General features: G+C 44.3%; 1 protein-coding gene across 1 annotated transcript; it reads right to left on the bottom strand.

Annotated features, from left to right (window-relative positions):
- Nucleotides 1-30813: 30813 nt before the first annotated feature.
- PPP2CB (protein phosphatase 2 catalytic subunit beta) lies at nucleotides 30814-70919 on the bottom strand. The gene is made up of 7 exons (XM_088448396.1): nucleotides 70507-70919; nucleotides 38376-38585; nucleotides 38017-38190; nucleotides 36006-36095; nucleotides 35312-35473; nucleotides 32419-32537; nucleotides 30814-31536 (listed from the first exon to the last, which is right to left on the bottom strand). Exons 1-7 carry the CDS (start codon nucleotides 70606-70608, stop codon nucleotides 31464-31466), a joined length of 930 nt encoding a protein of 309 aa, XP_088304522.1. The 5' UTR covers nucleotides 70609-70919; the 3' UTR covers nucleotides 30814-31463.
- Nucleotides 70920-72089: the final 1170 nt, after the last annotated feature.

Genomic DNA, 72089 nt, shown 5'->3' with positions numbered 1-72089 from the left:
CACACCAACGACTATAGTGATCCGCGATCAACTATCGCGGGTCCCTATAGTAACCTGGTCGATATCGACCATGTTGGCCTGCATGCACGGACGATGGTCTTATCGACCATACATGCCTGCGCATCGCAGGTCGTTGGGCACTGAAAAATGCACAATATAAATGACAATGATATGAAAATTATATGATTATCGTCCATTTTAATCATACCGTGTGTAAGCACCTTTATACTGAAATCTCATTGGGGCAAGACCAGATTTACCTTTTGTTTCATGACGTTGTATGGAATTTATTTATGTCATAATCCCTTCTGTGTGCAGTGCTGTGTAGTATGTCAGCACAATATAAATAAAAGACAATAATATAAACCCCTAGTTAAGTCTTGCTATCTGATTAAAAGACATATAAAGGTAGGAGCTCTAATGTGGCATAATTAACTATGTGGCCTGAAAACAGGACCTATGCTCAGGGCCGGATGAAGGGCTGTGGGAGACCTCTAGACCGCTGCTAGCAAAAGTTAACTGGCCCCACTAAAGAGAATTATATCCTTATATAGGCCAACTCATTACACATTGGAAAAATATGTATTTTATCACCAAATCTCCAAGTGGATTGTTTCAGCAGTCTCGTTTGGAGTTGGATCCCCAGAGGATTGAACAAGTGGGAGGTGTCTGAAGGCGTAAAGGTGACATACCAAAAGTTGTTATATAGTCCTTACCTGAAGATGTTATTCAGGATACTTTTCTAAAGATGTTGTTCAGAACCTTATTGGAAGATGTAATCCAAAGTCCTTATCAGTAGTCATTATCCAAAGTCACTTAAACAAAGTAGAACTACTCAGTATCAATGTAGGACAAAATGTCACCAGAAAATGGCTGCCAGTAGCTGGGGTTCCTTTATATAGGGCTCTGACCTGCATTGTGACATCACAATGCATACAGGCAGCAGCTAGAGATGGCTGTAGCTGAGATCAGCTCTGGATCCTACCTACCACATGTATATAACATCAGTAAATGTTAGTGAAGGCTGCTGCTACTCATGTGACACATATATCCTAGCTCTGTATCCCACAACCAGAAGAGGATGGAGACTCAGTTATTTTAAATACAGAGGAAAGCTATGACTATTGTAAGGATTCTTCAAGGCCTGGTTCCTTTATTGTGTTTTTTATTGTGTTTAATCGTGTCACTCATGTCACACCATACAGATAAGACACTGACCAAGGATAAAGCTACTGCCTTACAAATAACAAAATGCTTTCAGGTCCATCTGCTACCATTGTCATAAATAAAGAACAATAACACTTCACAACAGTGAAAATGTTTCTGAGGTGACAATAGGTGCTACTAATTGATTGCAGCATGAGGAGAATGAATATGACATGTAAAACTCAGTTATCTCTCAGTTCCAAAATACAGCCCATTTATGATGGATGATGTAGAGGTACAGTATATTGTGAAATACTTGGGAATTTAGGCATCTATAGAATGCTGAGTTATTGCAGGCCATGAAAATAAATTTCCAGCTCAGTCCTCTGGTTGATCAAAGCAAAATGCTAAGAAGTTTGTAAAGTGGGTGAACAAAGATGGAGAAGCTTTTTAGTACCTTCTAAATGATGCTAAAGTTAAGGAAGGAATCTTTGTTGGTCAGTAAATTTGTCAGCTTCTTAAGGATAAAAACTTTGACTGACTCCTCCAGGGTAACGAGAAAGCGGCTTGTGAAGCCTTTAAAGATGTTGTGCATGGCTTCTTGGGTAACAGAAGAGCTGGAAACTATGTTGAGATTGTGAACAACATTCTAAAAAAGGTTTCATCAATTAGGCTGCAACATGGCACTCAATATCCGTCTCTCATTTGGACTTCTTCCCTGATAACACTGGTCTACAAAAATAAACTTTTTTTCTTTCACAAAAACTAAATAAACTGAATCTAAATGTATATTTCATGCTGAATTCAAATATGCATTCAGATTTTTCCATCAGGGTTTTTTTGTGACATACGTTTAAAGTTTTATAAAATTAGTACTTGCGTAAGTCTAAATGATAAGTATACTCCTCTTTATGGTCCAGCAATTGTCAGCCAGCATACTGGAACTCCATTTATCTTGGTACCTCTTTTCCATCGTAGAAATCTGCTGATGGAAACGCTCTCCGTGCTTATCACTGACAGCCCCAAGACTTTCTGGGAAGAAGTCTAGGTGGGAGTCCAAGAGGTGAAGTATTAAAGACATGTTACAACCCATAGCTTTGTATGAAGTCACTAGATCACTCACTACTGTATATCACAATGGTTTTCTGCTTTATGATTTCCAAGAAATGTAAAGAATATTTTTAAACAACAACTAGGCTGCTTTTTCCAGTGGATTTAACAGTTCCTTTTTTGTGGCCCTATAAAAATTCCTTCTTTCAGTTTTGCATCTCTTACTTTTAGAAATTTAGATTGCAATTGCCTAAATGCAGCATAGTTTATCAATTGCTTTTACAATTGTTTCATCAGTCCTAGTTTAATATGCTAAACAATAATAATCTAATGCGCTCCCCCTGGTGCTGTACTGGTGTTGTCTACTGTATTTTAAGGAGTATATGACTGATGATTCTCGAGTAACATGTACAACACAGTTCACACCCCCAGAGGAAGGCCTAAAGGGCCGAAACGCGTTGGGACCCACACTCAATCTCCTGCATGATACTGAAATTTCCCTGAATTCCGAATCATGTGACCGCTACCTGCCCCTAGAGTGCACTCTACCCGGAAGAACATAGGAGCCGGACGATCAGCGCTGCAACGCAGAGGAGACTGTTCCACTCAGGATGAGAGAAAGAGAGGAAGGCAGAGCAGTAACGCGGCTCACCCCCCACCGGCAACACCGCAAAACCTGCTGTACTAACCACGGAGCTACACTCCAGGTTGACGCTAAGTGGACCACCAGGACCAGGTGTGCTGCTTGTTGTGTCCCTGGAGAGAAACCTGGCGAACTCCAGACAGCCTGAAACAGGGACTCCAACATTCAGGTACCCCCGCACTTGTGTTACCCCACACAGTACGATCATCCTCTTTATAACCATCGCTTCACTTGTTGAAGAAGTGACTGAAAAGGATCAACTCAGGTTGGGACGCCACCTATTGACTTCCTCTACTATATCATCATAACCACGTTACCAGTTTCACTTATCACGTGCATGGGATTCACCTTCCATATTACTGTACCCATATTTTAGTCACCCCCATTGTGACTTTGACTAGCAACAGTATAACCTATTGTATTTTGTTGTGGTTGTTTTACTACATTAAATGCTGTGTACTTTCACTATTTCTAGTCCATAGTGTGTATGACACATCACTACGTCACATGGTATTACGCCCACTGTGTTGTACATGTTACTCGACAATCATCAGTCATATACTCCTTAAAATACAGTAGACAACACCAGTACAGCACCAGGGGGAGCACATTAGATTATTATTGTTTATTGTATTGGCACCCTCATATCTAAGTGCCGCATACCCCGTCAGATATAATCCAGTGCGCAGGAATACCGAATCTCTAGTTTAATATGCAGTGGAGGTAAATACACTTTTTCAGGATCCATTAAAAGGAGTATTTAACACATTTTTCTGCCCAGGAATAAGAGATTCTCATTTAGGCCATTGTATTCTAATGTAGTGAGACTTCCTATCCCTGTTGTCCCATTCACTCAAGGAACAGCAGAATTTAATGTACCCAATTTGCAAACCAAGCAATAAAGCAATGACCTTCACATCCCCACAGATATTCCAGTTATATATTTCATACTGGATTTTTTCTAACAGCAAATTCATATTCTGTCTGTGTGTGTATGACAGGCCATAAAGAACACTAAAATATGAAAAAAGAAAAGTAACTGTCACAAACGCACTATGCCTGATGGAAAAATTCTAATCACATATTTGAATTCAGAAATTAAAACTGCACTAGGGTCACTATTAATTTTTCTTGTAAAAAAAAATCATGTTGACCAGTGTAACTACGGTACAGTGAGTGACGGGCACGATGAGTGATTCCACCAAGACATTTCAGCAATGGAACGAAGATAGGGTAGGTGGATCGCTTCTATGCTTGCTGACTACTGTTGGACAATGATAACAGATGCCCCAGAAGAGGAGTACACGTGACAAGCAAAGAGAGAGCGCTCTCACGAACAGGCCACTATTTGAGACAGTACTTTCGGTTGCTGTATGTTGTTTCGTTTTGTGTTCTTATTTGCGATTGATTGGATTGAAACAACTGTTATTTATGTTGTATCAAGAAAATATCAGATTATTTAAAAATGCTTTTCACTATAACTATTACTGAAGTACATATAGCGCAAGTAGTGTAGCTCAAAAACTAGACCTCAAATTAGTAAAGTATAACGATTTTTAGAAATTAAACAAATTAAAAGTATGTTGTAGATTCATATAAATTGACTTCTTATGCTTAAAATCATGTCTTTTCAAGTCATTCCATGAGTTAGTGAATTCTTTAAATCTTGCCTCAAGGTGAAAAGTTCATAAAATATTTATGTCAAATGTTTGTTTGTTGCACACTGAACTTTATCTTAGATTTGTGGTTAAAAAAACAACAACAACACTTTAGAGATTTACAGAGTTTGGCATATGGTTCTTTAAAGATGATTGCAGTTTATAATGTGTGAGATCCCAGCATGCCCTCTCACAGTTGTGCATGCACTAATAGCAAAACTGTGTCAGGACATGCCTGGATGAGTAGTTCCACAGCAACTGGAGTTGTGCAAGTTGAATACCCCTTCTGTAGGGTATATAGGGCTACCATGCCCACCTCTCTGTCTTCTGTTTTTTTTAATCAATGTTCATTACTACAATGAATCCAAAGGCATGCAATATAACATATCTGCAAGCAAATTTCTGTAAAATGAAGGAAACAAATGAGGGGGTGGGGAAGACAAGAGACTCTAAGGTCAATAAAAGCATCCTCAGCAGAAAAGCTGGGTACATACTAGACAACATTTTAAACAAATTTGCCGATAACGACCAATTCTTTAAATCGTTCAGTGTGTATGTACTATATCGCTAGCGATGCATGCTCCCAAGGCTCACTAGCGACGTCCTCTGTACATGCAACTCAATTTCGAAAATGTCGGGAGCAAATCGTGCAGTGTGTTCTCTACAACAACAAATGATAGGTCTTCACAACACTAAAAATAATTATTTCTAAAAACAACACTAAACTATTAAGTACTAGAATAATACAAAAAATACGTTAATTTGAAAATAAGAAGATTCTAAAACAACCATTATAGAAAAAAATTCTATTTTTACAATTATTGATCGATTTTAAAAGACCTCTGTTGATTGGAGGCCGTACCATATATGTAAAATGGCCACCCCCTTTCCGGAGGTAGCCATATTCATTTAGGCAATCCCTTGGACATTACAGGCATGATGACTCCTGCTGTTGAAGATACACTTCTCCTTGGTCAGCCCCCTTTGTAACATACGGTTTCATGATGTGATCATATAGTGCGGAGGACCTGGTCACCAACAAACACAAAATTTAGGCCGTACCAGGATTCTTCAGCTGATGGTAAGTTGATGCTTTTGGAGACAAGCCTCTCATAGAAAGATGTCTCCTTTAAAGACCCACCATCCAAAGCACTGCCATTCTTGCCAACGTCTACAAATAGAAATTCATAGTTCACATTGACGATGGCCATCATAACAATGCTGTAGAATTCCTTGTAACCTGTTGGCAGGTGGGGTTATCCTCACATGTTTACCATCAATGGCTCCCCCACAGTTAGGCAAGTTCCAGCGTGACTCAAACTCCTAAGCAATGCTTTTCCATTCCGCCACGGTAATAGGGAACTAGAAAAAGAAAAGAAAAAACAGTAAATACATGAACTTTATCTATAACTATTATTTTATAGACCTCAACGCCAGACTTGGATCTCTACACCAACGAGCCAACTGAAGGATCCATCACAAAAACAAAGCAGAGCATTTTAGCAATGTAACAACGTTCAGCAGGTATAAACTAGGGGTGTGCACCGGCCACGTTTTGTGTTTTGGTTTTGGATCTGGATCTTTCTTCGTGTTTTGGATCTGGATTGGTTTTGCCAAAACCACCCTTCCGTGTTTTGGGTTCTGGGTTTTGTGTTTTGGATCTGTATTTTTTTTTAAAAAAAGCATAAAAACAGCTAAAATCACAGAATTTGTGAGTTTTTCTGCTCCTATGCTATTATTAACCTCAATAACCTTAATTTCCACTCATTTCCAGTCTATTCTGAACACCTCACACCTCACAATAGTGTTTTTATGTCCAAAAGGTTGCACTGAGGTAGCTGGATGACTATGCTAAGAGACACGAGTGGGCGGCACAAACAAGTGGCCCATCTAGGAGTGACACTGCAGTGGCAGACAGGATGGCAGTTTGAAAAACTAGGCCCCAAACAGTACATAATGCAAAGAAAAAAAAGAGGTGCAAGATGGAATTGTCCTTGGGCCCTCCCACCCACCCTTATGTTGATTAAACAGGACATGCACACTTTAACAAACCAATCATTTCAGCGCCAGGGTCTGCCACACGACTGTGACTAAAATGATTGGTTCGTTTGGGCCCCCGCAAAACAAGCTGGCAATTAATCTGTCCCTGCACAAACTGGCTCTACGGAGGCAAGATGTCGTCCTCATCCACCGATTCCTCACCCTCTTCAGTGTTGTGTACATCCTCATCCTCACAGAGTATTAATTCGTCCCCGCTGGAATCCACCACCACAGGTCCCTCTGTACGTTCTGGAGGCTGGTCTCCCTGGAAGAGTTGATAATTCATTTTTATGAACATCACCTTCTCCACATTTTGTGGAAGCAACCTCCTATGCCTTTCGCTGACAAGGTTCCCGGCTGCACTAAACACTCTTTCGGAGTACACACTGGAGGGGGGGCAACTCAGGTAAAATAGAGCCACTTTGTACAGGGGCCTCCAAATTGCCTCTTTTTCCTGCTAGTACAGGTACGGACTGTCTGACATGCCTACTTGGATGCTGTCACCGATGTAATCCTCCACAATTCTGTCAATGGTGACAGTATCATATGCAGTGACAGTAGACATGTCAGAAATTGTTGGCAGGTCCTTCAGTCAGGACCAGATGTCCAAACTTGGTCCTGCCGGCCCTGCATCACCGTCAGCGGGTTGCTTAGGATACCTAAGTTTTTTCCTGGCAGCCCCAGTTGCGGGAGAAAATGAAGAAGGAGCTGTTGACGTGTCACGTTCCGCTTCAGCTGACAGTGTTTTCACCAGCAGGTCTTTGCACCTCTGCAGGCTTGTGTCGGCCGGAAAGAGAGACACCACATAGGCTTTAAACCTAGGATCGAGCACGGTGGCCAAAATGTAGTGGTCTGATTTCAACAGATTGACCACCCTTGAATCCTGGCAAAGCGAATGAAGGGCTTCATCCACAAGTCCCACATGCCGAGCGGAATCGCTCCGTCTTGGCTCCTCCTTCACTTTCTCCAGCTGCTTCTGCAAAAGCCTGATGAGGGGAATGACCTGACTCAAGCTGGCAGTGTCTGAACTGACTTCACATGTGGCAAGTTCGAAGGGCTGGAGAACCTTGCACAACACGGAAATCATTCTCCACTGCGCTTGAGTCAGGTGCATACCCCCTCCTTTGCCTATGTCATAGGTGGATGTATAGGCTTGAATGGCCTTTTGCTGCTCCTCCATCCTCTGAAGTATATAGAGGGTTGAGTTCCACCGCGTCACAACCTCTTGCTTCAGGTGATGGCGGGGCAGGTTCAAGAGTGTTTGCTGGCGCTCCAGTCTTCAGCACGCAGTCGCTGAATGGCGAAAGTGGCCAGAAATTTTTCGGGCCACCCGAAGTGTCTCTTGCACGCCCGTCGCTTTTCAGAAAATTCTGCACCACCAAGTTTATTGTGTGAGCAAATCATGGGACGTGCTGTAATTTGCCCAGATGTAATGCCCGCACAATATTGGTGGCGTTGTCAGATATCACAAATCCCCAGGAGAGTCTAAGTGGGGTAAGCCACTGGGCGATGATTTCCCTCAGTTTCTCTAAGAGGTTGTCGGCTCTTACTGAAACCAGTGATACACAGCGTAGCCTGCCTCGGAACTAGCTGGCGTTTCTGAGATGCTGCTACTGGTGATGCTGCTGTTGTTGCTGCGTAAGGTGATACATCTACCCAGTAGGCTGTCACAGTCATATAGTCCTTAGTCTGCCCTGTTCCACTTGTCCACATGTCCGTGGTTAAGTGGACATTGGGTACAACTGCATTTTTCAGGACATTGAGGACACTTTTTCTGACGTTTCTATACAGTCTCGGTATCGCCTGCCTAGTGAAGTGGAATCTAGACGGGATTTGGAACCGGGGACACACTACCTCCATCAATTGTCTAAATATCACTGCACTAATGGCGGATACCGGACGCACGTCTAACACCAACATAGCAGTCAAGGCCTCAGTTATACGTTTTGCTTCAGGATGACTGCTGTCGTACTTCATCCTCCTCGCTAAGGACTGTTGGAGGGTCAATTGTTTAGTAAAAGTAGTGGTGTTCCTACTTCCTCTCTGGGATGATGAACGACTCCCAGCAGCAACAGCAGCAGCGGCAGCAGTATGAGTAGCAATGCAGGATCCTCCGGAGGAATCCCGGATAGGAGAGTCAGTCATGCCAGTGATATGGCAGCAGGACTACTTCCGATCCTGACTAAGGAGGAAATTGACGAGGAGGGAGTTGACGGTGTGGTTTGCAGGCACTTGGATACAACAGGACAACGGGATTTAGGTGTCCCTGGACGGCTTACGGTCTTAGTCAAAGTTTCTGAACTTGACAGTAACTTTTTATGAACACGCTGCAGGTGCCGTATAAGGTAGGATGTTCCTAGGTGGCTAACGTCCGTACCCCTACTTATTTCACCTTTACATATGGTACTTATGGCAAGATAGTTGTTGTCAGGATTTGGATAGAAATATTGCCAGACCAAAGAGGTGGAATGTTTGGTCTTCTGCCCATTCATGACCGTGATGGGCTTTTTCATCCCATGGACTACAACTGTCTCCCCCGGAGCCTGATTTAAACAAACCACATCACCATCAGAATCCTCCTCGCCAACTTCCTACTCAGCGCCAGCTACACCAGTATCCTCATCCTGTTGTACTTCAACAGTGACATCTTCAATTTGCATATCAGCAAGTGGACTGTGGGTGCTCCTTTTAGCACTTGCAGGGGGCGTGCAAATGGTGGAAAGAGCCACCTCTTCCCGTCCAGTGCTGGGAAGGTCAGGCATCGCAACCGCCACCACACTTGGACTCTCCTTGGGGATTTGTGATATCTTCTTAGAACGCACAGTTCTTCGCTGTGCTTTTGCCAGCTTAACTCGTTTGATTTTTTTTAGCGGTAGGAGGGCTTCCATCGTCATGTGAAGCTGATCCACTAGTTATGAACATAGGGAAAGACCTTAGCCATTCCTTGCCACTCTGTGTCGTAAATGGCATATTGGCAAGTTTACGTTTCTCTTCTGATGATTTAAATGTTTTTTTTTAAGGTCATTTTCCTGAACTTTGTCATTTGGGATTGTATGTGCCCTCTACTATGACATTGGGCATCGGCCTTGACAGACGACGTTGATGGCATGTTATTGTCTATGTCATGACTAGTGGCAACAGCTTCAGCACTAGGAGGAAGTGGTTCTTGATCTTTCCCTATTTTATTTTTATCTGAGAAATTTTGGTCCTCCGTTTAAGTTATATTAATATATACGTGCGGCTAAGGCGCACACAAAAACAGAAAATTATTTTTTATTTTTGTTGGAGACTAGTGCACTTTGTGGGTTACACCACCCTTTAAGAAATGAGCCAGCCGGCTCTTTACTTATGGGACACAGGCGCACGCTTGGCGCTGCTCCTTTGATGATGCACGTGCAACTACAGTGCACACAATTCACGAAGACAGAAAAAAATGAATTTTTTATTCTTTGTGGAGCGCACTTTGAGGGTTACACCACCCTTTAACAGACAGGTGCACGCTTGGCGATGCTGCTTTGAGGATGCACGTACAGTGCACACAATTCACAAACACAGAAGAAAATATTTTTTTTTTGTTGGAGTGCACTTTGGGGGTTACACCACCCTTTAACAGACAGACGCATGCTTGTCGCTGCTGCTTTGAGGATGCAGGTGCGGCTATAACCCACACAATTAACAAAGACAGAAAAAAAATTTTTTTATTCTTTGTGGAGCGCACTTTGAGGGTTACATCACCCTTTAACAGACAGACGTACGTTTGGCGCTGCTGCTTTGAGGATGCACGTACAGTGCAGACAATTCACAAACACAAAAGAAAATGTTTTATTTTTGTTGGAGTGCACTTTGAAGGTTACACCACCGTTTAACAGACAGACGCACGCTTGGCGCTGCTGCTTTGAGGATGCACGTACAGTGCACACAATTCACAAACACAGAAGAAAATGTTTTATTTTTGTTGGAGTGCACTTTGAAGGTTACACCACCCTTTAACAGACAGACGCACGCTTGGCGCTGCTGCTTTGAGGATGCAGGTGCAGCTACAGCCCACACAATTCACAAAGACAGAAAAAAAGGAGAATTTTTTATTTTTTGTGGAGCGCACTTTGAGGGTTACACCACCCTTTAACGGACAAGCCGGCCCTTTACTTATGACACATGCGCTGTTCCTTTGTTGATGCACGTGCAGCCACAGTGCACACAATTCACAAACAGAAATTTTGTTTGGAGTGCACTTTGGGGTTTACAGCACCCTTTAACAGTCAAGCCAGCCCTTTACTTATGACACTTGCGCACGCTTGGCGCTACTTTGTTGATGCACGTGTGGCTACTGCACACACAATTCACAAACACAAAAAAATATATATTTTTTGGAGTGCACTTTGGGGGTTACAGCACCCTTTAACGGACAAGCCAGCCGGCCCTTTACTTATGGGACACAGGCGCACGCTTGGCGCTGCTCCTTTGTTGATGCACGTGCAGCCACAGTGCACCCAATTCACAAACACAGAAAATATTTTTTTATTTTGTTTGGAGTACACTTTGGGGGGTTACAGCACCCTTTAACGGTCAAGCCAGCTGGCCCTTTACTTATGACACAGACGCACCCTTGGCACTACTTTGTTGATGCACGTGCGGCTGCTGCGCACACAATTCACAAACACAGAAATTGCACTTGGGGGGAGCACCCCTGATGGACAGAGCACCCCCTGGACAACACTACAGCACCCCTTTAGGACTGGGACACTGCACAGGACTTTGGACACAGCCCCTATGGACAACTGACTGCCCAACACAGTCCAGCCAGCCCCTATGGACTTTGGAGGAGTGGACACAGCCCCTATGGACAACAGCAGCACAGCACAACACAGCCAGCCCCTATGGACTTTGGAGGAGTGGACACAGCCCCTATGGACAACAGCAGCACAGCACAACACAGCCAGCCCCTATGGACTTTGGAGGAGTGGACACAGCCCCTATGGACAAAAGCAGCACAGCGCAGCACAACACTAAACTGCACTACACTACACTACACAGCCCAGCCAGCCCTAACTCCCACCATCCCTCTTCACTGTCCACAGCCGAGTGAGAAAATGGCACCGACACGGGTACCTTATATAGAATCCAAAACCCGTAAGACCCGGAAGGCGGGATGATGACGTTTTGCCTCGATTTCAGATCCGAGTCAGGCAGGAAAAGTCGAGCCTGACTCGGATCAGCCTCGGATCGGGGGGGTTCGGATTTCAGAAATCCGAACCCGCTCACCCCTACCTTAAACCTAACCCTACCCCCTAGTGCCTAACCCTAACCCCGCACCCTAACCCTCCCCCTAATGCCTGATACTTACCTTCGGGTGCTGGGGATAGCCCTGGGCTAGGGTCCCCAGCTCCCCAGGGATCCGTGGCCTGGGCTGACTAATGGTCAGGGGTGATGCTGCGGCTTGGGGGGGCCCAGTGACAGGGCTCCCTTGGCTGTGGCATCACCCCCCCACTAGAAAGAGTCCGGTGCTGGTTCTGATTAATACATGCTCACCCCTAGTATAAACCTAACCGCACTAGCCACAGAGCATAAATGCCCACCAGCTATTTATCCACTCCTGAAACTGCTGCCCAGTATTTAAATTAGCCAGAAATCCAACAATTTGCTTGTGTTGAATGTTTGGAAAATCGCTCAGTGTGTACGCACAATATCGTTGGTCCGGGAGTTCCAAGGAGTTCAAGGGAAATCATGAACGACATTGAATCATTTGCATGTAGTCTAAAATGTACCCAGCTAAACAGCATATGCCACATCCTAGGATTTTTAAATTGCCACAACCCTGGGGGCGATTCACAAGCAAGCTTCTCTATTGTAGGTCTGCAAGCTATCAGTTTTTTTGTATGCTAACCAAGTGGTTATTCATTTCTGAAAGCTGTTAGGGTCAAGGCCTCCATCTCCATAAACATATCTAATCTTTTTTCAACAGATTGGCAGAGATGAGAGTGAGATGCTGTCCAGTAAACTGGTATAATGGCATTTGCTGCATTATTGAAAAGTTCGAAAAGCTATTTCTTTATATTTAGAGATAGGTAAGGTAATAAGGTTGAACAGCCAGATACACGGTCAGCTGGTGCCTCCATTCCAAACATCTCTTTTGTAATTTAATGATGGCTGTCCAGAATGCTTGCATATTGGGGCATTCCAACCAATGTGGGATGGGGCGTAAAATATGTTAACACATTATGTTATGTCAAATCATTACTGAAGGAAGTTTGATACAATGGTGGACTCAAGTAAGCTAAATTAGCCGAGGTAAGTTGATCTATTTTGCTGAGTCAGTACTTATCCCGCATGTCTCCATAGACAGACATCAGTAAAATATGATCTGTCTTGAAAACTTGAATGGTTGAGAATCACTTTAAAAAAAATATCTTGCAAATTCCCAGGTGATGAGATTATCGTATACTAAATTAAAGTCCCAGATTGCTAAAGTGGCCAAAGGCAAAAAAAATTTTCTTACACGGACCATCATGAAGGAAGTATAGTATTGTAATTACTGATGGATTATTTGGTTCTATATATCCTTCAGTGTACCAGCTTGTGAATACATCCCAAATCGTATATACAGTATCCTAGCTTTCAATAGTGTAGAAATTACCTTCGCTGGAAAACCCTGGCATTTGAAGAGTCTCCACTCAACAGACAGGCCATCAGTCTACAAGACTTTGAGTTTGGAAGGCAAAATTGATCTTGATGGGTCAGGTCTGGTTGAAGTGGAAGGTACAATGTCTTTTCCACTGCTAAATGTAAATGTATTGCCTGCAAGAACCATGCTCTGCATGACCAAAAGGACTGTCTCATCATCCCTCTTTCTTTTTTTTCTTTATTTTCTTTAGGACTTTTCACCAATACATGATACAGAAACAAATATTGAACTGCAATTTTACCAGACATGCATACACATCTTCTGACCTTTTGTGTAGAATGTAAGCTCTTACGAGCAGGAGCAGGGCCCTCTACTCTCTTGTGCTACTCCCTACTTTACTTTCATCTGCTTCTTACTCCCCACTAGGGCACCTAACAATTGGTTCCTTATGCTCTGCTGCTTATGTGGGTGTTATTGTCGCTAATGTAGCAATGTATATTGTCCTGCATTGTATTGTACTGTAAGTCACTGGTCACCTATTTGTTTATGTACTTTGTAAGGCTCTGCGGAGCATTTGTGGTACCATATAAATAAATGATAATAATAATAAATAATATCTGGAAAAATGTTTTAGAAGTTTGGCATTCCCTTCTGTTACCATCAGGTCAATCTTGAGAAGACCTCACTTTTGTGGAATCTTGACTCAAATATGATTGTTCAGCACCCACTCCCCTGATACAAGATACTGCAACTCAAATTTCATTGCTTGTTCCTGGTATATGGACGGACAAAAGTCCTGCCAGATTGCTTTCCGCCAGTAGCTGTAAAGAATGTTTCTCTCCCATCGTATGGTGACTCCTTGTACAACATTGATGCTGGATATGACACAACTATCTGATTTTACTAAAACATGATTACATTTTCAGGAATAATTAGAGTTATAGTAGACTACCCTAGATAACTCCTTTTATTCGAGTAACATAGGGTCCGCTGGGATACCATGGGGATATTATGGTTGGAAGACCAGGCAACAAACAGTTAAAGCTTCTGCTCCCAGAATGCCCTGGGTCCTTCCCCATATATACACCACCCTTAGCCATAGGACTTCAGTTTAGTTAACAAGCCTCACGGCAGGAGAACAACAATCGTACACCAGAAACACTGTTGTATAAGATGAGAGAATCTGTGACAGATAGAATATAACCCAATGAAGCCAGGTGCATCAGGGTGGGTGCCCTGTGGACACTATGGACCTTGAAAAAAATGAGTTATCTAGGTAAGTCTACCATAACTCTAATATTATTTGGGATCCATAGGGATCCACAGGGATACCATGGGGATGTTCTAAAACAGTTCCCCTAGGGTGGGAGGCGCTCCTGAGCAGAAAAGAGAACTCATCACCCAAAGGAAGCATCCTGAGAGGAAAGAGTATCAAAGGCAAGAAAGGTGTGGACAGAAAACCACATGGCTGCCTTGCATAATTGCTCAGCAGAGGCATCACGGCTAAATGCCCACGATGGCCCTACAGTCCAAGTAGAATGTGCTGTCACCGTGCTTGAGACAGGGAGATCAACCTGTGTGTACACCTGAGAAATAGTCATGCGTAGCCATCTCACCAGAGTCTGCTTATTAGCTGGCCATCCTCGTTTGTGAAAACCATATAATACAAAAAGAGCATCTGATTTTGTAACAATACACTCCACATAGATAGAGAGAGAGAGAATGAACTACATCCAGGGAGGCTTCACCTACAATAAGATCTGGAGCCTGAAAAGCTGGAACAACAATTTCTTCATTCACATGAAAATGGGACACTACCTTAGGAAGGTAATCCTACCGTGTACAAAGAACAGCTTTATCCTGGTGAAAAAGAAAAAATAGGGAGCGACAAGAGAGCATTGCCAAATCAGAGACTCTGCGAGCAAAAGAAATAGCAAGAAGAAAAAGGGTCTTTGCTGTTAACCACTTCAAATCCACAGAATCCAAAGGTTCAAATGGGGAAGTTTGTAGTCCTTTAAGAACCAAAGATAAATCCCACGGTGCTACCGGTGGAACAAAAGGAGGCTGAACTCGCAAAACTCCTTGGAGAAAAATTCTAACATCTGGTAATGAAGCAATCTACTTCTGAAACCAGACTGACAGTGCAGAAACCTGCACACTCAAAGTGGCCAGGCGTATACCTTTGTCTAATCCTGCCTGAAGAAAAGCCAGTACCCTGGAAATTCTGGAAACACCATTGACCAAAAGAATACCAAATTCTGTAATAGATGCGGGCAGAAGCAGGCTTCTGTGTCCTAATCATCGTCTGAATTGCAGAACTGGAAAAACCTTTCGCTCTTAGGATGGAAGATTGAAAAGCCACGACGTCAAAGCCAGATGAGGCAAGTCCAGATGTCGGCAGGGACCCTGCGTTAGCAGATCCTGCCATAGAGGACTGTCTATGGACAGATTCTGTATGCCAGTGAACTAATGATGTCTGGGCCAAGCCAGAGCCACCAGTATTACTGTTCCGCCTTCCAGCTTCAATTTTCTGAGAACTCTTGGAAGTAGAGAAATTGGAGGAAAGAGATACGCCAGCTTGAAGTCCCATCTTACTGAAAGGGTGTCTACAAAGGATGCTGATGGGTCTCTGGACCTGGACCCGTACATGGGGACCTTGTGGTTGTGGCGTGATGCCATGAGATCTATGTCTGGTAGACCCCATTGTTTACCAGGAGCTGAAACACTGCCAGATGAAGAGACCACTCTCCAGCGTGTATGTCCTGGCGACTTAGGAAATTTGCTTCCCAATTGAGTACTCCCGGTATGAATATTGCCGAGATGGCCAGAAGATGACATTCTGCCCAAATCAGAACCTTTGTCATGTCTTTCATGGCTGCATAACTTCTTGTGCCTCTCTGATGATTGAGGTAGGCCACTGTAGTTGCATTGTCGGACTGGATCAGGACCGGCCTGCCCTGGAGCAGGGCCTGTGCCATGACAAGAGCTCTGTATACTGCTTGCAGTTTCAGAATGTTGATTAACAGATGACTTTCTTGATTTGTCCATCTTCCCTGAAAGGTGTGACGACCTGTCACTGCCCCCCAAACGCGAAGGCTGGCATCCATGGTAAGAAGCACCCAATTTGGAATCCAGAATGGTCGCCCTTTGTTTAGATGATCCTTTCTCAGCCACGACAGGAGGGAGTGACAAACCTCTGGAGTGAGAAGCATCCCCTGAGACCTTACTAGATGATGCTGTCCGTTCCACCTGGAGAAAATCAATATTTGTAGAGGCCTGGAATGGAACTAAGCATACCCCACCATGTTGAAGGTGGATACCATTGATCCCAGGACCTACATTGCTAACAGAATGGATACCCTTCACTTGTGTAGCAGATGGCATATTCGCTATGATAGATCCACATCTTATCCTCTGGCAGAAACACCCTTTGTGCCCGAGAATCCAGAAACGCTCCAAGATGTACCATCTGCAGTGTTGGAGAAAGTGATAATTTCTTCCAATTGATTATCCAGCTGTGCCTTTGTAGGCAGGCTATGGTCATTTCAAGATGGTTTTGTAACATAACCGGAGTTTGTGCCAATATCAGAAGGTCATCCAGAAATGGCAGAATTCTGACTCCCTGATGCCTGAGATAGGCCGTTATGACTGCCATTATTTTGGTAAATACCCGGGGAGCCGTAGATAGGCCAAATGGTAGAGCCTGAAATTGGTGCGGTTGCTGAAGGACAGAAAACCGTAAGAATTGTTGGTGGGATGGTATAATAGGAGCATGCAGATATGCATCCTGAATGTCCAGGGAAACCATGTGATCCCCCGGCTCCATTCGGCTGCTATCATTGCAACCGTTCTAGGTGTCTTACCTGTGGCTACATTGTGAACAGTGTGAAGACCATCACATCAGTAATAAATTTAACAGAATATACCATAAAAAAACTTTATTAACTGTCAAACAGACTATACAATATATGTGCTGAGTTGTACTTGCCCGAAGCAATACCACAAGGCCCCTCAAAGAGAAGTTTTGAGAACATCGTACCAATATACTCAAGGGACTGATGACACATAGTGTACCTTGACATTTTGTCGAATATCACAATTGTGTTCCATTAGAGGTCTCTATTCTGGGAATTGAAAACTTTAAACCCACTTTAAGAGGAGGTGATTGTTTTAGAAAACGTTGTAAAGCAGAATCAGAATGGATTTTCAGACACTGGCTCCTGATGGGTTTAATGAAGCCCTAGAATTTGTTGATTGACACCCAGATTTGGCTGGTGGTTGCCGTCTGTCATCCACATGTACTGTCTGGTCAGTGGCTGACACACGGCGTCCCCCACCCATCTCTGTTATCCATTTCTCTGACATCTGCATCTTCTCCTCATCTCAATTTTCCTGTACAATTTGGTATAGTTATGCAGTGTAGATGTGTGCATTTGTAACTACATATGTGACATATTTACATGTATACCAATTACATGTTTGTGTGTATATTTAGCGTTTTTTTCCCTCTTTCTCTGCTCCTTCCCATATATATATATATATATATATATATATATGTACATCATTTTCCATCAAGTTCTTTTCAATGTATATAATACATATAATAATATTAGTAATAATATAAATAAAAAATATATTCCCTTAGTCTTGGTTACTCTGGAGCATCATGTGTATACAGGTTGAGTCTCCCATATCCAAATATTCCGAAATACGGAATATTCTGAAATGCAGATTTTTTTTTTTGGCATGACTGAGGTAATGAAATCTTTGATTGTTGATGGTTCAATGTACACAAACTTTGTCTAAGGCACAAATTATTAAAAATAATGTATAAAATGACCTACAGACTGTGTGTATAGTGTATAAGAAACATAAATGAATTTAATTTCTGTACACAAACTTTGTTTGAGCCACAAAATTATTGAAAATATTGTATAAAATTACCTGCAGGCTGTGTGTATAAGGTATATATAACACATAAATGCATCCTGTGTGTATATTGGGGTCCTATTCAAAAGATATTTAATTAGTAAATGCAAATATTCCAAAATACGGAATATTCCATTATCCAAAATACCCCTTGTCCCAAGCATTTTGGATATGGGAGACCGAATATCTAGGACTGTTCTAACCGCCCTCACCAAAGAAGGAATATCCACTGTGAACAGATGATCCTCCTCCCCAGAACTAGATCCTGGAGTGGAACCCTGTGCATCATCTGATTCCCCTGATGATGTGTCTGAATCCATATGTTGGGCAGACTGATAGAAAGATAACTTGCACTTAGGTCACTACCGGTCTGTTCTCAACATTAGATGGTGCCATACTCTGACTAGAATGGCCAAAAACATCCTTCCATGAAGAATGCATAGGAGGGGCAAACAAAGCATACTGTGGACACCCCATCCAATGGGGCATCGTGGAAGCAGCCATATGATACACAACCTTCATCATAACCTAGGATAAGAGGCAACCCAAGATAGCTCTTGTCCAGGGACAGGTAAACTGGACTGGTGAGATGGCTCTTTATAACAGACAACACACAAACCATCCTTTACCTCCTGAGAGGACACATAAGCCGTACATGATTTACATGGAACCAGCACAGGCTTGCTCTCCCTCCCGTTTCCCTTTATGTTTTGACATGTTCAAAGCAATAGCCACTATGGCTATTGCTATGACATGGTTCAAATAGTAGACATTATGATTTGGTTCATTAACCAAGTCAGTCTTAGAGAGTATTATCAGTATTTAGACAATCTCTCACTATTCAATACCATTATCATTCTAATAATTAACTCTTGTCTTAAGAGATATACAATTAGATTAGATGTTCCAAGTGATCATTTACCAGTGAACAACCATTATCAGTAATCTAATCAGCAGCCTATATAAACGGCCTCACGCTGACACAGGATATGGCCCCCTGTTGAGAAAGCCTGAGCGGCGAAACGCGCGGACAGGACAGGAAATGGCTGAATCAGCAATACACAGCTGACCCCCGGACGGCGTCTGATCGTCCCGCTTGCCACGAGCACAGTACAGCAAGCGGCAGTCTCCCGTGCTCCTATGATCTCAATGAGCGGATAGAAGTAGCGCTGGCCAGCCGTCACCACCACAGGACCAATGCACATATACCTGTGCGGGCTCACGCCGGTGACGGTATCAGTCTCCACCACAGGAATATCAGCTGTGGTATTATAGAAAGCGCTTACTGCACACTATTCACACGGGAATCATAAGTGGGATCTAACAATAGCAAGTATACCTCTCTCTATCTGATGTTTATACATCATGAAAATTGCTCCTCAAATGTTCAAGTCATTTATAAAATTGCTTTAAACCTACAAACTGTGGGAGGAAAGAGTAAATGCTATTGAATTACTTATGTCACCTACAGTAACATTGTGAATACTGAGTGATTGATATATAGGTAGTCCTCATGACTGACTGCATAATATTAAAATTGTGAATATTCGTGGGGATCACAGACGCTGTTCACGAGATAAGGCTTGTTACATACTCAAAGTTTATGCATGACATTTTGTTTGAAAATCTCAGTTACAAGCCTTTCTAGATATTTTCGCCTTCTTCTCTCTCCAGAATTGTGTATGGGGAATTAAAAGTAACAGACAATTTATGTTCTATTGAGTAAATGGATACATGTTAAAAGCATCAAGATAACACAGAATTATTGTAATGCTGTGGCCAATTATGTCCTGACAACACAGCGTGCTGAATGCTCTAAAGTGTCTATTTACTATTGTGTGCTGTAATCATTTATATGTTGCCAATATCACAGCACTTTAATTGATACATATATAAATATACTCACTCAGGTCTTTTGCCCTTTCTCTCCAAAAATATGTATGGGGAACTTAAAGCAACAGATACTATTAATGTTACACTGTGAAATAGATACATGGTAAAAGTGTCAGGATAACACTGAGTTACTGTATTGCTGTGGCTGATTATCTTCTTATACCACAGCGGGCTGAAAAGTTCTAAATTGTCTGTCTATGTTTGTGTGCTCTGATTAATTATATGTTGCCAATATAACAGCATGCTAATTGATATGTGTAAATATATTTATGTTTATGTGTATTATATGTGGTAAAATTATAATTTTTTAAAATAATACTCAAAAGATATATTTTAATATTTACATATTAACATTAAGAGTGCCCCCAGAAAGGAGATCTTTCTGTCTTCCTGCTATACAGGATGATCATAGCTATCTAATATGTTCAAAGTAAAGGCAATAACTGCAATGTTATGCGACAGCCTTCACAAAATCTTAATGAATGAAGTACTCAGAAAGAAACCTCCACCCCAGGAGGATGGAGAGAAAACAGTGATAGTTCCAATTGAAAGATTTAGAAATAAAAGACAGTGTCAATCGGCAACTAGCAAACAGTCACATAAAATGCATATGTAATATAATTACAATCGGCTCTAAATCAACTACGAAACACAAAAGAATGGTAGAACATAGAGCACCTTATACATTAACCATGGGAGAGGTATACATGGAGACTGACCCAGACCCTCCTGAGACCAACAGCTACAGGGAGCACTGAGCGTGGACGTGAGCATCTTATATACACATGGAGGGTAGGCGGAGCAAACCAGGCGCACGAAAACCTTCGTGGGGACTGCGTCTGGGTCGGAGCTGCCGGGGGAGCGCCTACCTCCCCATAGCTGGTGTAGTGGGGACACGGACAATTCCTGGCCCTGACAGCAGCGGCTTCTGGTACATCTCTGACACCAAAAGCTAGGACTGCCGCGCGTGATTTCTCGTAAGCGAGGAATCGCCTTACCCGACATCTCCGAACATCCGGTGCAGTCCAGGGGCGCAGCACTACTGCTAGCTAAGCCGTGACCCGCCAAAATCACCAGCACAATTACTGATGTTGCTGCCCGGTGGAGGTAAATGGAGCCGCTGTACGTGCATCTTAATTCAGACGCTTGTACTGCCAACTTAGAAAAACATACAGTACAATAAAAGCTTAGGACTGCTCTAAGCAGTCCTCCTGTTACAAAGGTTATAAGTAGCATGCCTATGTTCTGTGTGCAACGGCAGGTGTATTTTGCATATGAAATGTGAAGTGTTACTGCCACTGACATTGCAACGTAGCATTTCTCATGCAGATACACCCGCAGTTGCACACAGAACATAGGCATACTGCATATCATTTTAATCAGCAGAAGCTGCTTGCGCTACCAAGTCACATGTCACTCCCGCGTTATATTTAACATGACTTGTAGCGCACGGAGGTAAAATGTATGTGGAGACATCTGTATGCAGTCTGATCTACGAAGTTTCTTGTATTATGGCCATCATAAGCCCCCAAAATTCTCAGGTAGATTTCTCTTTTTGCCCAAGGACTTCTACTAAATGATTATTTCAGGTCTTAACATCAGTACTCTCTTATATAACGGATGCTTTCCCTAAGCCATGTCCACACAACCCTAGGAAATTTAACTTTTGAGTTGATTATAGATAGGTTTCTTTCATTTAACCACATTCTTTTGGATTTAACCACATTCTTTTAGCACATGCAGAACTCAAGAGTTGGTGTGCCAACCTGTGCTGTAGAGAACATTATCCATATATTGCCAAGGTACAGTCATAGGGCCATATTCAATTAGCCTGCGAAAACGGGTTATCATTTTCACCTGTTTCACTTATCCCCATATTCAATTACAAAGACTTTCGCAGGTGCAAAAAGTCTTTGTAAAAAACGGGGATAAGTTTTCACCACTGTTTAGGTGGCGAAAAAGTGCAGAATTGGGGAATTGTTGTGCAGAAAAAAAAATAGCCTTCAGAATGCCCCCTTAATGTAATCTGTGTCAAAAAATTAAAAAAAAAATTCCTCAGGGCACCCCCAAAAATGTACTTTAATTTGTTGGGGAACAAACTTAAAAACTAGCTAAATATCCTCAGGAGAGCTCCCCATGTATGCGGCAGGTGTTTTCTAGAATGCAGGTGGTTGCTGCAGGTGCATTTTTGAAGAATTTTTAAAAATCATTTTAGGGACCTAAAATTGATTGATGAGCCCAGTGCTGGTTGTGCCAAGTACAGTGGAACCCTACGCATTTTTTTCCCTGTACTTAGACAACCAGGACTGGCTATGAAAAGTTCGGAGCTGGTTCTGTTTTAGGGAAGGGGGCCCAACGTAATATTTTTTCTAAATTTAACACTTAGCTTTTTACAGTAAGATACATGCATGCATGTATCTGTGTCAATCCAACCTGCTCATGCTCAAATCGAAATCATGAAGCAGGTCTATTCATTTGGGGATTTGAAGTTTGATTTTGTGTTCGTTTTCAAATCAAATGATAGTAAATAAGGGATTTGTGTGTTGGTCTATGAAAAAAATACCGTTGGTTTTCAGATGTTAGATTTGATTTTGATTTGAGTAAAATCCTGTTTTAAATAAAATTTTACATTCGATTTGGCCTTTAGAAAATACCCAAATGCAAAAATCGAATGCCAAATCACTCAAATATCAAAAACAAGAGATATGGTAAGAACTTACCTTTGTTATCTGTTTCTACGAAGTCCATAGGGTCCACAGGGTTGACCTTGGGGTATATAGCTGGATCTGGATCCACGGGCACCACGCAGTTAAAGCTTTGCTGCTCCCAGGATGCACTTGGGTCCGTCCTCCTCTATACCCCGCCCCCGGCCACAGGCACCTCAGTTGGTAAGCAGCTAAGGCTGGAGGAGGAGACTAAACAGAGAGAAGGAAGACTGGAACACACAAGAAACCATACTCACAGAAATGGGAGACGGAAAACCGGTGACCAGCCACACAGCCCATTTGAAGCCAGGTGCGGCAGGGCGGGCGCCCTGTGGACCCTATGGACTTCGTAGAAACAGAGATAACAAAGGTAAGTTCTTACCATATCTCTTGTTTTCTACTTCAGGGTCCATAGGGGGTCCACAGGGTTGACCTTGGGGATGTCCCAAAGCAGTTCAACTAAGGGCGGGGACGCTCCTGTGCTGAAAGGAGTACCCGGCGCCCAAAGGATGCATCCTGAGAGGCGAAGGTGTCAAACGCATAGAACCTCAAAAACATTTGAATTGAAGACCAAGTGGCCGCCTTACACAGCTGAACAGCGGAGGCGCCACGTCTAGCAGCCCAAGAGGGACCCACAGAACGAGTGGAATGAGCCTTAACAGAGGCTGGCACAGGGAAACCCTCCTGTGCATAAGCCTCACAAATAACAGAACGAAGCCAACGGGCTAACGTTTGCTTGTTGGCAGGCCAACCCCTCTTGTGAAAACCGAAGAAGACAAACAATGAATCCGACTTCCTAACCGAAGCAGTCCGGTCCACATAGATTCCAAGTGCCCGGACTACATCTAAGGAAGCCTCACCAGCTGAAAGATCAGGTGACTGAAAAGCTGGCACAACAAGTTCCTGATTAATGTGGAACTTTGAGACCACTTTGGGCAAAAACTCAGGACGAGTGCGGAGCACCGCTCTGTCCTGATGAAAAATCAGAAAAGGGGGGCGACAGGAAAGCGCCCCCAACTCTGACACCCTCCTGACAGAAGCAATTGCTAGGAGAAAAACGGTCTTGAACGTCAGCCACTTGAGGTCCACCACCTCAAGAGGCTCAAAAGGAGGACCCTGCAAGACCCGTAGCACCATCGCCAAGTTCCAAGGAGCCACAGGAGGCACGAAGGGAGGCTGTATCCGGAGAACACCCTGGAAAAAGGTGTGAACATCCGGTAGTGTAGCAATCCGTCGCTGAAACCACACGGATAAAGCAGACACATGAACCTTCAGAGAGGCCAGGCGTAAGCCGAGGTCCAAACCCGATTGAAGGAACTCCAAGATTCTGGAAACCCGGAACACCTGAGGATCATAGTTTCTGGATTCACACCACTGAAAGTAAGTGCGCCACACCCTGTGGTAAATCCGTGCGGAGGCAGGCTTGCATGCCCTAAGCATGGTACCAATGACCGAACTGGAGAAACCCCTAGACCTCAAGACGGCTGTCTCAAGAGCCACGCCGTCAAAGACAGCCGACCCAGATCCGGGTAAAGGCAGGGCCCCTGAGACAACAGGTCCCGACGCTGAGGAAGAAGGTACGGAGCGTCGATGGAGAGACATCTCAGATCGGAGTACCAAGGACATCTGGGCCACGCCGGAGCTACCAGCACGAGCGTGCCGCCATCCTGCTTGAATTTCCGCAGAACCCGAGGAAGTAAGGATATCGGAGGAAACAGATACGCCAGGTGAAACGTCCATTTCACTGACAGCGCGTCTACCAGACTGGCGCCTGCGTCTCTTGTCCTTGACCCGTAAACGGGCAGCTTGTGATTGTGACGGGAGGCCATCAAGTCCAGCTCCGGCAGCCCCCACCTGTCCACGAGTAGCTGAAACACCTCTGGGTGAAGCGACCATTCCCCGGGATGCACGTCGTGACGGCTGAGGAAGTCCGCCTCCCAATTGAGGACTCCGGGAATGAAGACTGCCGAGATCGCTGGAATGTGACACTCCGCCTAAGCAAGGATGCGAGACACCTCCGACATCGCTGCCCGACTTCGAGTTCCTCCTTGGTGGTTGATATACGCCACCGTGGTGGCGTCGTCGGACTGCACCTGAACCGCCCTTCCGTGAAGAGCGGGACCGGACGACTGCAGGGCCCGATAAACCGCCCGCAGTTCCAGAATGTTGATGGGAAGAAGAGCTTCCACAGACCAACGACCCTGAAGTGACAACGACCCGGTCACTGCCCCCCAACCCCGAAGACTGGCATCCGTCGTGAGCAGGACCCAGTCCGGGATCCAAAAGGGGCGCCCCTCGACCAGGTGAGCTGTCTGAAGCCACCAAGCCAAAGACTGCCGAACCTCCGGGGACAACACCAGCAACTGAGAGCGGATCCGGTGAGGTAACCCGTTCCATTTCGATAGAATCAGCCCCTGCAGGGGCCAGGAATGGAACTGGGCAAATTCCACCAGGTCGAATGTTGACACCATGGAGCCCAAAACCCTCATGGCCGAATGGACCGACAGGCGGCAACTGCTCAGGCAACTGTGTCTCCTCAGCTGCAGGGAGGAGACCTTCTCCGGGGTCAGGAAGATCCTTTGCTGACGAGAATCCAGCAGGGCTCCCAAATGAACCATCCGCTGAGATGGAATCAGGGAGGACTTTTTCCAATTTATCAGCCACCAGTGCGCTTGCAGGCAAGCGACCGTCAAGTGGAGATGATGAAGCAGTACCTCCGGGGAACTCGCCAGCAACAGGAGGTCGTCCAGATACGGTACTAGCCGTACATTCTGGTTCCGAAGATGTGCGGCCATGACCGCCATAATCTTCGTGAACACCCTCGGTGCCGTGGAGAGACCAAAGTGTAGCGCCCGGAACTGGTAATGGTGTTGAAGGATAGCGAACCTCAGATACCGCTGGTGCGAAGGTGCTATCGGAACATGGAGGTAGGCGTCCTGGATATCCAGGGACACCATGTAATCCCCCGGTTCCATCGCCAGAATGATGGAACGTAATGTTTCCATCCTGAACTTGGGAACTCTGAGGAATTTGTTCAGAGACTTCAAGTTGAGGATAGGGCGATGAGAACCATTGGGTTTCCGCACCAGAAACAGAGAAGAATAGTACCCCGTCCCTCGTTGTAATTGAGGAACGGGAACAATGACCCCTGCTGTCAGCAAGGACTCTATAGCTTCCTGAATCTGTAAAGACTTGGTCGTATCCTGAGAAGGACTCGTGCAGAAAAACTGGTGGGGCGGTCTGTGCCGAAAAGACAGGGCGTACCCCTGGGAGACCACTTCTCGAACCCAGGCATCCGTGGTGGTATTGTGCCAGCACTGGGCAAATAGAAGAAGTCGGCCTCCCACTCTGGGGATCCCCAGAGGGAGGCCCGTCCCATCAGGCAGAAGGTTTATCTTCCTGCTTGGAAGAAGGGCGTCTGGCACTCCAGGGCTGCTTCTTGGGCTTAGAAGCGGCCTTGGTCGTCGACTGCCTCGGGAAGGACTGACCTTTGGCCTTGCCCTGAACCCGAAAGGACCGAAAAGCAGAGCTCCGTACCTTGGTAGGAGCAGAAGCCGAAGGAAGGCTGATTTAGACTTAGCCAGAGTGTCCACAATTTTGTCCAAGTCTGGACCAAAAGCAACTCCCCATTAAAAGGTAAGGCCTCCAGTCCCTTTTTGGAGTCAGTGTCAGCTCTCCAAGACCTCAGCCACAAGGACCGACGCGCCGACACAGCTGCAGCCGACACCCGAGAGGTTAGCAGGCTTGCGTCTAACGATGCTTCCCCAATGTAGGAAGCCGCATCCCTCATTTGACCTATCAATGCTCTCTGGATCTCCGGAGCATCTTCCGGAAAGGTATCCTCTAAAGCATTGGCCCAGCTCTCGATGGCCTTAGCCACCCAAGAGATGGCCATGGACGGACGGGCCACCTCCCCTGAGAGAGAGTAGATAGACTTCAAACAAGTCTCCACCTTCCTGTCCGTGGGATCTTTCAGGGAGGAGATCGACGGCAAAGGCAGCGTAGCACTTTTAATTAAGCGGGTAACGTGGGAATCCACTGCTGGAGGAATTTCCCACTTCCTGCAATGAGCCTCCGGAAATGGATAGTTCGAAGCCAACCGCTTCTGCGGTTGGAACCTCTTGCTGGGCAACTGCCAGGCCCCTGCCATATGATCCGTCAATTGATCGGACAGGGGAAAAACCGTCGAAGCTACCTTGGCCTTTTTAAAATTTGGGTATTTTGACCTGGGGGCGGGCACATCCTCCTCAATGTGAAGGATGGCCCGCACCGCCCTAACCAATGCCGGCACATTAATGGAAGACTTAGCCTCCATCTCCTGGGCCCCGGCATCCGAGTCAGAGTCTAAATGGATCTCCCAGTCATCCGAAGACACGTCCGTGAACTGAGCCGCCAGTGAAGCCGGAACGGAACGCTTGGACGCCCGTGGGAGCAAATCACTGTGCAACATATTTTGAAAAGCCGATGACGAGGCCGCCAGACTCTGAACAGAGCTGGAGAGGACGTCCACCCAAGGCGGGGGTACTGTCTGAGGATACCCCTGAAAAGGTACCATCGACTGCTGCGGCACCATGGGGGATTGCACGTCTACCGGCAAACCCGCATAAGGATCCACAGTCTGAGACCCGGGAGGAGACTGCACCAGACGAGTCACACCCGGGGAACGGGGGATGGTAGGCTGGGGCAACGCCCTAGAAGGGGCCGCAGTCGGGACCGCAAGTCGGTCCGCGATTGACGCCAGCACTTGCGTAAACATCACCCACGGAGGATCCTGCGCCACCGGGGGATTAGAGGGTCCAGGTACCAACTTGCACCGCCCGCACAGACCGTCCTGAGACAAATCTGCCCCGTCAACCCCTGCCGAACAGCGTCGACAGGAAAACAACACAGGAGCCTCGGAGCGCTCATTCCCCTCATCAGACATGACACAAACTTTTTTGCAATAAAAGTGTCTCACCGAAACGAGGTAAGGCGTATAACACCCACGCACTCCCACATATGCAACACAAACAGCCCACAATCTGGTACTGAGTAGCACACCACTGTATGTGACGGACCTCACAAATACGTAGATTTATATAAGTGAGGTACCCAGAAAGAACACCCCTCCCCCACGCACCTGCGGGCCGTAGGAGAAGGAAAGGGATAGGTAAAAAGCTGACAGTAAGTAGAAAATAAGCACAGACAGCAGCACTAGCAAAAGTCACATACCATGCAGAGAAGTTATACTCACTGCACCTTCCGCTACAATCAACCTCCCAGATTCAGTGTCTGGGAGGGCTATAGCGCTGCGAACACCGTCCTGATCAGGGGAGAGGTACGCAGGGGGACTGGTCCACTGTAAGCCTGCCTGGGAGCTCTGCGATGCTGCCTGAGGAAGATGGCCGCCGGAGAGCTCTGAGGAGGAGTGGCCAGAAGATAACAGCCCAGCGACGCCAGCACACGAGAGAAGGCGTGCTGGGCTGAGGGGAGGAGCGCTGAAGCAGGGAAGGCTGCCTCCCCTGCTAGTACTAAACCCCCGGGGAAGCCGGTTCCCCGCCGGTACTTACACCCCGGGGGCCAGCGGTCACGCGGGGTATTCCTGAAGAGGGGGAGCCCGCCGCCGCTACTAGCGCCGCCGGTCTGTCCCCAGAGACCGGCGGCATGAAGACTACATTATCCCCGCATGCATGTGGCTTACCTGGCCCCTTCAGTCCGGCAGCAGTCAGTGGGAGCTCCCGGAGCCACGCTAGTACTGACTCCGGGGTCCCGCTGCGATCCCCGGATCAGTACCGGCGTCGCAGCACCAGCGGGGCTGTTGGAGCGGCAGCGTAGACGTCCAGATGGACAGTCTGATGCTGCCGCTCTGAAGACAGTAAAAATAAAATACAATCTTCGTTTTTAAAAACAAAAAATAAAGCTATGGGGCTGCTTATGCAGCCCCACTGCGCAGGGTGAACAGACTCCGGCCGGGCACCAACTAAAACTGAGGTGCCTGTGGCCGGGGTATAGAGGAGGAAGGACCCAAGTGCATCCTGGGAGCAGCAAAGCTTTAACTGCGTGGTGCCCGTGGATCCAGATCAGCTATACCCCAAGGTCAACCCTGTGGACCCCCTATGGACCCTGAAGTAGAAATTGAACTTTAGTAAACTTACCCCTAAGGGGCATATTCAATTAGGTGCGAAAGGCCCGTACTTTTCGCATGCCAGACTTTTCGCCAACATCACTGGTTTTCCATGCTGAAAAGTATCGCGCTCGTCCCCATTTATTCAATTAGAATCGGTGAAAACGCGACATGGCGAAAAGTGCTGTCAGATTTGGGGAAATCCGTCTGACAACCCCCAAAAGATGCACCGACATTGGGGATCACTATAGATACCCCCGAAAAGGCCAGCTGAAGGTATTTGGAGTACTTAAATAATCTCAATAGCTTCTAATTAGCATCTTTGCAGAAGTGGTGAAGAGTAGCATTTAGCAGGGGGTTTTTTTACAGAAAATAAGTAGTCCCAGCAAATTTGGGGTACATGAAAATGGGTGAAAGCATATTTTAAAGCTGCTAAAATTAAGTTTTAAAAAACCTGAAAAATCCAACTGCCGCAAGCACCTGCAAACTTAACACCTGCGGCATCCTTGGGGACCCCCCTGAAGTCTATTTTGCTAGTTTTCAAATTTGTCCCTCAACTTTGTACTTTTTCAAACTCATTTTTTGGGGTGTTAAGTTTTTTTTTTTTTTTACACAGTTTACCTTTGGGAGGCTGTCCCAAGAGTGGAGGGTGGTTTCCGCAGGTTTGCACCACAAAACCCCAATTCTGCACTCATTTTCGACAGCTTTCATAGGCAAATCTTTTTCGCCTATTCCAATGCATTGTCTTTCCGCACCGGCGAAAAGTCTCTGGAATTGAATATGGGGATAAGTTTTCGCCTAGCGAAATGACGTCAACGGCGATACTTTTCCGCAGAAACTGGCTTTTCGCACCTAATTGAATACGGCCCTGTGTCTCAAAACAGCCCCTGCTGCAGAATGGTTTTCCTTCAAAATTTTCAGGTGTGGATTAACAGATCGACAGTAAAAAGGTTGACAGTATCTAGATAGACATCAGATGTTAGACAGTAAATAGGTCAACTGGGACAAAAGGTCGACAGGTACAAATGGTCGACAGTCAAAAGGTGGACATGAAACTTATTATAAATTGTGATTACATATATATATAATAAAAAAACAAAAAGGAGTACTAAGTTTATTTTTTCACTGCCCACCCAAATCCAAAAAGAGACCTAGGTGTTCCAGCTTTTAGTTTTCACAGAAGATAATAGGATTAACCTGTTCATGTTGAAAAGGCATTTGTGTGCTTTCTTGTATACTTTCTTAAAATCCAATTAGTAACTCTGTTATGGGGAAATTGTTGGGTCCTCCTAGCCAGTGAAACTGTACTTTCAGCAACAACGGTGTTTCTCTAGCATCATCAATGTACTTTACTTTATAGATAGCTCTTAAATTATATATTCTATCCACATTGAGGAAGAGGAGGGTTGGATCAAAAACTTTTGTTTCCTGCCATGGAGATCTAAGAGGAAATTAATCTAAGCATAACGTGTTGCTCAGCAAGCCTTACTTCAAAACATTCTTGTGAACATCCAATTGGCTCATCAGCAAAAATGACCTCTCTCATGCAAAAGCAATCTTACTGGTGGTCTCGTTCTCTTCAAAAGCAACCTAGAACTAAGAGCAGATTGAGGATAGGTTCTCTGATAAACAAGTCTTCCCAGCAGGACATGAACCAAATCACTTTGGTTGAAGAAATAAACTATTATATAGATTACATTTATATAGGTTACCAGGTTTCCTTTAAATAGTTCTAAAGTGGTCACATGTGCCGCTGTTCACGCATTCACTAAATTCTACAAGGTTAATGTAATGACTTTAGCTGAAACCAATTTTATCCATGAAGGCTTGCAGGTGGCGGTAATGCAAAGCCAATCTCATGCTTTACCACAAAATTGCATCTAACTACAAATAAAAGTCCATATATAAAAATTTAGATATTACTTAACTCCCTTGATATGTGTGTTTCACTGCCATCTGGATCAGGTGCTTTATCAATTATTTTCATTTTTTAATCATTTAAAAATAAACTTTTTCACACACGCTGGAGGTCTACAATTGAAAGTTTATTTGTTCAAATACACCATAAGAGCTGCAAGCACTTTCTTGACAAATATACAGAAAAAGGTACATTAATGTTATGGCAAACACTCAGGTCAAATTTCTCCAATGTATCTGTACTTTTGAAAAACAAAAAATATACAATGGATGGTTAGCTTATGTATTTTCTTAAAAATTACTCCAAATGGTATCTGTCATGCCAGCTGATCACTACAACTAAAATTTACAAAGTAAGTGCAAAGGGAGATAAAGGCCTTGCAAGTTACCTTTTACTGATTGAGCAGTTCAGTAGGAAACATGACTTACAAATACAGCAGGCAAACTGACTAATGGACTGGCTGTGTGTTTTAAATTCTGAACCGCAGTCTCAAATTGTGCTAAATGCTTCATCAACAGTATGGCACATTTTGGTCCGTGATGGTTTCTTAGCCTATTTGGGAATATGAACTGCTAAATGAAAAGTGTATTCTAGGAACAGACAACACAGGGTGATGTAAAAGCAGATTCCAATTTTTTAATTCTTTTGTTTTGGTTTTCTTTTGTTGGTTTGCATGTCTATATATAGACACATGTTTATGTCATTGTTTAAATGCCAAGTATAATTGCACAGATGAAGGCAATATGTAAAGGTTGCTTATAGGAAATAGTCAGGAGTGCGTCGGGTAACATGCGGCTCTCCACGGCGAGGAGCAGGGTCAAATTGAAGGCTGCAAAGAAATAAAGAGGTCATACATTAACAGGATGATGATGTTTAATTATTTATACTCGCATTAATATTTTTATCGCAAGTATAGTTTTAGAATATCTTATCATATTGTTACTTATAGAAGGGTATCTCCCTTTTCCTTGATTTCCCTCAAAAGTAACTGACAAGGCTTTTTGAAGGTACTTCAATGTCCGGGTAACATCAAAATCAAGAAAAGTTGCTTATTTTGAAATTCTGTTTCCTTCACACTTAGGGGTATATTTACTTAAGTGCAGGTTTTTAGAAGTGGAGATGTTGCCCATAGCAACCAGATACTACTTAACATTTATTTAGCACCTTTATTTAGATAATAGCTAGAATCTGATTGGTTGCTATGGGCAACATCTCCACTTCCAAAAACCCGCACTTTAGTAAATATATCCCTTAGAGAGGTAGCACATTTGGGAGATATCTTTGCTTACCTAGTGTCAGCAATAACCTCCCCCATACACACACACTTTCAATTAAAACATACTAAGCACAGGTTGTGTCATACTTTTAATAAAAATTTTCCAACTGAAATATGTGTTCTGTATATCTGGTTCATGGAACACAATGCTCTCTGCCAAAGAGCTTGCAATGAACATGACCAAATGTGATGCAAAAACGGTTAGGAAAAGAACTTAAATGACAAATGATCGTTATAACACAAAATAAGAAGTGTGTGTAATTTACGAAAACTGCTATATTACAACAGTTAAATGCTGCCTTTTCCACAGTAGGCTTGCAGAATTTTTTGGTTAAGTACAAAAGTCTAAAAGATAACCTGTTCAATAACAGTTTTAATGACCTCCTTTACATAACGTTTCCCACTACAATGAGAAACAAACAGCAAGGTACTTACAAGGAGTATTTTAGGGTGTCATCCAGTTCCATTATAGCTGCCTGATTTCCACAACGATAACAATAATTAGGTGCACTGAAAATGGTAACCACATTCCTGTCATGACACCAGTTGTAACCCTGTATTGGAAAGAAAAAGGTGAAAAGAAAATTAATTGATGCCACATGCATGCAGTTATAAAAAAAAATATATGTAAAGTCACTAATTTGCCCATAAAAGAAGCATTTATATTCTTAGTTACAAAGTCTTTCAACCCCATTGAAACTAGCATGTACATAGATGACAGTCAGCAATGACTCAATTACAAAGTTACAGCCAACCTAGGAAGACATGACAAGTTTTATATTCATTCTGCTCCAAGTTAGATGGAGAATACATGGGTTAGCATTGCAGCCTCACAGCACTAAGGTCTTGTGTTTGATTCCCACCAAGGCACTAATTACCTGGATTATGTATGTTCTCCCCGTGCTTGTGTGCATTTACTCCCAACAATCCAAAAACATACTGAGGTTAATTGGATTCTGGCAAAAAATTAACACTAGTGTACAGTGTGTGTGTGTATGTGTGTGTGTGTGTGTGTGTGTGCGCGCGCGCGCATGTGGTAGATTGTAAGCACCACTAGGGCAGGGACTGAAACCGTAGCGTTATATAGAGAATATTTTGAGTTTTCACATATGTATGTGCTATATAGAAAACTGCTAATAATAAATTGACAGGATACATCCTTTCATCTTTACAGCATGCCCACCAGTCAGTCAGATGGCTCATTACATCTTTTGCAACATTTCAGTGCACTTTATTGCGGCGCCTGTGTTAGGTAAAAAGAAGGCGCATCAATCGAGAGCGCTGAAAAGTTGAAATTTATAATAAAAGTTTGACGTCTCCTTTATTTGGTCCAGAGTGCAACCATTTGTGTGTGTATATACTACATACTAGCTGATGAACCATGTTTCACCTGGGTAAACCGAAGATATTTACTGTTTCCTTTCCATTTCACCACTCCAGTAACACAATAATCCTTCACCTCTATAGTAATGCACCACTGCTATAGTAAGACATTACCCTTCCTCAAGGGTGTACTAACATTCCACTCCCTCACCTCTGTAGTAACACATTACCCACGCTCACCTGTGTAGTAACACATTTCCCTCCGTCACCGTGTTCTAACACATTCAACACTCCCCTCCCTCACCTGTGTAGAAATACAATCCCTCCCTCACACCTGTAGTAACACATTAACCTCACTCACACCTGTAGTAACTTATTCCCTCCCTCACCTCTGGAGTAACAGATTCCCCACCCTCATCTCTGTAGTAACACATTTCACTTCCTCGCCTGTGTTGTAACAGATTCCCTTCCTTCACCCCTTAACACATTCGAAATTCCCCTCCCTTACCTGTGTAGTAACATTTTCCCCTCTCACCTGTGCAATAACTCATTCCTTTCCCTCACTATTCAAATTGGGGAGCCACACCAACTGCCAGTGATGTTTGGTGTTTGTATTCTGAACTGGGGAGGAAACATTTTAGCCCTTTTCACTCCTTTAGGAGTCGAATTTTGAACAATCCCTTCTTAGTGGCACTCTACATCATGGATCATATACTCCCCGATTTTCATGTTTCTAGGTCCAGGGTTTTGGGCTGGGCGTTGATGAGTGAGAACATTTGAATATAAGAACATAGACACGCACCCCTCAAGTTGGCCACGCCCCCTTTTCGGTGCATGCAGACACTCCCTGTCCGCGGCCTAGCGGTAACACTATATACATATACACACAAACACCATTGCAGAGGAAGGAAAATAATTAGCAGCAAATGCCTTGGAATGGTAAAATATTTGAAGCACTCAGTTGAGCAAGGTAAGTTAAGCTTCTGTGTCAATTGCCTCTGTAGAAATAACCTGTAACATGAAGATATTAGCCAATTGGGAGTGATATGAGCAGAGATTCATAAAGGCTAAAAGGTGATTTTTATTCATTCATTCAAAACTGCCTCATCGATTAGGACCTAGATTCCTATCATGGTGTTCTGATAACGTACAGCATGGAGCAACACCAGTAAGCACAGGAGTTGCAAAGGACGACAGAAGAAGCCATATATCGCTGTCTGACCAGACAGTGCAGCTTGAGATCATGCTGTTTATTTCTTGCAGATGATCTCTACTAGAGTTGTCAGTGGTGATAACTGCTTATCGGCTCTTAACACCAAACAGTATATTGATGTTAGCTTGCTTCTTATACCCACTCACATTTTTTCAATCTAGTATCAAAGAATAGTGTGTTTATCAATTATATTAGCAGCAGAAAATTATACTGTACTGAGGGAGTGGACTGTTATGCCCCCCAACACTCACGAGCTGCTGTATACAAGCATATAGCTCACACTGAATCAAACTCCTCTATTAACTATGGAAAGAGAAATCCACAAAAACACAACACTCTTGATTATAGGAGTTTCCAAAAATAGATTAGAGACCATACAGAGCTTACAAAAAAAATTCTCTTTTTTGAATTCGGGATTTTGGAGATGCTTAATAGGTCAGCACCCCCTTTTGATATGAAACACATATTTTAATATTTTTGAGTAACAATTACTGAGAAATATTGATCAATATCATATACATATACTATAACTGAACTTGACATTTTCATATTTGTAAAACATTTGTCAATAATTATTAATATACTTTTTTTTTGTATTCACCATTTTTAATGTGTTGGCTATTCACATGAGAGATATTAATACATTGCAGTTTAGTTTCACACAACTCAACATTTTTTTGTTAATGTTAAAGGTCTCCATTAAGACCTGAAACAACTTGCAGCAAGATTTTCTTTACACTGAGATAACCTTTCAACCTGTATAACAAAGGTGTATTTTAATCCCTAACTCACCTCCATTACCAGCTGATGAGCACGTGACACCAAAGTCAGTCCATTGGCATGGTTGAAAGTTTCTGAAATATCTTGTCCAAAAGTGTAACCAGCACCTCGTGGGGAAATACCCCAACCTCCACGGTCATCTGGATCAGACCACAAAAGGTCACACATTGGCCCCTAGAAAAGAAGAAAAAGAAATAGATTAATAAACACACTTTATTTTGTAAGCAGAACAGACACAGTAAAGCCATCGATTATAAGCATCATTTATCAAGTATTACAGGGGCCAATACTGAATTGGCTCCAGTTTTTAAGAGTTTTCCCAACTTGTATATAACAAAAAAAAAAATATGGTAACTTATGTTATGTAATCCTGACAATCAAACCCCCTAATAAACAGCAACAAATATTGCTTTGGTTTTGGTTGTAGTCACATAAAAAAATAACTTCCGTTGGAAAGAAAAAATTATCTGAAATGGATCATTCCATCACGTTACAAAGTGACGTAGCTAGTATATGCATGGCTATGTGAAATTAATTTTAATTTACTGGAGAAAATAATAAGGCAGCTTTCAAAATCTGTATACAGAAATTGCTATATGTTTGCCATTTCATTTTGTAACATGAGTTACCATGGAATGACCCAAACCCCAAGCTATATTCCAGTACTAAAGTGGTTATTTAGTACAAATACATCCCAGCTATATACCTCATGGGGAACTTCCTGTAGGCGATCCAAAGCACGGATGTGATCCAGCGTATCAATAGATGGTGACAGACCTCCATGAAGACAGAAAATCTGAAATGAAGCAAAAGAAAAAAAAAAGAAAAGAAAGAAGTGTGCATATTTTATTTTGTGCAGTTTACTTTCATTAACATACAATAAATAGCTGTGGTAAACAAAACAGTGTAAAATTCAAGTGCCTGTTAGCCTAATCTAGCAGGAGTTTTAAGATAGCGAAGAAAGATGTCTTTCTGTGCATACATTTATAGCAATAGCTTATGAATTCCAAACTTTAGGTAGCAACATTGGTTACCTGGCTCGTGAAATTTGTGCAGCCCTGTACTAAATAATACATTATCCTACCTGATTTATATAGCAGCAACCCAGTGATTGTACAAAGAAGGTTTACTCATTCACATCAGTCCTACCCCAAATAACTAAATTTTTAGCACACAGATAAAATGAGTTACTGTATACATATTACAGCATACATATTTATTAGATCAAGACAAGCAACACAGTGATGGGAAACGAAAAATAAAAGCTTACATTTTGGCATGCCAAAAAAACATTTGAAACTCCAAAATGTAAAAATAATTTCATGTCCTGCACTTGTCAATGTAATTTAAAAAGAATAAAGAAAACATAGCAAAAAATCTTGCAAAACCTTTGAAAAACTCTATGGTCAATTTTACTGGGAATTAGTGATGGTGAACATTGTTTACAAAGATATTTTGTTGCTTTAAAATTTGAACTGAAGCAACTTCTACTAAAATGGTCACATAATCAATTTTACAACAATCCTATACAACCTAAAAAAAAAAAATCATTGCTTTTACATTTCTATGTACAGTTGAGGGTAACATTTTTAAAGACAAATTTTATTCAGACCGTTTAAAGGACAGTTGTCAACCCTGCCAAACACAAAAATACTTCCCCTCATTATCTAACTTTCACAAAACAATTAGTGATTCTATGAAGCGAGAGAAACCAAAGGTAGCAGCAGGGCAACAGCCACATAAGCCTGTAAGAGTGTCTGAATAGCCGCCGGTTCATATCCCGATGTTGGCAGCCCACAGGGAAAAAATCCCGACTGGGCAGGTAAGTACTCTATCCCTACCCCTCTCCCTCCCTAACCCTCCCTTAGTGGTACCTAACCCTAACCTCCACCCCCTAGTGCCTAACCCCAATTCCCTGCTTACCGCTCCCTAAACCCAACCAGCTAGGGATCTGCCTAACCCTAACCTCACCCCCCCCCTCCCACAAACCTAACCCTGCTACGCTCCCTAAACCTAACCCTTCCCCCGGCGGCTAATGCTAAGGGCGCCCCAGACTTACCTACCTCAGGCGTACTTCGGCGTCGGGATTAAGATAGGAGTCGGTATTTCGACACCTATCAACTCCCTTGCCGGGATTCCAACATCGGTATTGAGACCGGCGGCCGCAACTAATCCCGTATAAACCTACTAGAATACATACTGTAACTATTTTTGTTTTTAATCTCCACCCTGGAACATATGCGGTTCAAAGTTTTGGGATCCCTGTTTTAAACCTTTCCTATAATTTTGTACATCTTAATATTGGTGTTTGGCCAGAACAGTATGCATTGCCATCATAAGAGACTCATTCTACCCTTACGTGGATTGTCTCCGGGTTAGAGAGGGGCAAAAGATGAAAATCATAAGGGCTCCTCAGCAGATACACACTTTTGTTCACAACCTAGTGCAGAAGTGCGCTGCAGTTTACTGTATTGTTACAACAGCCTCATTACGGATACCGATCCCAACACACACGGGAGATCAAAAATTCTTATACCTGCTATATTTAAGGTGTCCAAACTGCCTTTCAGTGCTGTGATGTGAATGAGCCATTAATAATGGGCAATACTTACTGCTTTTCAAGCTGCAGATCAGGTACCTCACAATTAAGACAACTATTTTAATTTTTAAAAATGACAAGTTATGATGTTACATAACATACTAAAACGGATACATACCTGGCCATCAACTAAAGCGGTTAATGGTAAGTAGTCAAAGAGATCTGTGAAATACTTCCATACATTTGCATTCCCATACTTTCGTAGGCACTCATCATAGAAACCATAGACTTGAGTGATTTGTCGACTCTCATGATTCCCTCTCAATATTGTGATGCGCTCTGGGTAACGAACCTTAACAGGATGGGAGGAAGAGAGATTAAAGACAACACACAAAATATGCAGATAACACTGGCATAGTGTTGTAGCTAACAGGGAGTACATGAAATAGTCTACATGGGCTGTAACTTAAATTTTTTTCAAAGTGGATATGAGACACGATATGGGGGGGTTACGGAATAAAAATGAACGGACATTACCTTTAATGCTACAAGAAGAGTCACTGTCTCCACAGAGTAGTAGCCTCTATCCACATAGTCTCCCATGAATAGGTAGTTAGTGTCTGGGGATTTCCCCCCAATTCTGAAGAGCTCCATGAGATCATGAAACTGGCCATGGACATCTCCGCATACAGTGACAGGGCATCGGACATCCTGCACATTTGACTCTTTAGTAAGGATTTCTTTTGCCTGAAGATAACAAATGAATTTCTTTGTAAATAAATGGCCACTTACAAAACCAAAAAGTTAGCTGGTCATTACAAGCATCATACTCTAACAATGGGAGAACACATTTATAAAAGCAAATCACTGTCATACATACGTATTGTTTATTTCTATATCAGCCTTGAACACATGGCATTACAAGTGGACATGGACACATCGTGGGAAGCAAATACAAATGCTTTTCCATGCAATGAAGGCACAAAGTGGTACCTGACAAAACAACTTTACAAACTATTAAGTTTTATGAAGCACCAACCAAGGCAGGAGGCCAAAGTGCCCTGTAAGAATCATTAAATAATATATTGAAGTTTGTTGATATTTGTTAGAACCCAGAAGACATTGCTGCCCTCTACTCCAATATGAGGCGAGGTTCATGTATTACAATAGTCTCTTTAGTGGTCTTTGGATGTACATGCTTTATAACATGAACTGCTTAACTGCTTTACTACATACAACTGCTTTACACATATGATGTGAACATAAATGCACATTACAATGTTAAGAAAAGGAGCATCACTAGGCAGTACTTGGCATCATTTTATTATACTAAATAATTTTTTTCCCCCCCACATGGCACAAGAGTGCCAAGCATTATAACGGTTACTATGATACAGTGTTTGTGGTAGATGGTGCAACAGCTAACCAATCCTTCCACTAACATTCAGTCCATTTACCTTTACTTTTCAAATGTCTGAGTGATTTAGTTTGGGATTTGTACAAATGGAGCCTTGTTTATCCTATTGGGTGACAACAGACCAAGTTCCCAGACATTTTCTATAAACTAGTATTGGCCTTCATTCTAACAGAAAATGGGATTTTGGTACTTACTGGTAAATCCTTTTCTCTGACTCCACAGGGGACACTGGAAGCTAGTACACTGTGGTATAAAAGGCGTGGACAGTTGGAGCTGACACTTTAAATAATTTAGAAGTGTGAAGCTCCTCCCCCTCTATTCCCCAGCAGCCCTCAGTTTAGAAAAGTGAAGACCGAGAGGAGATGGATAATAACACAAGTAAAGATAAGAGAAGATCACACAACAAACAGAACTACACAAACACACGGAACCAACCGAACAGGCAAGTGAAGAGCGCTGTGGTGGGCGTTTATTGTCCCGTGTAGAATCGGAGAAAGGAATTTACAGGTAGGTACCAAATCAAAATTTTCTCTTTCATCCACTAGGGGACATCCCAAAGTTTTCCCCACGGGCGGGAGCGCCTGCAGAACCAGGAGACCAAAACTTGAAGCTGAAGCCGCAAACGTGTCAAACCAATAGAACTTCACAAAGGTAAGTACCGTGGACCAAGTAGCCGCGAGGCACAGTTGCATGGTGGAGGCACCTCGACGTGCCGCCCACGACGTAGAAATAGACAGAAGTTGCCTATCGCTGCTGACAAAAGCCTGACTTATAACCAGTCGAATCCACCTTGCCAGTGTTTGTTTTGACGCTGGCCAAGCAATCCGAACAGCATCATACAGAACAAAAAGTGAATCAGTCTTACGGAAAGATGCTGTCCTAGCCACATAGACATGGAGTGCTCTAACAACATCCGGAGTCAACCGAAGAAGGCACCACAATAGGCTGATTTATGTGGTAAACCGACACAACCTTAGGAAGGATAGCAGCTTGCATCTTGAGCTCTGCCATATCATGAAAGATAAGGTATGGGGGCTTACAAGACAGGGCCCCCAACTGCGAAACCCGACAGGCCGAAGCCAATGCCAGGAGGATAACAGTCTTCCAAGACAAATACTTGATATCTACCTCATCAAGTGGCTCAAAACATGGAAGACTGAAGCAATTACCATATTCAGGTCCCAGGGAGCTGTAGGTGGAACAAAAGGTAGCTGCACCTGCAACACTACCTGAAGAGAAGTCTGCACCTCCGGTATATGGGCCAATTTGCGTTGAATAAGAAAATAGAGAGGGCAGATATCTGTAGTTTTAAGTACCCTAAACGGAGACCAGAATCGAGTCCCGTTTGAAGAAAAAGCAAAAGCCTAGATAAATGAAAAATCCTAGACCTGATTGTCACACCATGCCACATAAGACCGCCAGATGCGGTGGTAATGCGCAGCTGTAAAAGGTTTCCTGATGCGAAGCATAGTGGGGATAACAGAATCTGGGATGTCTTTGCATCTCAAGATAGTGGTCTCAGCAGCCACCCCATTAAACGCAGTTCCGGACGAAGTGGTAGGGCCCACGGGTCGTCTGCCAAGACAGTTCGACGGTCCGAGAACCAACTCCTCCTAGGCCAGTCCAGTGCCACGAGTATGACCGAGGCAGGCTTGTGTTTTATTCGCTTTAGTAGTTGAGGAAGTAGTGGAATTGGAGGAAACAGGTAAACCATGTCATAGATTCATGGAACTGTTAGCGCGTCCACTGCCTCTGCAGCCAGATCCCAAGTTCTGAACATGTATCTTGGTAGCCGATTGTTTAATCGAGATGCCATGAGGTTCACCTGAGGCCAAGCCCAACGACGGACCTAGGCTTGTATACGTCTTGGTGAAGCATCCATTCCCCGGGGTGGAGATCCTGGCGACTGAGAATTTGCATTCCAGTCGCAGAATGAACACTGCAGACAGGATCACTGACTGACTCTCGGCCCAACAGAGAATCCGAGTAAATTCTTGCATAGCCAGTCGACTTCCGCTCTGTCTGTTGATATAAGTGATGGTCGCCGCGGTGTCCGACAGTTGAGACCTTAGTAAGTGTGCGGCATCGAGCAGAGCATTGTAAATTGCTCTGAGTTTCAACAAATTTATGGGCCACAGTCTTTCTTGTGGAGACCAACGACCCTAAAATTGACAGTCTAGGACCACCGCTCACCAAACTCGGAGACTGGCGTCTGTCGTCATGATTATCCAACCCCACACACCGAGTCTTTGACCCGTCAAGAGGTTGAGTTGCATCCACCAGAGAGAGACACCCTGGTTGTCGGGGCCAACCGGATCATCCGATCTAGTAGTAGGGAAGACCCTGACCCCTGTGTTAGGAGATCCAGCTGGAACACACAGGAGTACAATCGTCCGAATTGTAGTGCTTCGAAGGCAGCTACCATCTTTCCCAAGAGACTAAGACAAATAAGTAAAGACACCTTCTTCTGTCTGAGAACTTGCTGAACTAGTAGCCGAATATCCTGGACCTTGTCTTATGGTAGGAACACCCGCTGTAACCTTGTATCCAGGATCATCCACAGAAACTGGAGTCTCCGAGACAGAATTAGGTTGGATTTTTTAAAATTGATCGTCCAGCCGTGCTGCGTCAGTCTGGTATGTCAGTAAGGCGTGGTCCAAGAGAAGACATTCCGATGGGGCCTTGGATCAACAGGTCATCTAAGTAAGGGATTATGGTCACACCTGATGTCCGAAGGTGTGCAATCATGACCTTGGTTAAGACACGGGGTGCCGAGGATAAACCGAACGGCAACGCCCGAAAAGGATAGCGATCATGCAATATCGCAAAACGCAGGAAAGCTTGATGCAGTTCCCAAATTGGGACATGTAGATATGCATCTTTTATATCCAGAGAAATGAGGAACTCCCGCCGGTTCCAAGCTCACAATGACTGATTGAATCGACTCCATCTTGAAGCGATAAACCATCAGATACTGATTTAAAGACTTGAGCTTCAGGTTAGGCCTGACAGACCCATTCGGCTTGGGGTGCCACAAAAGGTTTGAGTAGAACTCCATACCCCGTTGATGCACCGGAACCAGCACTGCCGATTTTAGGAGAGACTGAATTACCTCTTGCAGAAGCTTGGCCTTGTCTGCCGACACCGGCAGACCCGTAGTGAAGAAACGATTTGGAGGTGTAACTTCGAAATCTATCCTGTACCCTACAGTGAGTAATCTGTAGGCTACAAAAGAGGTCTGGTTCCAAACCTGTTGAAAAAGTCTTTACGCAAGCTCCTACCAGAGGAGATCCCAGGTGGGACAGGAGACAGTCATGCCACCTGTTTTTCATCTGGCTTTTGTTCCTGTCGACGTGCGACTGTCTGTGGGCGACTTCTACCTCTGCCACCTCTAGCCTGCGTGGAAGCACCCCTGGCTCTACCACGAAAGGAATTAAACGTGGGACCAGTGTAAGTCCTCCTGGGTGTCGGAGCAGTTGAAGTGAGGAAAGTAGACTTACCCTTTGTGGCTTGGGATATCCATTTATTCAGTTCTGGACCAAAAAGCATATCACCCGGGAACTGCAGATCTTCAACCGCCCGCTTGGATTCTGCATCTGCCTGCAATAGCGGAAGCGTATATACGTGCACTGATCTGACTAGTAACCTTAGAAGCCTCGCCCAGGTAAACCTGCTGATTCACGGATGTGTTCTGCTAACAGTCGTAGCTCTGCTCTGGAGGTACGAAAGTCCAGGCCCATTATCAACTGCTCCACCCAGCAGGCTACAGCCTTGTTAACCAAAGCGCTAACAAGCATTGGTCTGAGTTGAGCTACCGCCGCAGTGTATACAGATCATAGTGTTTCCAGCTTACGATCCGAAGGATCATTGAGTGATGTAGCACCAGGAATTGGGAGCGTCGTTTTCTTTAATAGGCGAGAAACGATTGCATCCACTGGAGGAGGTGTTTTCCACTTTTCCATCATAGATGATGGAAATGGATAGCTGGAGGCGAAGCGTCGAGGAATCTGGAAACGCTTATCCGGTTGCTTCCAGGCCACTGAAAGTTGGTGTTGAAGCTGCTGCGAGAAGGGAAAAACAACAGATCTCTTTTGCTGTTTACCAAATAAATCAAACTCCTGAGCTTCAGGTACTATGTCATCAGGTAAATTAAGGACTTGCCTGACCGCCAGGATTAATGGCTCCACCCCCTGAGAACAAGATTCTAAATCATGCGATACGGACACCATCTTCCAAAAACTCCTCTAATTTACCCTCATTTTCCTCTTGTGAGAGGCGTTTCTTGTCCGAGTCATCCGACTGGAGTACTGTCAGTAGTGGATGTTTTTGTGATGGCTTTGGATAGGAAGTAGAGGGCATTCTACTAGTGGAATCCATAATATGTACAAGGCTTTCCACTGATTTGTCACAGCTACCTTTGCCACGCAGGGAGAGTTGGTTCCCTTGTAGTGTTAATGGTATTAAGTATTCAAACCACCTGCTTGCTAGCGCTGCCGATGGATTCCCCGGTATCTGAGCTAGCGGTGGGAGACTAATGACAGCCGCGCTGTAGTGCGGGTCCCTGCCGGCGTCGGGTAGAGGGGCGGGCGACGCACAGCTGGGTCTATACTCACTGCACACCTGGAAGGTACACACAAGTGGAGTGGAGTTGTCAGGCGCTTTTAACATAAGCCCTGTGCACTCCTGCCTGCATAATGTCCAGCTCCTTAGGCACATTTTTCTGAACTGAGGGCTAGTGGGGAATAGAGGGGGAGGAGCTTCACACTTCTAAATTATTTAAAGTGCCAGCTCCAACTATCCACGCCTCAATACCCCTGTGTACTAGCTTCTAGTGTCCCCTAGTGGATGAAAGGGAAACTCAAACCACATTCACACAAAGCAGTAACTTTAACAAATATCTTTGTTCCAGTTTTAGTTACTCCTATCCTGTAAGCTCTCATAAGCAAGGTCCTCTTCAACCTTTATCTCACATTTGCAAATCCTTGAATCAACCCAGTCTGCACTGTTTTATGCAAGACTATAAAGTGTACGATTTGTAACTCTGAGGGCGGCATTCAATTGTATGGCCCCCCCCCTACGTGCCCAACAGAAGCTATTCAATTGTTGCTCCTGTCGGGTGCGATCACCTGCCGGCGCACCATTTCAACTTGCAGCCCCAGGGGAGTGCGAGCTGAAATGGGCGAAAAGTGACCTGTTAGGGCGCCCAAACCGCACTTTTCATGATCCCAGCACTTTGGTTGTGGGTAGCCAGACCACTATGGGCACAATCAGCACGAAAAACTGCAACAATTGAATAGCGCCCCGCGACCTCTCGTCACTTTAAATGGGAGATCGGCGCTCTATAACAATTGAATACCGCAATGACTGTCCATAGCTCACATTGTTTTATAATGTCACTCCTACACCTCTCTCCAGACCCAATGCCTAAGTGAGGTCTTATCTAGAGTGAATGCTTTAATTTTTTTACAACTAAACCTTTTGGTATCAGCGCTCTCTGCTACAGAAGTGGGTGATTATCTATGTTTATACTACACTATGGCCCGTATTCAATTAGCTGTGATAAGCGCAGTTTGGAGAAAACACTTTTCGTCTGCTTTTAAAGTATCTCCGTATTCAATTCTAGGAATTTTCGCCTAACTGGAAAAAAAAAAACAGACGAAAAGTTCTCTTTATGTATAGGCAAGCAAAATGGAAATGAAAAATCTATATTTTGGGGTGAAAATTTTAGGATTTGGTTCAGATCCCTTTGGACACCCCCCCCCTAATGACTAATCAGTTCAAAATACTTTAAACATTTACTGAGAAGACCACAAAAATTACAAAAATGGAAAAAGTGTAGGAAAATGTGAAAAAAGTGGGGGGCCTGGTACTTTGAAGTGCTATATGGATGGGACAGGTGTTTTTGGGATTGCACGAGGCTGCAGCAGGTTTATTTTTCAGATTTTTTTTTCATCTTCACTTTAGAGACATCAAAATATGCTAGAACCCATTTTCATTTACCAAAATTTGACCTCTGTACTTTTTTCTCCAAAAAGAAATTGCTTTCTATAACTTTTCTGCACTTATGCATATAACAGCCAATTTTCACACTAACACAAAAACACTTATTAGGGCTAGTAGAATACTTCTATATTGATTTCTAATGTTCGTGCAGCTTTTTCTGGGGTACAGACGGATTCCCCCAAAATCTTAGGAAGTTTTCGCCAGTTTCACTGTCCGCCGATTTCATCCGTTTGCCTTTTTCGCGTCTTTTGAAATTGAATATGGAGATAAGCGGGAGCACCCAAGGAAAAAGTATCGACTAAAAACACGTGAAGGCAGGCGAAAACATCGCGGCTCAGCTTTTCACGGCTAATTGAATACGGGCCTTAGTCAGCTAACCGAAACTTTATGAATAACCTAAACTTTATTGGGGACTTCACAATACCTGCTAATGTTGCCCTAAATTATCACAAGGAAATCACAAAGGGGCAGATTCAACGGCTAGTTACAGTAGGCAGATTCTGCTTGTGCCTCCAAAGGCTGCAGATTTAATTAAGAGCAAAAGTCGCCTGTTCTCATTGCTATTGCGTGTCAACTGCAGAAGGCAGAGTCTACTCACAGCCTGTGTAAGAAATATTGCGCAGACAATAAGTATATCCACTTAAGTTAGAGCTTTTATTCATGCCATATACACCAACAGGGGATACATGCAAGGCTGGTTCACTAAATGTGTACTGTATTATATGATGTTGTAAATAATTTGCGCAAACCTGCGGGTCGTTAACGATGTTTGCTGTTGTGCAAACAAGTAGGCCAATCTGACGATAATGTCAGAAAGTGCCTGTTCAGGGATGTGGCCGGATGACGTCACTGAATGATATCGTTCAGTGTGTACACCAAATATCTTTCAGCACATTGTCTAATGTGTATGCCCCTTTAGAAAGATTTGTGGAGTATTACACTACAGGAATGGAGAGCCCCAGATATTACATTTTCCACATGTGATAGCACTTGGTCTGTATGTGCATATGCATGCACATAAAATGTTTTACAGCAAATGATAAAACAAGTAAAAAATCATGACTTTGAGAACTTGCTCATTCTTTACAACGCTTAGCAAGGAGTACTTCTTAAAAATAAATCCTAAGAATTGACAGCCTCCTGCCTAAAAAAACAATATTAACATAAATAGGCATGCGCACATTTCTAAAGTATGCTGAGAAGCTAATTTAAAGTGGCTGAGACTAACAGCAATGTAATCCTCTTTTCAGAGTTATTAAAAAATATCTACATGTCACAATCCCAAATGAATGTAATAATCAAGTCTAGGTAAAATGATTCAATCTAACTAACTTTCTGGGCATAGATGGATGCAGCTGTAAAGTCTCACTAAATAGGTCATTGACTAAAGAAAGAGGGTCTTTAACCTATTATATTTACCACCACAAACAGGCCGTCACATAGTGTGTATGGCTCAATTTTTACAGTTTTGTGTGGAGGAATCAGGGTTTGCACTTACATGCTACAAGGCCGTGAGGGATCAGTTTCTAAAGGAGATACTGTCCCAATAGAGGTTATGGGGTATATTTACTATAGTGAGAGTTTTTAAAAATGGAGATGTTGCCCATAGCAAGCAATCAGATTCTAGCTATTATCTTCTAGAAGGTGCTAGTTAAATGTTAGGTAGAATCTGATTGGTTGCTATGGGCAACATCTCCATTTCTAAAATCTCTCACTTTAATATATATATATATAAATATACCCAAGTCTCTAACCAATAAAAAAACAACACACCGATAGTTCAGAAAATCGATGTAGAAAGAGACTCGGCAGCCTTCAATGAGTGGTTCTTCTAAGCAGCAGTATCGGAACATCATGGACGGTCGCCACTGCAGTGCAGGTATCTGGGACAAATGGAGCAGAGTGAGGGAAATGGTTTCCTGTCTTATGCTGGGTACACACTATACAGATATATCTGCAGATGATGGTTGTTAATACACACTGAACGGCCATCATCTGCTTCTACCGGCGGGTCCTGTCGTACACAATCTGCAGACTGCCCGTACACACTTGCCAACGGACAGATATGTCTGCAGACATATCTGTCCATTGGGTGTGCAGCACAGCCAATGTGATATGTCTGTGAACTACGTCATTCACAGACATATCGCGGGTGCACACTGGCCAACGGGCAGCAGATATATTGGCCGGCAGGAGGGGGACCTACATAATATTAGGTGGTTTTAATGTTATGGATGATGATTGTGTGTGTACATATACTTACATAAAAAAAATATATATATATATATATATATATATATATATATAAATAAACAATTTAAAAATAAAAAAGCACTGCTCGAAATAAAGTAGAGCAACTTCAGGCCACATTTCCTTTACAGCATGTTTTATCTTTGCATTTCTAAACACTTAAAAACAATGGGCTCGATTCAGCTCAACACGAATTGAATAGCGCCGGGAAAGAGCTCCCGGAGCTCTTCAATTAAGCGTGCTGTTAACCCCGACTAAGGATTGCGTCTCGCATCCCTCCTGGGGTGCGAGCAAAAATCCGACAAAAGTACAGGTGAGATGCGGTTTTCTGCCCTTAGCGACAAGAAGTTTAGTTGGAGAATGCCCGTTCTCGCAACTAAACACCGTCGCGGGAGAATGGCCATTCCCCGACCCAACAGTGTGCAGAATTGAATAGCTCCGAGAGCTCCTTCCCAAAGCTATTCAATTCGCGTTGAATTGAATCGAGCCGATTGCTTATGAGTAATACTGCATCTGTACATATCATTATATAATATTGTATATGAAGGAGTTGCATCAAACTAATAGGTTACAAGGCACAGATTGTTCAAACACTAAAGGGAACAAAAATGATTTAATTTCTACCTCTAAAGGGGGGTATCCACTATGCGATATTGGCAGGCGATTGCACGATAACAACGTCGTTATCGTGCAATGGCCCGCAAATCAGGCATGTAAATGACAAAAACGACCAGCGATGTGTGTGCCTGCTGGTCGTTTTTGCCATCTATCATCGCCCGTACATGCTGGTCAACCTGACGAACCTGTCAGGTTCAGCATGTACAGGGAGCAATAGAGAGCACCTACTGTTCTCTTCTTGCTGCTGCCGGACCTCTCTGCAATACACGGGAAAGGAAACAGTCACAGCCTGATGACATGGGAAAGAAAACAAACAGTCACAGCCTGATGACGCAAGACACTCACATGTGAGTGTCCAGCGTCATCAGGCTGTGACTGTTTGTTTCCTTTCCCGTGTGTTGCAGAGAGGTCCGTATCTTGATCTCATGCTGCCTAGACTGAACGAGTGAACGTTCAGTCTAGGCACATCACTAGATATACAAACGAAAGCACGATTGCAAAGTCGGAATCGTGCTCTCGTTTGTATATCTAGTAGTGGATACCCGCCTTAAGTTAAGCCTTTTATTTACTTTTTAACGACTGAAAGAAAACAAACCTGCAGAATTCAAGCAAGCCTACCGTGATCGAATTACAAGAAAAAATCTTGGAGGATAACAAAAACCAAACAAAAACTACAACACTTTTCAATAAGTTTTATAACCTAGTAAGAGACTTGCCTGAAAAATGCAGACTTTAGCTCTCAGCTATAACTTGCTTGCCGACAATAGTCACATACCAGGAACCGAAGACTAAATGGCTGCTAACAAATATCTCTTGCACATCATACTATTGCTTTGATGATTGAGCTCTGCCATTGGTTGGTGGGAAAAAATAAAACCTTAGTACAAAACGGCTACCAGAAGAAACTAGCATGTTGCAGATTTGGAATGGTTTTCCGTTTTCATCTCACTTTAGCCTTGTGCTCATAGATACTGTATGTACATAAAATAAACCATAGAAAGGATTAGTAGTGAGTTTAACATATATATGTGTCCTCATACACCATATTGCGTGAGACACTTGGCGCGACTTAACCTCTCCGCAACAGGTGGCAAAGTGTACTTTTACCTAAATATTGCATTTTAATTGCTTTGTAGCCAAATACAAAGCCACTCACAGTCTACACGGGACGCAATATAACTCTTGTCACAAAAGAATTTGTATAAAATGAGTAGTCGCTGTTTAAGTATTGTGGGAGGAATAGTCGCAGCCACTCATATCGGAACATTTTTATACACAGATTTACGACTTCATCTCGAGTGGCAAGTGTACGTTTGCAATGTAGTTTTGTCTCTTTAGTGGTGCAAATACGAAGTAAAAATTTTGAATCGTGACAGGTATTTTAAAGAACAGATGCTAGGTTAATAAGCCTACATGTCTTTCCTGAAATACTACTTGCCTCCAAAGAAACCTACATTCAGCAACAAAATAGATGTATCCATTTACATTTCATTGTAATCAGTGTTCTCCCCAAGCTGCTTTCTGCGGTCACATCGCCCGGCAGAAAGCCTACCGCCCAGCACTCCCCCCCCCCAACCCAATGCACCGTATTCCCGGTCACCCTCACTGTGTCCTTGTTGCCACGGGCACGGATGCGACGCCGAGCTGCGCCAACGTCACCTTCTTCACATTGGAGGCTCCGTGTCCGCAGCAATAAGGATATGTTAGTGAAAGTTCCAGGTGACGGGACACTGCGCATTGGGGCAGGGGAGGTGCCCATCACAGTGCAGGGGCAGTGTCAGGCTGGAGAGAAAAGATCCCTCCTCCTGTATAAAAGTTCAGACGGGAACAGTCACCTGAACTGATTAAAGAGAGTCTGCAAATGGGGCCAGTATCTGTACAGCTGTATAAAAATATATATTCTGTGTAGCCTGCAAGTGGGGCCAGTATCTGGGCCTCTAAGAAGAACAGAATTAATAAATAAATTGTTATTTCAAGTTTAAATCATTATAAGGTCAGGATGTAAAAGATTTTATTATTGCTAAGGCCTCCACCTGGCTACTACTTGATGACACCCGGCTGGAAAAAATTTCTGGGGAGAACACTGGTAATACAAATATCACCTATGAAAGACCTCTACAAGGTCCTTCCTTCCTCTATCGATAACTCACAAGTTAGACAGAATGTAGACATGTTGGCATTAGGGAAGACATGACATATGCTTTTCCAATTACAGCCACTGGTGTTTCATAAATATCTATAGAATAAACCACACACTGAACATAATGTGCTTGCCAAAATAAATGTCCTGAGTTAAAAAAAAAAAAAAAAAAAAGGTTTACCCCTCTGTCATCCATTTTTGACTGCCCTTCCCCCAATAGAGTTTTTATGAGCAGGGCTCTCTTACCTCATGTACGCTTTCTTTCCTTACCTACACCAACATCTCTATCTTGGTATTCTTTTTGCAATCAGTTGTTCTTGTTGTCTGCAGCCCCCATCAACTGGAATACGGGCTCAGACAGCATTGGTTTTCTAATTCTAGTGAATGTATTTACATAGATGGGTAGTTATTGCCTTCATGTATAGATTGCCTTTATCCAGTTAAGTTCATAAGGTACTTTTGTGTGTACAGCACTGTTGACCCCTTGTAGCACCCTATAAAGAGTAATGACCCAACCCTACCTCTTTATCTGTTATTACACAGATAACATACATAGTCTTGTTTTAATTATTTTTTCCCCCAAATGAAAAGTGCAATGAAATATGATGCTACTATAAATAAATTTGAAAATATAATTACAACCACTAAACAATCACATTGTGTTAAGAAATTTCCAGATTCTAAACATTACGGGGGTATTCAATTATCCCGGCACGGAGAAAGGCTATTCAATTAGCCTTTTCTCCGCGCTGAAAAGTCGGGACTCATGCGCGTAAACTGCAGAATCATTGGGCTTCCCACCGCGCACGAGCCCTATTTGGTGTTTTTTCCACGGACTTTACCATGGAGCTGAGAGGTTCATCCCTGCTAAATTGAATAGCTCCGGCGTGCCTAATTGAATACCCCCCAGGAATATTTGCCCATGTCATTTAAAAAAAAATAAGAGTTATGGTATGACATACCTTTGTTAACTCTTTTTCTTCAAGGTCCATGGGGTCCACAGCCATTACATTGGGGTATGAATCCCGGTCACCAAACAGTTAACGCAAACGAGTTCTCTGCTCCGAGGATGCACCGGGCTTCCTCCTCATATACCCCACCCCCTGCCTCAGGTAGCCAGTTTGTTACCAAGCTCAAGCAGGCAGACACAAACAAAGGGTAAGAAAGAAAAGACCCATACTCACGAGTCCAGACTCTCAAGAGAAGAACTACGGAAAACCTCCCCCAGAACTACAGGTGCGTCTGGGTGGGTGTCCTGTGGACTCCATGGACCTCGAAGAAATAGAGTTAACAAAGGTATGTCATACCATAACTCTTATTTTCTTCTTCGGGGTCCACAGCCATTACGTTGGGGATATCCCAAAGCACTAACCCTACGGGCGGGGACGCTCCTGGCTCTCGGAAGAGAGGAGAATCCTACGCCCGAAGGAGGCATCCTGAGAGGAAAAGGTATCAAAGGAATAAAATTTGACAAAGGTATGGATGGAAGACCACGTGGCTGCTTTTGCATAATTGCTCAGCAGAAGCACCCTGACAGGCCGCCCATGACGGACCTACCGCCCTAGTAGAATGTGACGTCAATGAATCCGGCACCTGCATACCAGCCTGTGTATAAGCCAATGAAGTTGCCATGCAAATCCACCTGGCCAGTGTCTGTTTACTGGCTGGCCAGCCACGCTTATGACAACCATAAAGCACAAAAATTCTCAACGCACGGACCACACCCAGGGAAGCCTCACCTTGTGAGAGACTTGTGCCCTGAAATGCTAGAACTACTATTTCTTCATTAATATGAAATTTAGACACCACTTTCGGAAAGTAACCCTCCCTAGTACGTAGCACTGCTCTATCTTGATGAAATACCAAGAACGGCTCTCGGAAGAAAAGCGCAGCTAAATCCGACACTCTACGTGCAGATCAGATGCCATAGCAAGGAGGAATACCGTCTTTGCTGTTAGCCACTTGATGTCTATTGAATTTAAAGACTCGAACGGAGGAGCCTGTAAAACCTTCAGAACTAGAGTCAAGTCCCACGGAACAACCGGGGAAACGAAGGGAGGCTGAATCCTCAACACCCCCTGAAAAAAGGTCTTTATATCCAGTCTCCGAGCAATTTTATGTTGGAACCAGACTGAAAGAGCTGACCCTTAAAGAGGCCAGACGGAGCCCTTTTCCCAGACCGCTTTGAAGAAAATCAAGCACTCTGGATATCAGGAACTTCTGTGGATCATACCCTTTCAGTTCACACCACTGAAAGAAAGTATGCCAAACCCTATAGTATATATGGGCTAAGGATGGTTTCATTGCCTTCAACATCGTCTGTATAACAGACTCGGAAAACCCTTTCTTCCTCAAGATGGAGGCCTCAAGAGCCAAAGAGCCATACAGTCAACAATAGCCGATGAAGATCCGGGTACCAGCAGGGACCCTGTAGCAACAGATCCGGTCTCAATGGCAGAGGCCATGGAGTGTCTATGGAGAGAGACTGTAGATCTGTGAACCAGTGCCGTCTCGGCCATACCGAAGCTATTAATATGACGTTGCTGCCCTCTTGTTTGAGCTTTCTGACAACTCTGGGCAGAAGAGCAAACGGGGGAAACAGATATACCAGCTTGTAACGCCACTTTACTGTCAGTGCGACTACAAACTCGGCTCTCAGATCTCTTTTCCAGGATCCGTACCTGGGAACCTTGTTGTTCCTTCTTGACGCCATCAGGTCTATTTCTGGTAGACCCCACCTGTCCACAAGGTTCCGAAAAATCTGTGGATGTAGGGCCCATTCTCGTGCATTTATCTCTTGCCGACTGAGAAAATCGGCCTCCCAATTCAGGATTCCTGGAATGAACACGGCAGATATTGTGGCCAGATGAGTCTCTGCCCATACCAGGATCTTTGATACCTCTGCCAAAGGTAGCCCGACTCCTTGTGCCCCCTTGATGATTTTAGGTAGGCGACCGCGGTGCAATTGTCCGACTGTATCTGCACCGACCTGCCCTTTAAGATTTCCTGAGCCTGCACTAAAGCTTTGAATATAGCTCTTAGTTCCAGGATGTTTATCGGTAGCCGGCTTTCCGCCACTGACCACTTTCCCTGGAAAGTGTGTGACCCCATCATCGCCCCCCAACCTTGAAGACTGGCGTCGGTTTTGACTCATGTCCAATCCGGCACCCAAAAGGGCGACCCTGCCTGAGATGCTTTGTCTGCAACCACCAGGTCAGGGACAACCGTACCTCTGGAGAGAGACGCAGCAGCTGAGACCTGATCGTGCGATGATCCTTGTTCCAGCGAGACAGAACTAATTGCTGCAGTGGTCTGGAGTGGAATTGAGTGTATTCCACCATCCTGAAGGTGGCCACCATCGACCCCAGGACCTGCATGGCTACTAGAATGGATATCGTGTACCTGCTGTGGGGACTGCCCCAGCAACAGGAGGTCATCTAAGTAAGGCAAAATCCTGACGCCTTGACGTCTGAGGCATGCCACCATCACCGCCATCACCTTGGTGAATACCTGAGGGGCTGTGGACAGGCCAAACGGCAGGGCCTGGAACTGAAAATGTTCCTCCCCTACCGCAAAACGAAGAAATTTTTGATGAGCCTGTGTGATTGGGATGTGAAGGTAGGCATCCTGTATATCTAGGGATACCATATAGTCCCCCTGTTCCATTGCCAACACAATCGATCACATTGTTTCCAGCCTGAACCCGGGGGCTCGAACAAATTTGTTGAGCACTCTCAGATTCAGAATAGGCCGGTATGACCCATTCGGTTTCTGAACCAAGAACAGATTGGAGTAAAACCCCTCTCTGAACTGATTCTCTGGCAAAGGAATCACTACTTCTCATGCTAGCAAGGCAAGAATAGCCTTCTGAAGGGCCAAAGCTTTTTCTGAACCCACCTGCGGGTTTACACAAAAGAACCTTTGCGGAGGAGTCCTCCAAAATGTCAGGGCGTACCCTCGGGAAACAACTCCTCGAACCCAGGCATCCTCCGTCGTGAGGTGCCAGGGCTCTGAGAACCGAAGTAGTCGGCCGCCCACCCTGGGATCCCCCAGGGGGAGGCCCGTCCCATCAGGCTACTGGTTTATCCTGGACCCTAGACGTTTGTTCTGCCAGGGCTTCCTGGGTCCTGCCTTTTTTGGTGGAAACCTCGCTGAGGGCTGACCTTTGGCCTTGCCCTGCGGTCGAAACCCCCGAAAGGACGCAGGGCAAGGCCGAAACCCCCGAAAGGTCGCCCTCCTCAATTTAGATGAGGTTGCTGATGGCAAACCTGCCGTCTTTGAGCTGCCATGGAGGCTACAATTTTGTCCAATTCTGGACCAAAGAGAACACCTCCTGTGAATGGAAGGAATTCTAGGGCCTTTTTAGACGCGGCATCTGCCTTCCAATCCTTCAACCAGAGGATCCTACGTGCCACCACTGCTGAAACCTTAGAGGAAAGGATCCCTGCATCCAAGGCAGCATCTCCCAAATAAGAGGCCCCTTCTCTAATAAAGGAGATCATATCCAGTTGCTCCATAGAGGCATGTGGTAAAGACTCCGTTAGAGTTTTGGCCCACTCCTCAATAGCTCTTGCTACCCACGCAGTGGCTATAGCTGGGTGGGTGGCCGTTCCTGCCAGCGAAAAAAATTATTTGAGACAAGTCTCCAGTCTCCTATCCGTGGTTTCCTTCAGCGAAACTGCTGGGATTAGCAGAGTTGTACGTTTAATCAGCTGTGCCACATGTGCATCAACTGATGGTGGATTCTCCCACTTAGCACAGTCCTCTGCTGGAAAAGGATATAGAAGCGCCATTCTTTTAGAAGAATGGCTTATCTTATCCGGACGGACCCAGGCTTCCTCCATAAGTTCTGATAAATGTTCAGACTTTGGGAATTCTGCCTTAACCACTTTCTGGCACTTAAACAGGGGGGCTTTCCTAGGCGGAAGATCCCCTTCCTCGATATTTAACACCGATTTTACCGCCCTTATCAGAAAGGGGACATTGGCTACTGGGAAATGATCATCAACCTCCTCGGAGCTAGACTCCTGTGAAGAGTCCTGTGCCTGTTCCTCGGAGGAGGAGGCACTGGAGTACTCACCCATATGAGGCGATACATGGCGCCTAGATTTAGGCTGCTTTGGCTTGACAGCCTGAGGCTGAAAAACCCCCGAGGATGATGCCATAACCTTACCAGCACCAGGGTCCATCCAAGGCGGCCACATCATGGGCATAGGATGCATCTGCTGAGGCAAACCCCAAACCAGTGGTACCAGGGCAGCCAGCCGTTCCGCCACCTGAGCCATAACCTGAGAAAATGACGCCCAAGGGGGCTCAGGGCCTGAAACAGGCAAACTTAATTGGTGTGATGGCTGTCTGAAACAGTTCCCACAAAGCCCATTTTGTAGAAAGTCCTGTGGGGACAATCCTGCCTTGCAGGCAATACAGGATATCAGCAACGGGGCTCCCGCCACCTGACCCTCAGACTCCTTAGACATATCACTATGCCACTGGTTCTGAGTGTATATGTGCTGCTTTCTACTGTCAACCCACACACCTGTAGCAAGGGAAGGGGAGAGACAGTGACAGTATACAGGAATTACAGTTCTTTTACAGAAGAAACAGTATCCATAAACAACAATCACATGTCATGCATAAATACTCCGTGAGCCATATGTATATAAGCTCTCACTACCACAATCAGCCTAAGCTTAGGTAGGATAGAGCCCTGTAAACACCTAAACCAGCAGTAGGCAAGGTATACAGGGAGACTGCCCAGCGTCCTGTAGGAGCAGCGTTCAGAGAGCAACTGACATACACTCTGGCTGCCCTATATGGAGGCTGGGAGGAGCAATCCACAATCACTGCGCCAGAGGACTGAACTAGTGTGTGGATTGGGGGAGGGGCCGCCGGGGAAGCGTACCTCCCCTATGCTGCTTGGACCTGCACGGTAACCTGACCTGACCGCCACCACAAGCCCCGGCTGGTTTTTTTTTTTTGTTACTCGTCTGCAGGACTGCTCCAGCAGTCCCACTGGCTATGTGGTGAAACACACCAAACAGGAAGAACTGGCTACCTGAGGCAGGGGGTGGGGTATATGAGGAGGAACCCCGATGCATCCTGGGAGCAGAGAACTCGTTTGCGTTAACTGTTTGGTGACCAGGATTCATACCCCAACATAATGGCTGTGGACCCCATGGACCCCGAAGAAGAAAAATGATGTATACGCCATCTAATCATTTCAAGCCCATGCCAATGCAAGCAGTGGCACAAACTGACAAAAGTTATGTATTTGAAAACAGACGTATAGGTTACAGCTTTTAAATCTGACAAAAAAACACAATAAAAAAGCTTATCCTGAGAATTAAGCATTAAAATGTTCAGTTGTACAGATTCTGGATTGTTGTTTTACGTTTCTCTTTACTGCAAGCACATGCATCTGGCAACCCGGTTGTCATGGAGCTCACAGAACTGCCTAAATCTATAAATACTCCTGCAACAACGCAGTATATTGTAGGTAAAGAATATTTCAAGCAAGATAAATCACATATTAGTGGAGTACACAAAAAGATAACACATTGAATATACATACTGAATTTAATATTGCAACATTTTCTCTGAATTCAATATTGCAACATTTTCTGGTTTGTTCTCAGAAGCGTATAAACAGGGTCCTTGTGTAATACAATTTTTTAAACACATCACGAGACATGAACGCGGTGCTAAAATAAAAAGGATTTGTGCACCAAAAAAATTAATTGCATACTAAAATAGCATAATTTCTAAGAATGACAAAAACAACATTATACAACCCTAATTACCAGCATTATTATATTGAGCAGACGCCCTGTACTGCAGTCATTTGATTTGTGCCTTTAATTTTGTATTTTCCCTTTCCAGTGCATCTGGTTGCCTCACGTCGTACTTGTGTTGACCAATAGGGTCTTCAACTTTTTACTCATACAGGTGATAAACCAATCAAAGAGGGGAATTCAATTATAAGCAAGGGATGTAGCTATTCAATTGACTGCTCTGTAATCTCATGACTAGTGAATTTCTGCGAGCACCCACCTGAGGTTCGAGCAGAAATCTGCAATAACTAGTGACTCAGGGCTAGCTCCGGCGTCACCACGTGCGTTAACAGCAGTGGGCATTAGTTGCAGTAAACTGCATCTCCTGACTTAAGTGGGTTTACAATTGAATAATAGCTCCAGTCACAGCCGGACTGCCCATCTGGTACTTCTGGCAAATGCCAGTAAGGCCAATGGCCGACTGGGCCGGTCCGGTGCTAAAAACCCTGGCCAAGCAGCTCCGCCTCCTGGGGCTCTGCTCGGCCAGGTTACTGAAAGACGGGGGAGTGCCGCGAGGCCAGGCCCCTGCGACTAGCGGCATGCTCCTGTGAGACATAACCATGCCCCTTTTGCAGCGAGGCCAGGGCACTCTTGCGCAGCAGTCCCAGTCCGTCCCTGGTTCCAGGTACTCATTCCAGGAGCTACATCCCCTTGCTTCTAATTAAATTCCCCCCAAATAATTAAAAAGGTCTCAGAAATACAAAAGTGATCAATAGTACTTTTCAATCAACAGATGGAAAAAAAAATAAATCATCTTTACACACCTCCAAACACTACTATGGGTTTTGATTCAATTCAACGTTAATTGAAAATCGCTGGGAGCTCCCAGAGCCATTCAATTCAGCGCGCTGCTTTGTCAGAGAATGCTGGCTCACTTGGCCCTCACACCTTAAACATGGTGTTTAGTCGCGAGAACCTGCATTCTCCGACTACACTGCCCGGCACGATGCCGTTTCCAAGGAGCTAAGGGCAGAAAACAGCATCGCGCCAGTAGTTTTGTCGGATTTCCGTTCGCACCCCGTGAGAGTTGCGAGAAGAAATACTTAGTTGGTGGTTAACAGCGCGCTTAATTAAATAGCACCGGGAGCGCCCTCCCAGCGCTATTCAATTCTCGTTGAATTGAATCGAGCCCTATGTGTTCTCCGATGATTTTGGCAGAATGTATTTCAAAATATATGTAATTGCCCCACAACATACATGTATGTGTAAAAAAAAAAAAAAAAAAAAACAGGCTGGAACATCAATTATAATAATATTTAACAATTTTCAAACAAAAAAATAGATAAAAAAATCACCCAATACACAACAAAGCAATAAAGCCCCTGAGGGGGTGAGCAGAGATCATCAAAAAGTGAGGCTTTTGTGCGCTCTAAACAGGATTTTAAATGGGTAATAAATCAGAACAATTTAATTGCTCCATCATGTGTCCATTACTGATAGGTGCACAAAAAACAATTTAATTCCCCCCATAAAGTCATTATTCAAAACCAGTCCCGGAAGGGCATAAGGCCAGCCAAACTCACCTTTATATACTTATATGCTAGACACTCCAGGTAATACAGTATAAATTCTAGGGCATCGATACCATCTAAATAGTACATTATACTGGTCACAACAATGGAGTAACTCACTGAAAAGGAAAATGTGGTTTGGAAAATGTTATGCCAGTCCTTCAGATTCAGCCTGAAGTGAAAATCTAGCTCCCATTCTACAGTAAATTTAGGCAGTGCCTAGAAAGTATCCTCAATCAAAAGATTGGAACACACAGAAAGTAGATGGGCCGGGCAGGAAGAGGCTAAACACAGGGAGCGGTATTTAATCTTTTTATCGCGCCCAATCTACCGTCTAAAGTGATGGGAGATCGCAGGGCGATATTCAATTGATTCAGATTATTGCGCCGATCGTGCACAAAGAGGTCGGGTTTAGCAGTGTTAAACATCTAAGCTCGACCAATGACTTGGCCGCGATCGTGAAAAGTGCCATTTAGGTGCCCAAACTTATCACTTTGCGCATTTCAGCTCGCCACCCCCAGTGGGTGCAAGCTGAAATGCCGGTGCCGGCAGCTGCTCGCACCCAACAGGAGCAACAATTTAATAGCACAGTTGGGCGTGAAGGGGGGACAGCTGCCGATGTCAACAATTGTCTCCAGAGTCTCAAAAAGGGGTTAGGGGTCTGCCACATGACCCATACATTTTCTTGCTGAAAAGGAAATGTTTCATTTGGAGACAACACCATATCTCAGAATCAGGCCGAGACCATACAATATGAATAATCGGAATTAAGTAAAAGCAAATGCAAACATTTCCCCTAAAAAACAGGCACTGATGTGGAGTAAGTACTATACCAGTATGAATAGCATATCCCATATTAGTGTTCACGCCAGACTGGGGGCAGGGCAGGGCGCTAAACTGCGGATAGGGCTTGTATGCACGTGTCGATGGCGCGCGCACACTCGAAAAGGGGGAGTGTCCTTGTGACATCTCCAATTTGTCACTCTCGGGGGCATGCCCAGCACTTACAGAGGTGCTGGTCTTCGCCAAAGCTCTCTCATCACTGTGAATAAATGCCGTGAGCAATGTGCATGGCATCCAATCAGCCGGCAGCGATCAGAATACGCAATTTTTCCCACCCGCGGGACACTGCGGCCTATGGGTGGGGATGGCATAGGACAGGCTGATTTAGCGGACTGCCGTTAAAGGGCACGGAGCAATTTGCCACTTTAAAACCGGGCAGGGTGCGGCGGTCCACTAAAACAGCCTAACAGGTACACTACATCTATCTGCACATACTCACTACGATTCACTTGTTATTGTGTAATAGGTATTTAGGCGCCAGGTTTATTATTTATTGCTATATTATTTATACTTTATATTGACTTTGGCAAAAGTTTGCAGTCATCCTGCATGATCCTAGCTAAAAATGTGAGACTCCAAAGAAATTACTGAAAAGTGTCTAAAAGGTGGCCATACAAGGTGCGATACACCGTGTAGGGCGACTGCTGATCCGACGGCTGACGGATCGGTGCTGTAACCGCCGGCCTCGATATGCCGACTCCCCCTCCTTTATCTGGATGGGATCGAACATCGCATCCCAGGTCAGATGGTTTTGCAGGCAGACCTGGGGATGCGATGCACGACCCCGCAACACGATATCAGGTACGATATCGTGCCCACACACGACACGATTTAGTGCCTATATCGTGCCGTGTATGGGGGCCTTAAGACAGGGTTTAGCAGTATAGGTAGAGTTGTATATACGCAACTTTTTTTTGTGTAAAATACTTTAGAGTCAGAAGTGTGCAAGAATAGGCAAAGTACAGTAAACATGTTCAGGCTCATGTAGACCACAACACAGACACATATGTGCATATCAGGAAGCGTATATACTGCACACGTTTATCCCTGGTGGAAAATATACACAGAAGATGGATTTCAGCAGCCACTTCTGATTGATACTTTATAACTTATTACTATGGCTGCAGCTGTCTGTTCACATTATAAAGTTGATAATTGCATTTGTTTCATAACAGGAAAGAAGATTCCCAATTAATTTTTTAAAGAGGAAGACAATGAATGTTTGTGTTTCATTGAACTTAATTGGTAAATAATTTTGAATGTGTTAAATTTAATTGTATTTTACATGGTAAATATGACTTCAGTATTTAATAACAAGAATGTTTAGATACAGAAAGATTGTCTCATTTCAAGGAAACTTGATTAAAGTACAGGTTGAGTCTCCCATATCCAAATATTCTAAAATACGGAATATTTTGAGCATGACTGAGATAGTGACACCTTTGCTTTCTGATGGTTCAATGTGCACAAACTTTGTTTTAAGGCAGAAAATTATGAAAAATATTGTATAAAATTACCTTCAAGCTGTGTGTATAAGGTGTATGTGACACAAATGCATTCTGTGTTTAGATTTGGTCTCAATCCCAAAATCTCATTACGGTATACAAATATTCCAAAATACGGAATATTCCGATATCCAAAATACCCCTGGTCCCAAGCATTTTGGATATGGGAGACTCAACCTGTACTATTATTGTGTACAATTTGGGTAGTGTAAATTTACCAACACGGAAGACACTTTTCCTGCTTTTTTTCCTAGCATCAAACTCAAGTATAGGCTATTCTTTAAAGAGCTAGATTAATCTTGAGATGCATCTAGTTAGGCATACTGCACAAAAATGCATCTTTTCTCGCACATAACATACCCAATAATGTTAAATTATATAGTTAGTAAACCCAAAGCAATGCAAACTGGTTATTGCAAAAGTAACTTGGGTTTTATAGTGGCTCCAGCTGATGCAGAGATTACGTCCACCCTGTGGTAGCACTGAAATTTTTGGTTGAGTAAAATTACTCCTAACATTTTTAAAGAGGTGTTTCTTCAGAATGCAGAAGCCAGATGATACTGGGTTTACATATAGCTCTTTTGACACTCAGAGCTAGCTGGGCAGCCCAAATGCAGGTTTATGCTGAGGGAACAAGTACGGGTCTGACATCTCCTAGCAAACAAATGGAAAAGTACAATTGTACTTCATTTTTAGATATATGAAAACATACATGATCACATAATAGTGCTAACAAAAGCCAGAGGGTACATCACACAAAGAGCCTACTAAGCAAGATACCACACCCCGTTGAAGGGGTTTGGTATATTTGGTCAACATGAGAATGTTGAAATGGTTAAAAACAAGCCAACATGTTTAGCATGTCAATAGTGACCATGTTGACATTAAGTCTACATGGATGACATGTCGACAAGCTAGAATGTCAATCTAACATCCCTTGTGACCCAGCGGCCACTTACCCGGTCCTGGCAGGAGCAACGTCTACAGTGTCACCTACCGGGACCCAGCAGCCATGTGACCAGCACTTCTTGCGCAGACGTCCGAGAGTGGCGTTCTGGTGAGTATTTTACCCCGATCCCTAACCTTAATCCTAACAGACACACCTCCATGCAGCCTAACCACCAGCATTCTGAGAATAGCAACATTTCACATGGCGACATATCAGATGTCAACATTGTGAACATGTCGACATGGTGCATGTCAACATGTTAAGTTATTTTGGCATTCTAACAACCCACTAACTAAATGGCACCATTCACTCCTCTGACAGACACCAACTTGGGGATAGGTGTATCAAGCAGTGAAGAGAGTGGAGAAGTGGACAAGTGAAGAAGTTGCTCACGATAACCAATCAGTTTCAAGGTAGCATTCTCAAGAACACTATAAAATTATGGAAGCTGATACACCTTGTCTGGTCCCTACAGTAGTGTTGTTTCAGTGGGGCAGGTTTAGATAAAGTTTCCCATATGGATTAGGTACCTGCAACTATGACATTTAATACACTAAAGGGGGGAATTAAATTAGGTGCTAATTCTACTGAGACATGAAAAGAAATTCCCAATAAGTGTGCTGTTACAGTCACTTGACGCCTGAATCCGCACATTTTTCTCGGATTCTGGGTGTTAACGACAGATAACCCGGGTTAATACCAGTTAACATGTTAAGTTAATAGACGTTAAAAAAAAAGCTATCGGGTGAAAAAGGGAGGCTAATTGAATAGCCTCAGATGACAAAACCCGAGGATACCTCCCTTCTCCACCAGTGATAACTTATCACCTGTAATTGAATTTCCCCCATATTGTACATTTCCTACCATTACACAACAACTACTAGCGAGAGCAACTATCTAGCGGAATTATATACCTGTATTTTCAACATACATGGTAACCTGCTCTCGTCACATCATGTCCAGTCTTATCTTCTGCTAGAAGATAATTAGCTGGGCCATCATGTTGGCCTGGCCATAATTGATCTATAGCAGTGGTTCTCAATCATTTTCCACCAAGGTACCCCATGGGAGTCCATTTGCATTACTTCTACTCCTAACATTTGCAAAGCAAAATTTGCCATTAGATAAAATGTTAAGGCACCACTACATATAAAAGTAATACATGTGCTATAAAAAAAAAAAAAAAAAAAAAATTGTACAATAGAAAAAAATATAATAGAAAATATATATCAGTGATCGCAAATAAGCGCTATAGCGCATATTTTACCTGGCATTGAGGACCGGAGACTCACTTTTGCAGAATGGGTGGGTTCACGGGAACGTGCTCAGATGAGGCCTATCCCTGGCTCGAGTCGGCCGAGATGCTGTGTGCTGCAGCCAATAGGAACCTACCTTATCTTCCCCTTCACTAGCTGGAGAAAATATAATTTGCCATCACCATACCTGCTATTTGGAGGCGGATCCAGAGACCCAGCTCATGTAGAGGCAGAGGAACGAAGGGGCATTGTAACGCAAGCTGAGTATAGTAATGGGACGTTTGCAGAATTAAGAACAAATGCAGACCTGCACGGGTATACATATACACCTGTCAAAGCCATAAGAATTGGAGAAAACGTGGGGACCAGATGCTGCGCACAACCTTATTCTTCTAACTTAAATCTACCTCATAAGTGGCTTCACTCGTCTATTTATAATTATAATTCAGAAATATAAATATATGTGTGTGTAAACAATGTATGATCTAAAGTTGTTAAACCCAAATAATGAAAAGGTAACGTGTAAATAAATAAATGATGCTTTTACTGATAAAAAGTTGTCACAATATTAATCACTACAAATGCAATACAGTATATGTTTGCCTATATACTACTGGTTGCAGATGTAAATAAATAAATAAATGTTGCAATATAATATTAAACAACAAATAGTATGTCGGAAGCAAAATAATAATAAAGAAAGAAAAAGAAAAGAATATAGCAAATGTGCCAATCCAGTTGTAGATGGGCACTGGTGCTGGTCTCAACCTTTGATGCCGCTAACTGAATAGTCAAAATATGATAAAGTTAATTGTTAGTTGGTGTTATTCAGGGAGAAATAGCGGCGTCCCCCTAACTCCAAAGGGGTACCTTGGTGGTATGCTGTGAGTCCTGTGGACGTCCGTACGTTGCCCGGGTTAGTCCTCCTTGCAGTATGGGGATGGCTAGCTGTGGAGAGTGCCGGGGGTCACTCTGCGTCGCAGGCGTCCTGAGTGCCGAGAACACGGATAAGCCGGAGGCAGAGGACGACTCTACACCAGAGGATACTCACCCGGATGCCAAGCTGCCAGTCCCGCTGCCCCCGGCTTGCGCAAGCTACGACCGTAGGCACCACTCTCCCCTGTCCGGTGCGGCCTGGTGCACGCGCACGGACCTGCCCCTGGCAACAGGAACAGTGTCCGTGTTCTCGGCACTCAGGACGCTCGCCACAGCTAGTCATCCCCATACTGCAAGGAGGACTAAACCGGGCAACGTACGGACGTCCACAGGACTCACAGCATACCACCAAGGTACCCCTGTGGAGTTAGCGGGACGCCGCTATTTCTCCCTGAACAACACCAATTAACAATTAACTATCATATTTTGACTATTCAGTTTGCGGCATCAAAGGTTGAGACCATCACCAGTGCCCATCTACAACTGGATTGGCACATTTGCTATATTGTTTTCTTTTTCTTTCGCAACCGACATACTATTTGTTTATTGTTTAATATTATATTGCAGCATTGGTTTATTTATTTATTTACATCTGCAACAAGTAGTATATAGGCAAACATATACTGTATTGCATTTGTAGTGATTAATATTGTGACAACTTTTTATCAGTAAAAGCATCATTTATTTATTTATTTACACGTTAACTTTTCATCATTTGGGTTTAACAACTTTAGATCATACATTGTTTACACACATATTTATGAATTATAATTATAAATAGACGAGTGAAGCCACTTATGAAGTAGATTTAAGTTAGAAGAATAAGGTTGTGTGCAGCATCTGGTCCCCACGTTTTCTCTGTATTTATCCACTGGATGAGGTCAGGCATCCTCCAGTGCAGCAGCATACCTGTGGCAAGCAGTACCATTTACACCACTTGCGCAGGACCTACAATCTCTCAAATAAGAATTGGAGGTACATTAGCACTAACTAGCCAATTCTGATGGTGCATTCACAGCTGAAGGTAATAGGTGCTCCTGACGAAAGTACCAGCCAGTACAGAAACGCGCTGAGCCAGAACGAACCATTCTGATCTTTCAGATGTGACTGCAGACCTCTTTTCACTTTCCCTGTATCCACCGAAGCGGAAGACCGGCAGCATTACATTCCTGCCTGGTACCTGCTGACATGGACCAAGCTCAGGCAGTGTGCTACAATCCTGTGTGCATAGAAACTCCACAACAGGCATTTACATATTGGTCGATCATCACTCTCCCACGTGACCTGAGAGTCCATTCACAGTGAACTCAGATCCCACACTGCACAGTCAGGAGCAGAAGGGGCAGACAAATTGGGCTGGGGGACAGAGTGACCGATGCACCACTGGCCTGTCCCATTTTAACACCTTGGGCCGGCCGCTGTTTTATGCATGAGCACGGTGGTTGTCTATTACCAGTAGAACAGTGCAGACGTGCGGCCCCGCCTCCTCTCTGTCTGACCAGAAGCACAGTGGAGATGCGAGGACCCATCTCCAGTCTCTCAACTCCCCTGCCTGAAGACTGCGCGGCCATAGGCTAGAGTGTCAGCCTGTTTTTGAATAGCCAGCCAGGTGCCTGCTGCGAATGAGGGTGAGAGTACCGCAGCGCACCTGGCCCCAGCAGTTCCAAGCTTTCTGCCTCTAATTCCCCGCCTTCCCTCCACCCCCAATACCCAGTGTCACCCAGCCCCTTCTGCTCTCCCTTATTTCTCTTGTCCACAGCTCCCTGCCATCTCCCCCTGTATGTGGCTCCCTACCCCCTCCACTACCCGCTGGCACCCAGCCCCTTCTCCTGTCCCTAGTTTCCCTCCCTGAATCATCCTGTCACTGGCTACTCATCAATGCGGACTGCAGTCTGACCTCTAGTTACAAAACTGATGCTATTTGGGGTATCAGATGGGCATTGTGTGGTGGCATGTGGGGAGGTCTGAAGGGTATATGGGGAGCTCTAAAGCATAAATTATGATCGTACCCAGATATGGTCAGACAGGACCTCATTTTTTAAAAGTGTCAGGTCCCTGGGACCCACATATTTTGTTGTTCAGCAAGATAATTGATTGAATATATATATATATATATATATATATATATATTCAATCTATATATGCACACACATATATACACACACTGTCTAGTCACATTATTATGACCAACAGCTAACAGCCAAAGTATGCTGGCCCACTGCTGCTGCTGTCGCTTGGGGTGCGGATGACACACTATCTCAGTATGCTCCCCAGTCATGTGGTCCAGGCACCAGCATCTGATGTCATCAGCAGGCGCACCGAACAGCCATGAGAAAGTTTTCTTAAAACCAGAGTCTAAAAACCCGGGTTGAATGCATTCACACTAGAGGCGACAGGGGCCGCACCCAGGAAAACCCTGGTACAAAGAGTTGTGGACCCGGGACTTCGACCTGGATCGTTTCTGTTCACACATAGCGAATAACCCGGGTCGATGCACATTCACGGCCAAAAACCTGGGTTTTCGTTGTATGTGCCTTATAGTTTGGAGAGACAACATTGAATGAAGACCCAGACAGCCAGCCTGCAAATTCAACTGTAACCTTTCAGCTGATGAGCAAGACCGGTATCCCATTTATCAGCATCTTCAAATCAGCTAGATGAACAGACAAGCTATAGTGGTTTTCTCAGTACACCTTATGTGTACGGTGTAAAGAGAGTAATATAACCGTTTCCTGCATTGCCTCTATTTTAAAAGTAAGTGTGAAACTCACAGGTGGTCTTGTGCACCTTACTGGGAGGTGGGAGTGGTGAGACCATACTTCAAGTTACATCATGAGCATGTGCTATTCACATTATGTCCGACATGCACGTCCCAATGTTGTCACATAAAACCAAGCAGTTATAAAAATGATATGTCTTTGATTTGGTCCTTCTGCTCATCCCCTCTCCAGCCAGTTAATGTTGGTTAACAAAGTACTGTTGACAGTGCAGTTTGCAGAACCAGGAGACTCAAGAGCAAGTGTCTGCATGCACTAGCCCCCCAAGGCTCGTACTAGGGCACCATAAATATTTTAATTGGTAATGAAGCACTAAGTAACTAAAAACACATTACATACCTAAGACATTGAAAATATTTAGAAGTAAATAAACTGTAGGCAATAGGCTGTCTCCGAAGTAAGATTGTTGTAATAAATTGCCATACCTATCTGAACATTTATCTCTATAGTGTCACCATACTACACAGTTCTTTTACATAAAATATTGAACCATACACATCACTTCCTGCCCCATTGGAGCTTAAACACATTAGCCGATAAGTTGCCTGACCCGGCGGATCGTGCTAACAAATCGTCCACTTCAGCAAGTGTGTATCCACTATGAGTGACCATGCGTGCTCCAACGGGGTCGTTAATCGCTCAATCTGTCAATTTGATGAACGCCCCCATGCTTGTGGATGCGGCTGGTGAACGACATATTGTGCAGTCGTTCACCAGATCGTGCATTGTCAAACGACTGCACAATATGTATTTCATCATATTGTGCGCCAGCCGGGTACACACATCATGTAATGCATACCCAGCTTAAGGGGACAATTGGGTGCAATGCCCCATTGCAACTATTTTGGAAGACTGGTTATCGCATTCAAAGTCGTGCATTTTCGTTTGGCAGTAAGGAAACATACTAGGATCCATTTTTGTCATCATCCAGGCAGTTATATTTTGGATTGTAGCAGGAAACTTACAGATGTGTGGATCTCTCTACTAGCTGTTGAAGTTCAATAGTGGGAAGAAAGCAATGCTACCATAAACGTGGCTGACACTTATTACAGTCCAGTAAATTAAGTGGTCCTCCTAGGGCCATGAGCTGTAAATGATGAATGTGGGCATCCTGTCGTACACTGCTCTACAGGTGGAACGCTCCTCTGTGGAAGCACATTCTAATCTGCGGATTGTTATAAAACGATTCTAAAATCATTAATGGGCAGCACATATGGTGTAATGGTTATCATTGCTAAATCACGGCATTGAGGTTGTGGGTTTGATTCTCACCATAGCCCTTAAGCTGAGTACACACTAGACGATTTATTGAAACAATTTGCTGATTTTCAACGAATCGGAACAAATAGTTAAAATAGTCCCGTGTGTATGCACTATGGCCCTGATTCAGAGCCGGACGCTCTGAAAGAGCGCTCGCTCTGAATCAGGGCGGTTTTTCTTTTTTTTGGAGCGGCCTCCTGGCCGCTCGCATAGCTGTGGGTGACCACCCACAGCTATTGCGAGCGGCCAGGATGATGGTTGCGATGGTCAAGACCATCGCGACCAACGGGCTTGCGACGAGACCCTTGTGGTAGGTTCTCATGGCTGCAAGCCCCAGAGAGCTTCTGGCTCTAATAGAGCCGGAAGCTCTCCCACTGACATCAGTGGGGCCGCCCACAAACGGCAGGCGTTCGCATGGGAACGCCTCAGTTTGTGAAGCCACCCCCACACCACGCCTCCAAAACGGTGCGAGCTGTCGATCAATATCGACAGCCATCCCCTTTTGGTGCGAGACCTAGAGCTACGGAGCGCCCGTCGCTAGCCAGGTCTCGCGCATGCGCACGTCGGAGCTGGCTCCGGCGTGCGCAGTGGCCAAACATCGACCCGCTCGCGAGCGCATAGCGCTTGCGAGCGGGTCTGAATCAGGCCCTATGCGCGCACTCATTGTGTCGTCTGTCACATCTTCAGATCTATACCATACATGCTGCCAAATCTGAAGATCTGACTGACGACCCCATGCATTTGGATGCAGTGGTGGAACAACATATTGGGCAGTTGTTTGCCAGATTGTGTGGCCGGGTACACAGGTCGTCTAGTTTGTACCCAACTTAACTGTGTAGAGTGTATACACTCCCTGTGCTTGCGTGGGTTTTCCCCGGGTGCTATGGTTTCCTCCCACACTCCAAAAATATATACTGGTAGGTTAATTGTCTCCTGACAGATATGTAACCCTTCTGTATATGTGGAAGGGACTATAGATTGTAAGCACCACTGGAACATGGACTGATGTAAATGGTCAAATATTCTCTGTAAAGGGTTGTGGAATATCTGCGCTCTATATAAATAACTGATAATAAATATTTAAAAAACTTTTGCAGGGTTATACACTGAGAACATTGTGCTTTGTGTAATATATGTATTAATATGCACCATTCAAGGCTACTGTCAGACCGGTACTTTTTTAATGGATCTATGACACGCTTAACAAGAACAGAAGACTAAGGAAAGGACAGAGCAAGGCAAAGTTCTGCAGATAGTAACCCCTATTCAATCTTTAAATTACAGTCCAATATGGAAGATTTTTGGGGTCCCCCAACTGTGATATGCCAGAGGGGAAAGCAGTCGGGTAGCCAACAGATGTAATCCCGACCGCCGGCTTCCCGACTGTCTAATCCCGGGAAGGCACTAATGACAGGCGTCGAAATCACTACACCTGTCATTAGACCTACGCCGGGAGGCCAACATGCGTCCGGCGGTAAATCATATTGATTCCGCCAGAGGTACTCAACTTTTGACAGAGAACCGAAACATGTCCTTGAATTGGGTCCCAAATTATATTTCTTATCAATGAGATAGAAAACTTGGAATTGAACAGAACATTAAAATTATTTAAGTAGTCAACAGTCTTTTGTTGCATACTGATTGGGTATGGTAACCCCATTCTTCTTCCCCACATGGTAGCCCATGGTTTGGGTCATATGAACCCCTAGGTGTTTTAATGTTAAATAAATAATATGGTGAACTTATTTCATATTTGCTGGTGAATACAGAGATGCTCAATAATCTATAACAGAGACGGCAGCAGCCATAAAATAAATACACTACCTACATGAAACAGAAAATAGTTTGCTGGAATAGAATGTTAATGTTATTGTATTATATCCGTGAACAGGATATACATAATAAATAGGTGCAAAAAAAAAATCAAATGCATTGATTCATTGTAGTACAGTACTAGTAAGAAACTGTGCTGCATTACATTGGTTCCTATGAATGTGGGCAATAAGACTTAAAACATACATTTTTAATCAAACACATCAAACCATACAGGGCTACACGTAATCAGAAAAAATATCCAACAAAACATCAGTTAATTAAATGCTGAAAATGATCCACATCTCCCCATCTGCAGCTGAGAGTGCAGAATAATAAGCGTAATATGGAGATCTCCCACCCATCAGGCTGCAGCCAGTGAGTGGCATGTGAGAAAATGTATTCCCCTTGCAGCATCTGCCCAGGCCCCTGCAGTGGGGGGACGTAGGGTGAGTGTACATACAGACACGCATGCATGCATACATACATACATATATATATACACACACACACACACACACACACACACACACACACAATCCCGGCCGGCGGGCGGCTCACCTTCTCGCACAGGGTGCGCACTTGGTTCTCATTGAGCTGTTTACAGTCATTCAGCTGCTCGATCCACTGGTCCAGCTCCTTCGTGAACGTCTTGTCCTCCATGTCCAGCACCTCCCCGAACGCCCCCCGGGACACCGCAGACGATACGGCAGAGTCGCCCCCCGCCTCCCCCTTGCGCCGGGCTCTGCGCCTGTCACACTGTACACGCCTGTCCGCCCGGTGTATGTGTCTCTCAGGGGAGGAGGCCGCCGCGCCGCTGTTTCGCTGCTTCTTTCCTCCTCCTCATTCAATCTCGCCGTCACCCCCAGAACAGGGAGCGCGCACCGAAGAGTGAAGGGGGGGGCAGCAGACGCGGCCGCGCACGAAGACGCCGAACGGAACCAGGAGAAGGCGTGCGCGCTCACAGGATTGGAAAACATCAGGGGGAGACGCAGATGATTCGGGAGCGCGCTCGCAACCGTCATTATGGTGTATAGAGGGGGCGGATGTACGCAGCGCGCTGCCAGGGAGTGCTCGGCGCATGCGTATAGCTAAAGAATAACGAGGTACTTTTTTTTTTTTTTTTTTTCCCAGTGTGCTTTATTAAACAGCGATACAAATACGACAGGAAACATGTGGCTGCCGTGTTGTATCGCGATGCTTTCTGTAATATCTTATCTTACGTGCGCATGCGCAGCTTGAGCACAGTCTGTGAGGCAGGGAAAACTGGAGGAGCAACTGCAGGAGAAAAAAGTCAGTGTCACTTCCGAAATCATTGACTTTGCTCGTAGAAACAGCAGTTTTTCGGAAGTGATAGTTTAGGGTAGGAGGCATGATGAATGAATCCCTGTTTGAACGCGCAGCAAGTTCAAACCATAATTATCACAAGGCATAATTATGTTTTGATGAATGGGCCCCAAAGTGTCAGTGTTATTAATTAAGGAATACGCACAGGGGGGGGGGAGGAGATGTATGAACTGCCAAATGTGTGCTGATATCGCTTCTCCCCCATGTATTATTAGGGGGTTGGGCAACCCTGTCATAATCGGCACTGCAATCTATAAGATAGCAACACAGATAAGCTGGGCAATGAATCAAAATCGGTATGTAATGCCTACGGCTGAATAGCCGCCGGATTAAAGACCGACAATTTGAAATCCCGACGTCTGGTAAGTGCCCTAACCCTCTCCCTACCCTAACCCTCCCTTAGTGATGCCTAACCTCCCCCCTTAGTGCCTAACCTCCCCTCGTTGGTGCCTAAACCTAACCCCCCTTCCCGCACCTTAAACCTCCCGGGCTGGTGCCTATCCTCTCCGTGGGGGTGCCTAAACACCGCCCTTCCCCTGGCCTAACCCTTTCTGGGGGTTCCTAAAGCTAACCCCCCCCCCCCCCTGCGCGGATAGAACCTGAATCATACCGGCTTACCTTCGTTCGGTATGCCAGGTGTCGGGATTTCGTCGTGGGGCTGATAGGCATCAGAATGTCGACGCCTATCTTTAGTCCCATGTCGGGACCTTCCTGTCGAGATTTCGGCGGCCGGGATAGCGGCCACCGGTATCCTGACTACATCCCAATGTATCAACGGTCAGTTTGACTGTTCCGAC

The sequence above is a fragment of the Taudactylus pleione genome, unplaced genomic scaffold, assembly GCF_031769625.1.
Source record: "Taudactylus pleione unplaced genomic scaffold, aTauple2 ptg000454l, whole genome shotgun sequence".
Classification (NCBI taxonomy): Eukaryota; Metazoa; Chordata; class Amphibia; order Anura; family Myobatrachidae; genus Taudactylus; species Taudactylus pleione.
The sequence above is the reverse complement of the archived record's forward strand: the minus strand, read 5'-3'. Positions and strand labels throughout refer to the sequence as shown.

What these genes read in the sequence shown, in the direction of transcription:
- PPP2CB (XM_088448396.1), bottom strand. Translation starts at nt 70,608, where the DNA reads ATGGAGGACAAGACGTTCACGAAGGAGCTGGACCAGTGGATCGAGCAG. An exon ending in CTCTTCTTGTAGCATTAAAG is followed by an intron (nt 38,191 to 38,375) that starts GTAATGTCCGTT and finishes CATCCTGTTAAG; the next exon opens with GTTCGTTACCCAGAGCGCAT. An exon ending in CTCATCAGCTGGTAATGGAG is followed by an intron (nt 32,538 to 35,311) that starts GTGAGTTAGGGA and finishes TTTCCAATACAG; the next exon opens with GGTTACAACTGGTGTCATGA.